The 72,089-nt window shown below is 41.7% G+C and overlaps 1 non-coding gene across 1 annotated transcript; it reads left to right on the plus strand.

Moving 5' to 3' along the window:
- The first annotated feature begins 40,806 nt into the window (after positions 1-40,806).
- On the plus strand, positions 40,807-40,913 carry LOC131222524 (small nucleolar RNA R71). The gene has a single exon (XR_009160084.1). It is a non-coding gene; the product is annotated as a small nucleolar RNA R71 (small nucleolar RNA).
- Positions 40,914-72,089: the final 31,176 nt, after the last annotated feature.

The following is a 72,089-nucleotide window of genomic DNA, read 5'->3' on the forward strand; positions in this document are numbered from 1 at the left end:
AAAATTATTTTTTTTAAAGGATTGAGCATTAAAGTTTATTTTTCGCATACTTTGCTTAGGACTAGCAAAATGCTAATTGGGGATTGTGTTGAGGGTCAAATATTATATATTATTACTTAATTTTATGAACATGATATTGTTTAATGTCCTATTTTACTCATGTTTGTGTTACAAGGTGAATTTAAGAGCTTGGATAAAAATAAAAATAAAAAATAAAAAAAGAGCTTGGATTAAAAAGGATGCTAAAAGCATGGATTTAATGCTCAAGAATCACCAAAGCTAAGGATGGATCTTATGAGACCAGGAATGAAGAATTCACATGCCAAAGATCCAAGAAAACTAAGTGAGGAATAAAGAAAATCGAATATTTGAAGTGAAGAAAAAGAACCCGAAAAATCTGTCTGCTTCAACTACTCTAAGCCCTCCTTCGACCAATAAAAGCTCTTCCTCGACTAGTCGAAGATTCCTCAACTCAAACTCCAACATGAACTTTTAAATTCTCGTCATCCTTGACCAGTCAAAGGCTGTCCTCAACCAATCTGTAACACCCTAAAAATTGGGGGTCCTGCATACACTCAACTCCCAAGTTCCTGGGTATCACTTATGCTAATGTTTACTGATTCGCGTTTAATCAAGTTTAATTGCGCAGCATGAAATTTCTTGGAACATGAAACACAATCACATCTAGTCTACTAAAATGAAGAATTCAAATATATATTCAAGTCCAAAGAATATAAATGGGTCGCACAAGGCGTTGCCCAACAAAATCACAAAAAATGTCATGTCCAAAAGAATAGGGCTGAGTCCATTACTCGGCGATCTAAATCCCGTCCACTATGCCGATGGAGAACCGCCCATCAACTGGAAGTAGGATAGCTCATTCTCCTCCTCAAGGCTCGCATCACCAGGCTCCTCATACTCTGCATCACCTGCATTTATGGGTGAGTCTGGTTAGTGTTTTAAAATATTGTCCCAGAGTGGGAGTGAGTGATCAACTCAGTGAGTGCTATTAATCTTAAGTTGTAACAAGCATCAGTTATATTATGCATTTAATGAAAAGCAATCATTCATAAGCACCTAACAAATCTTATTAATGCGTGTGCATGATGGATGATATGATGCATGCCCTCGCCACAACACTCCGTTGAGCAACTCTATCTAACGATCGCATATGACTAACACTCTCTCAGAACAACCTCGACTGCCGAGTCGCCAACCTAGGTAGTGTGATGCGATGATAATGTTAACCAAGTTCTTAGTTAATTCCATTCATCTAGCAGGTTGGGAAAACTGATACACCTCACATATCAATGCCCTGAACTGGTTACGAGGCCAAGGCCCCCCAACGTGTGAGGTCAAGACCTCGCGATCCTTGATCTCGTCGAGTTCCCCATCCCTAACTTCAAGCACATGGGGAGTGCTAAGAAAAAAGGATCACTCACGGTTACTACAGGGAGGCACGTCACCCCAGTGTAGGCTAACAGCTCGGACATAGTGTCTCATTCCACCATGCCCAACTCACAAGGGGGTGGATCGATTTCAATTTGGTTATCAATGGGCTACAACGGTTGTAGGGTATTTTAGGTTCCATACATATGTGAGCAAATAGGGGTAACAATCAAGGTTGGTCAGTAAATAGGCTAAACCGCATGAGTTCAGGGAAGCACGTGACAGACAACATCGAGTACAAGTGACCCATGTAGTCTAACTACTGTCGCTCATGCGCACCCGCTCAAATTCATGGGTTTAACCTCAGGATAGTCCTACCAACGGGACCACCTTCACTCTCCTCGTATTCCTAACCAACCCAAGGGTTTGGTGGTAATGTGTAGCATGCCGACTAACATAGGTTATCAACTAGCATAGGTAATAGCATGTATTCATATTTCCCATCATAGAATCCAGATTTTTACAAGACAAATGCTAACAATATCATGAAATAAAGCTGCAAATGCTGTGTAGGTTAGTGTGGAAGGCAAGCATTTCATATATCTCCGAATACCAAAATATACACAAGGGTTGGTGCATCAAACATGTTATCAAAAAAAACAACATACATGAACCGAGCAAGGAATGTATAAGCAATCATCATTAACATACCCAATCATGTTTGAGAAACAACAAGCATTCCATCATCATTCCACATTAATTTGGGGGATTCAAAGTATAATGTCTTGTCTAGGTTTCTCTAGATTACCCAAATACATCATTCAACAAACAAAATCATTAGATTCATATTAAAATTGGTGCTAAGCTACGTAAGAACAATAGTCTACACCTATGGATCGTTGAAAACTTGGAAACAACCTAGGAGTAGATTTTAGGGGTCGATCGGCCGGAATCCCTAGAGCAAGCACGTGCATGTTAGAACTCCATGCCAATCCTTTCTCAACTTAAGGGTTTCAAGAAAAAAGGGTGAGGGGTTTACCTATATGATCAACAGAGGGATCCTTGCGATTGTGGTGGAGAATTTTCTTTGGAGAAGGGATAGGGAGTTGCAAGATTTGGTTTCCTTGGGCCCCACTTTGATCTATGGTTCACCCTTGCTCTCACCTTCACTCTCTTTCTTCACTCTCTCTCTCTCTCTCTCTCTCTCTCTCTCTCTCCCTCTTTCTCCCTTTCTCCCCTTTGAAAATGGAAAATCGTATAGGAAGAGGGGTGCCCCAAATGAGGCCCTTTTATAATGCCAGATTTGGTGCTAATGGCCCCAAGTGGTGGGTTTTTACTATACTAACCCTATGGGAGGGTTTTTTTAGCCTCTAGGGTCCACTATTGGGTGTACAAGTCAATATACACCATTGGATAGTTAGCTCTAATGTTGATCTACATATGGATATGATCGGCCCGCCATTTGGATGCACCGATCGACAGATATGATTGAAAATCTGTTCAACGGTCACCGATGGTCGATTAAGGCCGCGGTTATACGGATATGAGCAAGAAAATATCCTTACTCCATGTGTAAAGTTTGGTCATAAATTGATGGTCCAAAATTCTTAACTTTGCATAAGAGTGGACGACCCAACTCACTTAAGTTTCAGCTTCTTCCCTTAGGGTATTTGCACTTCTCATGCACTTGTCCTTTAGCTCAAGTTGAGCGATTCTGGACAGTACCCAGGTCCGACTCCCGCGATAGACGTCAATCCCAGTGAGATGAACATTATTCTATAGTTTTGGTACTAGTGGCCCACTAACGAGTGGTCTAGATCTTGTTCAAAAAATCAGAGCATTTTTGGAATGAATTTGGTAATGAGATTTCTCATGGGCAATTATTAGGGTTTGGGTTAACTATGTTTATAATGTGGCCTATTTATAACTAGTGAAAGTGGAGATTTGGTCATGATTACTCTAAACCGTCGATTTTAGGCTAAAAGAGTAACAAGAATGATTTGGTCTATTAGTCCAGATCTGAGCCTTATCTAACTCGACCTCGGTTAGATCTTTAATTTAGCTATGATTGTCTTGATTTGTTAGCGATGGGTCGGTTAGATTTTGGGCCCTATGTGAGTAAATCATGGGGCTAAAGTTTATGTTCAAGTGATCGGGCGAATTCGTTGGCTTCCGACGGTTAATTAATTGGACTTGTGCGGTTCTTTACTGGTACCACCCCCTGTATAAACTAACATTGAGTGCTAATGGTCATTAAGTGATATTATAAGTTAATTAATAAAAGAAAATTTTCAAGGATTTTTGGAAATCCAAAACAGTGAAAATCGAGGATGTTACAATCTACCCCCCTTAAAAATCATTTCGTCCTCAAAATTCTCTAAGGGTAATAAGTAAAGATTTTATCATTTCATTTGCTTAAGTTTTGTTGGTTTCAGATTTATATACGTTTTAAGGTATATAATAAATACACTAGCCTAGCTCATTGTGATCTACCCCCCTTAAAAATTTTTACCTTTGAGGTTTGAAAACAAATGTCAATATTATCATTATCGTGCTAAGTGTTTGATGATAAAGTTTACCTAAGGGTAGTATATTCTACTCTTTATGATTGGGCTAATATGGAAAGATAATTGTGGTAGGCTTTGATCTCATACGTCGATCCTCTGCCTGACTAGGGCAAAAAGATCGTTGTATCCCTTCCTAGTCCTGGTAGATCTTGGTCTTCTACTCGGTCAAAGCAATGAGTCTGTTGGTATTCACCCAGGATCGACGATTGGGCTAAGCTGCGAACACTTCGCAAATGTATGGTTCCATAATTTCGTAGTCTGATTATTCTTAAACATTGGGAAGATATCAAAATTTATTAAAAAGTTCAAGTTTCTCATTTATAATATTTTAGTGGATGGTGAGCCTCCCATAGTGCCTATGATCAAACGACTATCCTAAAAAGGTTTCTAGGAGCTTAAGGTTCTTCTCGACATTAGCATTTTGATCCTATGGTTAGTGAGTTATGGGCAAATCATGCTTTGGTTTCATAAATTTCAAGAATAAAGGAATAGTTAAGGTTCTAAGGTATTCTGGAGGTTTGGAGTGCTTACAACGCTAGTAAGGACGCAGGAAGGCAAAGATGAAGGATATCATCTTCTCGATGTTGTTTGAACCTTAAGTTCATAAGAGAATAGGAAAACTCAATATATTTTACTGTAGTCTACCTCTAACATGAGCTTACAGAGTATTAAACTATGAAACTCAATCCTACTAAGGGTTCTAACTTAATTACACTAAAACAACTTAAACAATTATATATATATATATATATATGTAATCAAACTTAATCACGGGATGATTCCTAACACGATTATAATTATTTCCTAAATAGACACCCAATGTTAAACTTTAATATGAAAAGACATGACTAGTCTATTGGCAATAATACATGCAAGCATTCACAAAGTGACAAGAGAATTTCAATCCATACATTCACGTTGAATTCAAAAAAAAAAAAAAAAACCATTGGCATGACCAGTTACATCGTACAGTATGGATTACATGTATCACTAGATACCGCAAACTTATGGGAAATGCAACCTAATCAAGCAGGAAAGGTTACAACTATCCTTCAACACGTGAAAGCAATTCTAACTGACTCGAACAAACTACTAATTGTCCGTTAGGTTAAGCTACTATTCTTCTGGGTCGGATGTGGACGAGGGTGCCTCCTCCCCTTTGCTACAGCAAATCAAGGCTCAGGAAGTGATGAGGGTGATTTGGAGAGAGTTAATGGCGTTAATCAAGACTCAACTTCTGCTACAGGTCCAACAAGACAATAAGGGCAACTTATCGAATGGAATACCTAGCCCAAGCTATGGAAGGGTCAGATCACACCATCCAGGTCGATGTTTTGGATCCTATAGAAAACTTAAATCCCATTGATTATGTGGACTACATTGCATCCTTAGCAGCTTTCTTTATCTAGAAAGCTTTGGAGAATGGAAAAAAATTAAGGTCTATGGCCACAAACCTCAAAGGGTGTGCTTGAGTGGTGACAACAGCACCAATTGGCCTATGAAAGGAAAGGGAATGGAAAAGATTAATAATTGGGGTAAAATGAAGTTGAAAATAGACAGTAAATTGTTGCCTCTTAATTATTACCACTTCATATAAAAATTTCCAATTGCAACAATCTAATGATCAATCTATGCCAAAGTATATAAAATCAATTTTTACAAATCGTTGGGCTTTGTGAATGAGCTTATGGGAGTGAATGAGTTGATGGTTTTGAATGGGTTTTGTTGAAGGGGAAGGTGATGAGAATGGGTTTAAAAAATGGGGGTGTTGAAGGGGATGTGTTGAGAATGGATTTGGTGAATGGGTTTGAGATGGTGTTGAGAATGGATTCGGTGATGGGTTTGTGAAGGAGGATAAGATAGGTTTGGAGATGTTGAGTGAGATGAATTTGGAGATGAGTTTAAAAAAATGGATTTGAGGAATGGAAGTTGAGAAGTGATTAAGAATGAGTTGAAGAAATGAGATTGAGATACGTTTGGAAAGGGTTTGTGAGAATGAGGATTGAGATGGGTTAGAGTGAAGAAGAAGATGGTGGGTTTGGGGATTGAGTTTTGAGATTGGGAGAGGGAGAGTTTTCTCTAGGGTTTATAAGGGATGGTGGAGGGTAATGGGAGTAGTAGAGATAAGTTTTATGGACTCTAGATAGTCCTAAATAGCAAGGCAAATGGGCCCCACTCGTGCGTACATTGAAAGGGAGAAGGGGACCCATCTTGTAACGTTTCTTATACTTTTAGTAACTGAATTATTTTTTTTAATTTTTATAATAATTTATCATCAAGTTTTAAGTCATCCCACCAAATTTTATATCATTTAGAATTTTAAATAAATTATAAAAATTCTAGAAGTAACCACTGTCTAAAACTAATGATTTTGAGACAGTTGTCAATTCATTTCAAATATAACTATATTATAATTTTTATTTTATTTTTATTTTATTTTTATATAAAAATATACTTGTTAATATTTAATCTGGCTTTTGAATCACCTAAATCAGAATTATATCGAGGGAGATATGAATTTTTTAAGTTGGCCTAAAATACCAAGAAATTTCGGCGTAGGCACGCCGGTCGGGCGTGGCCACACTAGGCCTCTGGACATCTAGGCGTGGGCTGCGCCCACTTGGCATGGACATTCTGACACTTTGGTCAGTCAGGCGTGGGAAGGGCATGGTCTGGACGTGGTCACGCCGGCCAGGCGTGGTGGCCGGGTGTGGCCACGCCGATCGGCGTTTTCCCAGAAAGGTGCACATTGCGATGGCCATATCTCACAAACTGGGGTGAGTTATTTGATGTGCAATATATGAATTTGGGGTAGGAGAATCCAATATATGCAATGGGAATATTTATTTCATAATATTCCTCCCGGCTAGTAACAAAAATTCTATTTTTCTCTTATTTCACTATTTTTGGTAAATTCTCATTCACCCCTAAATATTTATCCCCGAATGGGTTGGAACTAACAAATTTGACCCAGAACTAGCTCATTTGGACTTGAATGTTGGCATCGACTATCAAATCTTTTAATTTTTGGCTCGTTCCTATCATCGAGCTAAGGTATTGTAAGTCTCTCAGACCTGTTTCCTAGCGTCGCTACTATCTCTCACTACCCAACCCTATTACCTTGGAAGTCTCCCTTCTGCCTAATACTGTCAGTTCAGGGACTGGGGTGGTTCTTAGCATTTTTGTGTTTTCTATTGCGTTTCCTCTTAAGTCAGCGGACGCGTTAGTGAGTTCATGACCAATAGTCCAATTGATTCCAAACTATTGCTCTGATATCATCTTGTAATACCCTAAAAATCGGGAGTCATGCATACACTCGATTCCCAAGTTCCTGGGTATCACTTATACTAATGTTTATTGATTCGCGTTTAATCAAGTTTAATTGCGCAGCATGAAATTTCTTGGAACATGAAACACAATCACATCTAGTCTACTGAAATGACAGATTTCAAATATATATTCAAGTCCAAAGAATATAAATGGGTCGCACAAGGCATTACCCAACAAAATCATGAAAAATTTCATGTCCAAAAGAATAGGGCTGAATCCACTACTCGGTGATCTAAATCCTGTCCACTATGCCGATGGAGAACCACCGATCAACTGGAAGTAGGATAGCTCGTTCTCCTCCTCAAGGCTCGTGCCGCTAAGCTCCTCATACTCTACATCACCTGTGTTTACGGGAGACTCTGGTTGGTGTTTTAAAACACCATCCTAGAGTGGGAGTGAGTGATCAACTTAGTGGGTTCTATTAATCTTAAGTTGTAACAAGCATTAGTTATATTATGAATTTAATGAAAAGCAATCATTCATAAGCACCTAACAAATCTTATTAATGTGTGTGCATGATGGATGATATGATGCATGCCCTCGCCACAACACTCCCTCGAGCGACTTCATTTAACGATCGCATATGACCAACACTCCCTTAGAGTGACCTCGACTACCGAGTCGCTAACCTAGCTAGTGCGATGCGATGTTAATGTCAACCAAGTTCTTAGTTAATTCCATTCATCCAGTAGGTTGGGAAAACTGATACACCTCACATATCAATGCCCTGAACTAGTTGCAAGGCCAAGGCCCCCCAACGTGTGAGGCCAAGACCCCGCGATCCTTGATCTCGTCGGGTTCCCCATCCCCAACTTTAAGCACAAGGGGAGTGCTGAGAAAAAGGGATCGCTCGCTGTCACTACGAGGAAGCGCGTTACCCCAGCTAGGCTGACAGCTCGGACATAGTGTCTCATTCCACCATGCCCGGCTCACTAGGCAGTGGATCGGTTTCAATTTGATTATCGATGGGCTACAACGGTTGTAGGGTATTTCAGGTTCCATACATATGTGAGCAAATAGGGGTAACAATCAAGGTTGGTCAGTAAATAGGCTAAACCGCACGAGTTCAGGTAAGCACGTGACAGACAACATCGGGTACAAGCAACTCATGTAGTCTAACTACTGTCGTCCACACACACCCGCCCAAATTCATGGGTTTAACCTTAAGATAGTCCTACCAACTGGACCACCTTCACTCTCCTCATATTCCTGACCAACCCAAGGGTTTGGTGGTAATGTGTAGCATGCCGACAATATGGGTTATGACTAGCATAGGTAATAACATGCATTCATATTTTCCATCATAGAATCCAGATTTTTACAAGGCAAATGCTAACAATATCATGAAATAAGGCTGCAAGTGTTGTGTGGGTTAGTGTGGAAGGCAAGCATTTCATATATCTCTTAATACCAAAATATACACAAGGGTTAGTGCATCAAACAAGTTATGGGGAAAAACATCATACATGAACTAAGCAAGGAATGTACTAGCCATCATCATTAACATATCCAATCATGTTTGAGAAACAACAAGCATTCCATCATCATTCCACATTAATTTGGGGAGATCTAAAGTATAATGTCTTATCTAGGTTTCTTTAGATTACCCAAATACATCACTCAACAAACAAAATCATTAGATTCATATTAAATTTGGTGCTAGGCCACCTAAGAACAATAGTCTGCACCTATGGATCGTTGAAGACTTAGAAACGACCTAGGAGTGTGGATTTTAGGGGTCGATCGGCCGGAATCCCTAGAGCAAACACGTGCATGTTAGAACTCCATGTCAATCCTCTCTCAACTCAAGGGTTTCAAGAAAAAAGGGTGAGGAGTTTACCTATATGATCAACGGAGCGATCCTTGTAATTGTGGTGGAGGATTTCCTTTGGAGAAGGGATAGGGAGTTACAAGATTTGGTTTCCTAGGGCCCCACTTTGATCTATGGTTCACCCTTGCTCTCACCTTCACTCTCTTTCTTCACTCTCTCTAGCTCTCTCTCTCTTCTCTCTTTACTCTCTCCCTCTTTCTCTCTTTCTCCCCTTTGAAAATGGAAAATCGTATGGGAAGAGGGGTGCCCCAAATGAGGCCCTTTTATAATGTCAGATTTGGTGCCAATGGCCCCAAGTGTTGGGTTTTTACTATACTAACCCTATGGGAGGGTTTTTCTAGCCTCTAGGGCCCACTATTGGGTGTACAAGTTGATATACACTATTGGATAGTTGGCTCTAATGATGATCTACGTATGGATATGATCGGCCCGCCATTTGGATGCACCGATCGACAGATATAATTAGAAGTCTGTTTAACGGTCACTGATGGTCGATCAAGGCCGCGCTTATACGGATATGAGCAGGGAAATATCCTTACTCCATGTGTAAAGTTTGGTCATAAACCGACGGTCCGAAATCCTCAACTTTGCATAAGAGTGGACGACCCAATTTACTTAAGTTTCAGCTTCTTCCCTTAGGGTATTTACACTTCTCATGCACTCATCCTTTGGCTCAAGTTGAGCGGTTCTGGACAGTACCTAGGTCCGACTCCTGCGATGGACGTCAAGCCCAGTAAGACAAACATTATTCTATAGCTTTGATACTAGTGGCCCACTAACGAGCGGTCTAGAGCTTGTTCGAAAAATCGGGGCATTTCTGGAATGAATTTGGTAGTGAGATTTCTCGTGGGCAATGATTAGGATTTGGATTAACTATGTTCATAGTGTGGCCTATTTATAACTAGTGAAAGTGGAGATTTGGTCATGATTACTCTAAACCGTCGGTTTTAGGCTAAAAGAGTAACGGGATTGATTTGGTCTATTAGTCCAGATCCGAGCCTTATCTGACTCGGCCTCGGTTAGATCTTTAATTTAGCTATGATTTTCTTGATTTGTTAGCGATGGGTCAGTTAGATTTTGGGCCCTATGAGTAAATCATGGGGCTAAAGTTTATGTTCAAGTGATCGGCCGGATTCGTTAGCTTCCTACGGTTGATTAATCGGACTTGTGCGGTTCTTTACTGGTACCACCCCTGTATAAACTAACATTGAGTGTTAATGGTCATTAAGTGATATTATAAGTTAATTAATAAAAAAATTTCAAGAATTTTTGAAAATCCAAAACAGTAAAAATCTAGGATGTTACACAGTCTTAACGTTACGCAAACAGCATACGAATTGCAAAAATTTAAAAATTTAAGGCGGTTGCAAGGTTGGTTTGTGGAAATTCAAGGTCGGTTTTCAAGAGGGTGCTACACAACTATAAATAGGATTTCTTAGGATGTTCTTAGGCATCTTCTAGGGTTTAAGGAGTGGAGAAAAAGGGTGGAGCTGCCGTCTGGGAGTTTTTCTTCTTCTTCCTTAGTTGATGTTTTGTTTAAGAGTCTTTAGTTCAATCATGTCTATGGTTCGCTAAGAGGTGAAGCTGGTAGCATGATTGGGATGTTTGCTTTGTTTTAATTCATGTTTTATTGAAATCTCTTAGATTCTAGTTTGATTATAAGGAATATTTTTAGTTTTTTATGGTATGTTGTGACAAATTATAATAGATCTGCAATACCTTTGAATATCTTCTTTGTCTGATTTGGGATTGTGAAATTAGTAAGTCATGTTGTTCACCATCATCCCTGGGGCATGGTAGGATGATGGAATTCTTCATAATCTTCACAATTCTCTTATGATTAGTTGTGGGATTGGTAATTCCTGTTATTTGCATTGTCTCATGGGCATGGTTAGGTGATGGAATCACTTTCAAATCCTCACAACTCTCATCCATTGATGATTAGATCCATGAGAAGTTTAAAGATATGATAAATCTCCTCTTACCAATTGGATAAGATAGAACTTTGATTCTAGTTATGCCCTTGAATCAAGCAAGGTAGCATCCTGAGAACCTACAAGTGGATCCTTGGCACCCTAGTTACCACCTTTAAATTCATTACTTTTAATTATGCAATTTAAAATTACTCTCTCAAATATTTCAGAATTAGGTGTACATCTTCTTTTAGTTCTAGCTCTAGTTAATTTCAAAAACATACAAGATTAGTCCCTGTGGATTCAACCTCAGTCTTACCAAGATTATTACTACATCGCGACCCTACACTTAGGGTTGTGAATAAGCATCAAATCCATGCTTTTAACATTCTTTTTAATCCAAGCTATTAAACTCACCTCGTAATACAAACATGTGTAAAATATACCCATTAAGTGTTATCATGTTCATAAAAGTAAGATATAAATAGGGGGAAATATGCAAGATTTGACACTCAACAACTATGTCAAATATTTGATAGGAGGCTTGGATGTGTTCCATGGCTGTTTGGATTGCATGGAAGAATGCAATCCAACCTACAATATCTGCATGTTTCTGTTTGGATGGAAGTGTGGGCTTAGGTTATATAAGAATCATCATCCACTACTATTTGGATACTGAAATGAAAGGTAGCCATAGTGATAGATTTCATAAATCCACCACAATGAGTGGCATTGTATCCACACTAAAATGAAAGGTCCCCACTGTTTAGATACCAATTTCTGTAGGGCCACCATGAGTGGTGTTGTATCCACACTGTCCATCCATTCGACATGAGATCATTTTAGGGCATGATCCAAAGAATCAAGTAAATCCAAAGCTGGAGTGGACCCCACGAGACCATGACAGAAAATAGTGCGGAGAGGGACGCCCACCATTGAAACCCACCTAAGGCCCACCATCGCATACCATTGAGATCCAACCTATTCTTGTGTTAATGCTGACATGAAAAAAGGGAAAACACAAATATCAACCTCATCAAAAATGGTTTGGCCCTTACAAGGGATTAATGGTTGTGTGTCACTCTTACCACTATTCTCTATCATGGGGTCCACTCAAGCCTTGGATCTGACTCAATTCTTTGGATCATGCCTTACAATGATCTCTCCAAAAGGATGAACGGTGTGGATACGAAACATAAATTATGGTGGGCCCCACAAAAATTAGTGATGTCACCAATTCAAAACACCCATGATCATTGCAGTGGAAGCGAATTGGATCCTAGCCCCGCTAGGATGGTAATCCGTCGGGGCAGAGATCAGTGGGGGCCACCACGATGTAAACATCTTCTCCATGTTGTCCATACTTATTAACAGATCATTTTATGACATGATCCAAAAAATGAACCAGCTCAAGATCTCCAGTGGACCACACCAAAGGAAGCAATGGTGATAATGACACCCACCATTGAAACCTCTCTAAGGGCCACTATGATGTTTTTTTTTACCATCCAACCTATTCATAAGGTCATGTAGACCTAGATGAAGTGAAAACACAAATATCAACTTGATACGAAACTTCTACAGCTCCCAAGAAGTTTTTAATGGTGGGCCTTAAATCCCCACTTTGTGGCCCACTTAAGCCTTCGTTTTGCCTCATTTTTGGGTTCATACTGTATAATGATCTTTAAATAGGGATGAACGGAGTGGATAAGACGTTTGCATCATGGTGGCCCCACAAAGCTCTGCCCAGACGGTATTCCGTCCGGGCGAGGGTAGGACGCAATCCACTTCCCATTGCAATTACATGGGACTGTTAGTGCTCCCGAAATCCAGTGGTGGGATTCTCGTAGTGACTCAATGCCAGCTCAAAGTCCATTATGGGATTGCATAAATCCCTCGCCCAGATGTCGGACTCGAGTAGTCCATTCAAACCCTGCAACTCACATCTTCCCAAACAAGACTTTATTTCAAACCTGGGATTTGGAAATCCCACTCCCACCGAAGCCCTGTTACTCCCATGCGCCAAACACCCCCTCAATGAGAATGGAAACAATTTTATTCTAATAGCATCTTGGGAGACATTATAATGTAAAGACACGACGTTCTCTTCAAACTCTTTTAAGTGTAGATTTAGACTTTCTGGGTCAATTCCATAGAATTGCGAGAGTAGTTGGATCATGACCGGTTTAAAATCGATATTGCACATGTTCATAGGAAAAACCATGCAAGATGGTGTGGTCGCTCTCATACATTGTAACTAGTCACATGAAGTCCTAACCGGTGGAACATTGTGTACTTCATTCTCATCTTGGTATAGCTTGTTTTCAAGTTGATTAGGTGCATTGGCAGCCATGGTTCTAATAGATTCATAGGAACTCAAGTGTTTCTTACTCGACGATGGATAAAAAATCCTTCAACCAGTCCTCCTTCACTTAGAAGTCACGATGTGTGATCACGTGTCCACTTGGGCATGAACACACACAAAACCCTAAGTTTAAACATAACCTTAAAAAAAATCATATAGCAGACAATTAACTAAAAAGTAATAGAAGAGATTAAGGGAACGACGTTATTGGTAGAGAAGATGCGACTCAAAAAAAAACCCTACAAAACAAACAAAAACATTAGTAAGTAGAATCTGAACTAATCAAGAATCACTTATTTTAAAGTAAAAATTCTGAAAACTAAACCTAAGGTGTTAAAAACCATTTAGTCCCCAACAACGATGTGAAAAACTTGTTCGCCAACTTCAAGTGCAGGGCTACGATGTATTATAAATTCAATAAGAATGAGGTCGATCACGGGGACTAAAATTGGTTCAAAACACTTCTATACCTCAAGAAGGTTCTAGGTTTTAATCGACCGAATTAAAGTGATGTAAAAACAATCATTAAAAGCAACTAAGGCTCTATGAATCCCCAATTAACAAACCCTTAATGTAATTTATCTAATTCAACTTGATAACTTAACTAGAATCAAATGAGGATTCTTTCTAATTAGAAGATCATTCTAATAAATCAATAAACAAATCCCAATTAAGAAATATGAATCGAAATAGATTAATCTCTCATGAAGATCTAGGTAATTGATCACAATGAATCCCAAGCATGTATTGTATCCGGAATTAACAATAGATCAAGTAAATTTACAGATCAATCCATTATCCAATCTACTAACTCAATCAACACAATCACAATTCAACACTCAAAACCAATATCAATGAATTAAAAATGAATTAACTATAAGAATTCATTAAGAGGTTCATCGCTTAGCCTTAGCTAAGAGATTAGCCTAACATTGCTAACATCTTAAAACAAAATAATGGAAAAACAAACTAGAACTGAAAGATTGAGGAAGAAGATCGACACTGAAGAAGTTTCGCCTTCACACCGACTTAAGAAATTCAAGAACTTTGTACTTTCGTGCACAGTTGATTGGAGCCTTCAATCGATCAAGTCCCATCAAAGCTCCTTCGATCGATCGAAGTGCAATCCTTGATTGCATCGAAATTGTCCAAAACTGTCCAAGGAGAAATATTCAAAAATCTGATAATTCTCAATCGATCGAACACACACACCTTCGATCGATCAAAAGTGTCCAAATATGTTCAAAGAGTTTGGCTAGAAATTCATGATTTCCTCAATATGATGCTCGATCGGATTAAGTCCAATCGATGACCTGTCGATTGATCGAAAATTGCTAATTTCTTTTTTTTTTAAATTGCACTTGATTCTCGATCTTTCTCCTCGGGTACTTTTGGTCTCCAAACTTTGTTCTTCACCTCCTTTTGTTCTTCAATTCATCATCATCTTCTCTTGATCTCCCTTACGCTTTAATTCGACACTTTTTGCTCAAATTCATCTTAGATTGCAAAATCCTTCAATATGTTGCAAACTAATCCAATTGAACCTTTTTAACATGAAATTGCATGGGGCATCACTGCAAAACAATGGATAAATATGAAATATTTAGCACTCAACGGCACTTTGTAGCCTTACAGGGATCCCCATAATGCCCGGTTCTGTGATGACATCTGCTACTCGATCACCCTAAGAGTACTTGCGTTGTTGCATCATCAAAGCAGTTAGTTGCCTTGCATTTTTTATAGCCTTACAATGAACTCAATACACGTAATTAGACTTGATCAAACTCTACGAGCATCTCGAACTAGGTATGTGCGGGTGACATATTTATACCTAGTCTTCTGATTTTGACACCTATGTTACAATTAGTTTTTTCACTATTTTCAAGAATGGTTACTCTGACCAAGGTAGGAATCGTGCACACCCAGATCCATAGGTCAATTGGCAGACTGAGCGGAGATACCTCGTTTCAACACTTGAGGTCTTGGCATCGAACCCTAGTGGGGGTGGCTAACATGGAGTGCGTGTACTGACATGGGTGTGTACTAACAAGCTAACGCAAAAATAATAATAATAAATGTAGGAATCGTGCTCATCATTCCTTTCATTGCATCTCATAGTTGAACGATCACCTTGACAATAGAAGTTCATGTCGATCACAGACGCTTATTTTGCATATAGACTTAACAACTTTGAGGAAACCGTGAATAGTTAAATCTTATTTTTTTATTGCACTAGCACCACCCGGAGGTATAGTAGACCTCTCAGTGCCTCTGCGAGCTTATTTCGGAGATTTTTGGATTTTCAAAAAATACCCCACCTTGGGAGCAATGTCCATGGGGATTTTACTGTTGTAGGATTTGGAGATTTTCCAGGACAATGAAGTTTCGTTTGATTTTGCGAGAGGGCGTCATTAGTCAGTTTTATTTAGGCCTTTTTATAGACTTTTAATAAGTCAGGCCTGCCCTTTCATGTCCATTGGGGTGCCACTGGGGATGATCGAAACCAATTTCTTGCTGGGCGGAAACTCTTTTTTTATTTTCAAAAAGATTCCCATATGCAGAAAGATCGACGGTTCCATGGGGCTTTCATTACAAAGGTTTTTTCGAAAAAGTCTAACTCGTTCCATCGTCTCCTCTTGGATTTGGATGGTTACTATTAGAGCCAGTTTATTGAAAATATTTCAATGATCTTTGAGAATATAATCCAGCCCATTGTCTCGCAATCCAACAATGGCGATCAAGACCAATTTTTATTGGCAAATATTTTTATGATTTTTGAAATAAGGTCTGGTTCATTATTTTGCAATCCAATGCTTGCGATCAGAACCAAATTTCATTGAAATATTTCTTTTCATGATTTTTGAAATATAATTTGGCCCATCGTTTTGCGATACAACAATTGTAATCGAGACTAGTTTTTATTGAAAAAAATTTCAATGGTTTTTAAGAAGAGATTCGGTTCATCGTTTCATAATCCAACGGTCGCGATCAGAACCGGCTTTGTTGAAATACTTTTTGGTGATTTCTAAAACATAATCCAGCCCATCCTCTTGCAATCCCACAATTGGGATTGGGACAAATTTTTATTGAAATATTTTTTTGTGATTTTTAAAGTTGATCCTGTTCATCATTTCATAACCGGGTTTTTTTAATATTTTTTCATTTTCTTCTATTTTCTCCTCATTCTTCCTCCTTTTGTTTTCATTTTTCTTTTTATTTTCTTCCCATTCTCTCTTTTATCTTCTCCCCCCTCTTTTCACCTTCCAACGATTTTACAAGCCTTCTCTCATCAGAGATACCCTGTGTATCCATCTCATCAGTACAAAAAGATTGGGTGCGGCACTTGGAGTACCACACACCACTCCTTTGTCCACGAGACTTCACACCCTCATTGGTAAATGCACTACCTTTCTTTCTCCTATATCTTCCCTCTCTCAACTCGTCCAGCAACTTCACGCTCTTCCTTTCATTCTCTCACTCCCTTTCTTCACCACACTCTCTCCACCTCTCTTCCCTTGAAGTTTTAGTCCTCCTCTTTTTTATTGATGAAAATGTGTTCCATTGGGTGGGTGAATAGGTCATGGCTCCCTCCATGCTAATGGCCTACTCACCATTCCTCCCATGTGCTCTTTTCCTTCTTCCTATTTTCATGTTTCGCTTCAAACGGTGTATGGGCCCAAAGGTTTCATGGTCTTGGAAGAGGATCTATGCACATTTCTGGCCCATTTGGATTGCAATGTGCCTATCTCTTGGGTCCACTTGATCACTCAAGATGTGCACATTGGGCTTGGGATTTTCGTTTCTTTTCAGTCCTATGTGATCTCGCACATGCCGTTTGGTGTGTGGTCAATCCTAGGCTCTGTATTTTCCATTTTTTTTTGTGGGCCTTCCCTATGGAAACATGCACTTGGCTCTTGAGTATTTCATAGTCCTATTCGGATGAAGGGAATTGCATGTGTGGCCTTCTTGAGAATAAAACTTGAAAGCTCCAAATGTTTCTTGGGCTTTTGAAATTTTGTGCATATGAGTGGGCCAACTTGGGTGAGCCCACTCGAAGTGTTGGAAAGTCCCAAATGCTGTTTAGGCGTGGCTCTTGACCGCATGGGTGGGTTGATTTGGTGAACCCCCCTTGTTCATTTGAATCCCTCAAATCTTTTACTCTAGTTTTGTCCGCATGGTGTGGGCTAGATTTGATAAGCCCACTTGGGAGACTTGGAAGCTTCAAACCATTTTGGGTTTGATCTTTGCACAAGATGTGGGTCCCTTGAAATCTCACTTGAATCATCTTGAAAGCCCCAAACCATTTTGGGGCTTAGTTCTTGATCTTAGTGTGGACCATTCATGGTGGACCCACCTGGCAGATTTGAAAATCTCCAAAACCATTTTGCATGCATGTGGTTCTCACACGGTGGGCTTACTCGACACATTTTAGAGCTCCGATTGTGTTTGGCATGTGTGTGGATCTTACACGGTGGGCCCATGCCACATTTGAGAGCCCAAATGAATCATTTGGATATCCCCTTTGAGAAGTTTAAAAGTTCCAAATGCATTTTGGGCCCACTTTTTCTCATGGTGTGGGTCATTCATAGTAGGCCTATTTGAGAAATTTGTGAGCCCTAAATACATTTTGAGTTCAACTTTTACATAAGGTGTGGGTCACCCATGGTGAACCCATTTGACCCATTTGAAAATTTTAAGAGCCCTAAGTGAATTTTGAGTTCAACTTTTGTATATGGTGTGGGCCTGAAATGGGCTGAAACTACTTCAAAACATGTCTTGCATGGCCAATAGGCTTTATGAGGCATATTTGAGACTCTCCATTAGCCTCTTTGAATGAGTGGAGAAGAGGATCCAAACCACGTGGCCAAGAGGGATATGTCGGAATATTTGGGCCCATTTTGGCCCATCATGATTTCAAAGAGATGCTCTTGAACCAAAGGGCCTTCATGTGTTCATCATGTGCTTAACTAGATGATTCCCACCCATGTGGCCAATTGGGCCACGTGGGGAGCATATGAGCCCATTTTGGCCCACCATGATTTGAAAGAGTGAAATCCTAGCCAACGGGCCCACATTGTCCCATCTTGTACTTAAAGAGAAAGACTCCCCACCCATGTGGTCGAGAGGACCATGTAGGAAGTATTTGGGGCCAACCTGAGTCCATCTTGTCTTAAAAGAGTGAAGTTTTAGCTAATAGGCTCACATTAGCTCATCATGTATTTTAAAGAGATGACCATCCACCCGTGTGACCAAGAGGGCCATGTGGGGGAGCAGTTGTTCACAACCCCAAGTGTAAGGTCTCGATGTAGTAATAACTCGGTAAGACCGAGGTTAGATCCATGAGGACTAAACTTATACGTATTCTGAAAATAACTAGAACTGGAAAAATATCTAAATTGAAATTTGAATAATTGAAAGTAATGGATATTGATTAAAACTTATGAATTTAAAGGTGGAAACTATGGTGCCAAAAATCCACTTATATCTATCAAGATGCTACCTTGCTTGATTCAATAAACACAATTGGAATTGGAATCCTATCTTATCCAATTGGAAGATAAAGCAATTTAAATCAAATCTAAACTTTTCATTGACCTAATTCTTAATTGATGAGAATTGTGAAGATTGGAAGGAATTCCATCACCCTACCATGCCCAGGAGACGATGGTAAACAACGGGATTTACCAATCTCATTATTTCAAAACAGGAAAAGAAGATATCCAAAGCTATCATAGCATCTATTGTAATTTGAATCACAATAAATCATAGAAAACTGAAAATATTGTCTTAATATCAAACTAAAAATCAATAAAGTTCAATAAGAACAGGAATCAAAGCAAAATAAACAACCCAACATACTACAAGTTTCACCTCTTAGCCCTCGCTAAGAGGTTTAGCTAACCATAGACATGATTGAAACCAAATCTCTTAAACAAAGCATGAAAAATAAATTAGGAAATAAGAAAAACTTTTTGGCGGTTGTTCCACCCTTATGTTATGCTCCTTGAAACATTTCCAAACCCTATAAGATACTTTAGAGTATCCTAGGGAATCATATTTATAGTTGTGGAACCCCAACTTTCACACTGAGTTGGAAAAATTTAGAAACCGCGTCAAATGTACGCACCCTACGCAGTTTTCCAAAATATACTTTACTCTGTGCAGTTTTTCAAAATAAACTTCACTCTCCGCAGTTTCCCAAAATAAACTTAGAGTTTCAGAATATGCTTTTCAAGACAATTTCAGGAATATATTTGTTTTTAAGACAATTTCAGGATTCCTTTTCTTCACTTCAAATCTTTGATTCTCTTCATTCCTTACTTGGTTTTCTTGGATCTTTACATGTAAATTCTTCATTAATGGATTCCAAATCTATAAATCTTCATTTAGTAACCTTTTGAGATAAATCTTCCTTTTAGTATTAATTTCACCTTAAGTAATCAAAATCACCTCACACATGAAAACATGAATAAGTAAATCGATTAAACACTATCATGTTTATAAAACCAATGTATAAATAGGGGGACATATGTAATATTTCACACTCAACACACCCTCCAACCAACATTTTGCTAGTCCCAAGCAAAACATGCATGAAGTAATTTTCAATTCACAATGTTCAAAGTTCTTCAAGAAAACAATCTTTTGTATAAACAAGTATGAATGAGTATAATCTAAAGAAGCGAGAGTAAAAATTTGAAAATCTAAAGCCGAATCAAACGAGCAATCAATCAAATAGGTTCTTTATCAATCAATTAAGAGCATAAGTTTATATATCAAGTTTTTCCAATGTGCTTAGTGATTTTCAACTTACTTTCCATAAAAATACTATCATTTCATAATGTTAGCCATACTCATCACCTCAGGATTACTTGAATAATCAAGTGTTAATTCCGAACTTATCCTTTTTTCCTTCTCTTTTTCAGTTTTTGATTTTATATCGACGGTCTCTTTTTATTCATTCTTTTCGAACTTTACTTTATTTTCATTCTTTTCCAGTCTTTTCACCATACATGACCTTTTTATCAATCTCACTATTTTTAACTGGTTCTTTTCATCTTTTAAGGTGGATAAAATTCTCCAAACTTAATTCTAAATATCTGTCAATGATATACATACTAACAATCAGAAATTTTAATGCTATTCACAGAAAGCAAATTAAACGTGTCTTGTGACTTAGATTAACATGATATTCAAACTTCCTCTTAATCAATTAAATGCAAGAATTTAAATGATAGTCTACTCGGTTGATCAAACTACAACAATTCAAGGTTCAATCTCCATATTATCATCATCCTTAAAGCATTCTTAATTCTACAAATTATCATTTTCCAAACATGTTTTTAACTTGAAAAGTTTAAAAGTTTTACAATTTTTGCTCAAAACTAAGAAAACACTGATTAGTTTACCTAATCCACACCCCCCAACATAAAACTTACATTGTCCTCAATGTAAAAGATATGAGCATGCAATGCACATGAGACAACGAAAAGAAATAGGAAGTGATGGGAAGAAAATACCTAAATAAGGAGAATTAAAACTTTTTCAAAGTTCTTAACATGTAAATGGGTTAACATAAAGACTAAACAAACTGAAATCAAACTATCCGAATCCTAAATTTTATGAAAGCAATAAACCTAACTACACCTCCATCAGACTAGAAGGTCATTCTTGGTACATAGGATCAGTCAGAGGCATGGACATGTCCTCTGAATCAAACTTCTCAAAAAATGGCTTAAGACGATGTCCATTCACTTTGAAAACATTGTCATTTGTTAGATTTTTTATCTCGACGACCCTATGAGAATCGACATTAGTAATAGTAAAGGGGTTGGTCCAACGAGATCGAAGTTTTGCCAGAAAAAGATGTAACTGAGAATTGTATAGAATGACTTTTTGACTGGTTATAAATGATTTCCGAAGGATGTTCCTGTCATGGAATACATTCATCCCGTCCTTATAAATTCTCGAATTCTTATAAGCATCGTTCCGGATTTCCTCAGGTTCATTCAGTTGGAGCTTGTGCAGCGAGCCAGCGTTGTCCAAGTTAAAGTTTAGATTATTGATAGCCTGGTATGCTCTATGCTCCAGCTCCACAGGCAAGTGGCAAGTTTTTCCATAGACTAGTCTAAAGGGTTACATTCCAATGGGGGTCTTAAAAGTTGTACGGTAAGCCCATAAGGCACAGTTAACCGAATTGACCAATCCTTACGATCAGGGTTAACCGTTTTTTCCAGAATTTGTTTAAATTACCTGTTAGAAATCTCGACTTGCCTGCTTGTTTACAGGTGGTATGAAGTGCTCACTTTATGAGAGATGTCATATTTCTTCATTAAGTTTTCAAATAGCCTATTACAAAAATGTGAACCTCCATAACAAATGATGGCCCGAGGTGTTCCAAACCGGGAAATGATATTTTCTTTTAAGAATCGAATGACCATTTTATGATCATTGTTCCGACACCAGATTGCTCCAACTCATTTAATGCATAGTCTACTGCTAACAAAATGTAAATATTCTCAAATGATTGAGGGAATGGTCTCATGAAATGAATGCCCCAGCAATCAAATGCTTCAATGATAAGAATGAGGTTCAGAGGCATCATATTTCGACAGGACATGTCACGCCCCAAACTCGGAAACCGGGCTCACCAAATTCCCGATCACTGAATCCAGCGCCGACAGCCTCCGTAGTACCCCATTCTCGGCTCCCAGTGCCCATTCGCCAGATTCCGATCTTTGGATGATACGATGAGAATTTTCAACATTAGTTTGATTCGTAATAAGCATAACCAAAGGCATAACCCATAAACAACAACCAAAAACTCCATCACATTTCCACTATGATCAAAAACTTTACAAGTACAATGAGCATAAAGGGAAATACAATGATAATGAACAAAAAGCTCCAAGCTGATCTGATATGCGGTCTTGCCACAGCGCTGCTGCGATCCAACGTCACTTGTACGCAACGGTCGTGCATAAGCTTATGGAAAGCTTAGAGGGTGGTGTAAGTGTGTGTGTAAGGTAGTAATACAATTATGCAATATCAGAGTAATGCGGAATATGCTGATGAATCTATGAATACTATTAGCCGTACCAAGGCTATGCGGTGCAAGGCATAAATGATGTCGGTCATACCAGGGTCATGTGGTGCGAAATACAACTCAAGCATGCGAATCCTCATCTAAGTCCACATATCAATACAGCTCAACTCTGAAATATCACCGGGGTCTATTACACACCAACCAGATTGCCGCCCCATCGAGCGCAATAAGATGAGTGGAAGAGACCTCATTATCCGCCTGCCAATATCAGGCTCGGCTAATCGATAGTGAACCCATTCCTCAAGCTAGTCAAACTCAACCTGGCTTTGCCCCCTCCTCTCAGGCGAGTAAGGCCACACCCCCTTCCAACCGACCACGACATAGTGGAAAGCACGACCGTCTGGTAATCGGCACTCGGTGCTCATGCACCCACTCGGTCTAAACGTTGGAGCAACCTCCTGGTATCATAAGGATTTAGGAACTTTCACCTAGGGATATCTATAGCACCCCATATAGAATAAGATTTTCGGTATCCAATCCTGCCAACCATGATACGCCTGTGGAGGCTATGGCCCTGATGTCGCTAGGGTGTACAGTAACCATGTCACACAATGCGAAATGCATGAATCACACTATCCAGTCATGCAGCAGTCCTGTGTGTATCGTGCGCTCATGTTGGGCAATACTGCTTATTTGGCAGCCCATAAACAATTTACCCGAAGACATGCTATGATTAGTCACTTCGCATATCAAGCATACATATGATGTGTATGATCATGATTATGAAACTATACTAAACATGTTATATAGTGATGGATTATGCTCATCATGTAGATGGGCCTAGGCGGCCTACAAGTATGGGTCTAACAATAGGCCCTAAGGAGAATTATAATGCAGACATTTAACCAACATTATTCTTATAATGTGGACGTCAAACCATCATTGCACCCAAGGCACGGCTGACATAAATATCATTACTCAAACCATGGTTGGGTCACACATTGTAATGGACTTGTGTACATCCAATTGGGCCTCAACCCATAGGCCTTAGATACAACAAATGGGCCGCATAACATGGTCCTTATGTATATCAGGTGGGCCTCAAAGGATGGGCCATAACTACATCAAGATGAGCCTAATCATATGGGCCTCATATATATCAGGGTGGGCCGAATTAAATGGGCCGATCAAATGGCCCGATCCAATGGGCCTTAGGTATATCAATCGGGCCCACCCTTATGTACTTTGAGATCCGACCAACTCACAAGTTAACATAGGGATGGAGGAAATGAAAACAAATATCAACTAAATAGGAAACTACTGCTGCCCTTAGAAGTTGAATGGTGGATGTCACGATCCACTATTTAAATGGTGGGATCCACTTGAACTTTAGATCTGATTCATCCTTTTTGCCCATGCCATAAAATGGTATCTCAATATGTTTGGATGGTATGGATACAACGTGTGCATCTTGGTGGGCCCCACCATTCAAAGAATGAATGGTGTAAAATACATACATCAATGTGGGGCCTGTGGGCTTGCTGTTGTCAAAGGGGCAGCTATATACCTGTTACACGTGCTGTAGCTGCACTAGAAAGGTAGAGGTGGGTCCCACGTAGGGCCCACCATCATGTATATGTTATATAATATAATATATACTATATAAAATATAATATAATATATCCATGTCCAGGCCCTGGATGGCCTGAATAGTGCTACATACTATATACAATGTATATAATATAATATATACTATATATATTATATTTATACACTATACCATATAATATAATATATAAAATATAATATAATAAAAAAATCATGATCGTTCAGGCCCTGGACGGCCTGGCCAGCACACACATTAGGTGTAGCCCCACATGGGGCCCACCATAATGTTTATTTTCCATCCAAACCGCTGAGAGTGAAAACCCAAAAGGGTTTTAATGGCAGCCACTCAATCCCACTGTTTGCTCACATGTGGGCCACCTGAGCTTCGGATGAGGCTAGTTTTTGGGGGGGCCACCGCCCAAAAGGAGGCCCACTAGATGCACAGTGTGGATCGCTCAACCCACATCACGGTGGGGCCCATGGCTGGGGCCGTGGGTCTGCCTGCCCGTCCGTCCGCCCGTTTGTCAGCGCAGCAGGCCTGCGTGCTGACAGCAGCAGCGCCTACTGCATGCATTCCATATATTTTTTTTGATCTCCTGAGGTATTTCACCTGTGGGGCCCGCGTTGGAAGAATCCAACCCCGCCATTGCTTCCCATATCTCAACACAAGCCAAACAAGCCCAATATTCAATATATTTTAGGGTACAAAAATGACAGGGGGATATTTCAACGGTAAACCCACTGTTTGTTATGCTATGGCCCGCCCGAAAGTCGGATTAGCCCCATCTTTCGACTCAACGCCTAAAATATGCTTGGTAAAAGAATGGATGGCGTGGATTGAATACATACATCAAGGTGGGCCTATATGAGTGGGCCACCCCATAAGCTTGGAAACAAGCTAATATTTGTGTTTTCCCCTTTTGTCCAGCGTCCCTGGATGCTGGATGGTAAGGCGTTGCACATGCATTGAGGTGGGCCCTGCTTAAGTGGGCCACCAAATGATGGATGGTGTGGGTACAACACATTTTAAGTGGGCCCCACTTATAAATGGCTTGGATAAAATACCTGCCTCATGATGGGGTCCATCCTGATGGGCCACATGACCATATTAACACAAGAAAAAAAATGAAAAAAGAGAGGGAGAGAGAGAGAGAGAGAAAGAGAGAGTGGGACACACGTGATGGAGGGACCCCGACATTATGGGCCCTCCCTTGCAATCAATCATACATCAAGTGGGTCCCAATACATGTGGGCCCATCAAATCAAAGATCAACAGTAAAGATTCCTTTCTCCACCGAAATAGAAGGTCTAGATGACGCCTTTTCAAACTAGAAAGTAAACGTCATGATGGGGTCCATGGAGAATGGCCCCATCATGGAATGATATTAATAATCAAGGTGGGCCATTGGCCACATCTTAGGGTCCAAAGTGAGATCCATACCATCGATCGGTATGCCTCACTTGGCCCATCATGAAAACATGAAAAACTAGCTTATCGAAGCATTCACCGTTTGATCTTCTTGTTCCGTTGGAAAGCCAGTCTCCTTGTGCTTCACTTTGATGGAGGGTGATGAGGTTTGAATGACTAGGATGATGGTTCTTAGGGTGGGAAGTGGGCCACAAAAATCACTTTCTCTCTTGGAAAGGGCTTGGACGTGGGCACCTCTCTTTGCTTGGGATTGTGTTTGAAAAGAGGGAGAGAGAGAGTTGTAAAGAGAGAAATGTGAGAGAGTGATGGATGGGAGAGAGAGGGATGGGTGTGTAAGGCCTTTTTGACTTTTGTGGTAGATTGTGTAAGAAAGGTATGGGTGGTGTAAGAAACTTTTGACTTTGGAGGTTGCTTGGGGAAGGGTGTGAGGTGATGTGTACTTAACATGTACTTGACATGACGGGATTGATTGATTAATGTGATAAGTCATAGAGATTCTCTCAGAATTCACACGCTCGGCTTTTTCCTCGCATCGAACGCTGATCCACATCTCCTGGCCAGAGTATCGGATCGGTGCGTGAGACGCGGCATCGGAACCGCAGTGACGACGTGGTCGTAAGGGTACAAGTCTCAGGTTGAGCCAATTCAGGTTGACGACATGTGACTCAGGGTCGCGCGCAAATACCGGTTAAGGGTCAAAGGTTGCCGAAATTTGAACGGGAAGACCGTAGAAGCCTACGGAATGGTACGATCTAGGATACAGGTCTTATAGCTTTTCCCTCCAAATAAAAACTTCGTCCTCAAAATTTACACAATCATCACAACTAGCCATAACTCATGAGGAAGAACAAACATAACATCACTATATAAAATCAAAGATAACATACAAAATACAACACAATCAGTCATCAAAGAAATAGGGATAACGCTCTCGAATCTCAGCCTCGCACTCCCAAGATGCCTCCTCGACAAAATGGTAATCCCACTAAACCTTCACCAACAGAATGACCTTGGTCCGGAGGACCTACTCCTTCCGATCAAGGATACGAACTAACTGCTCAATATAGGAAGCGTCCTCACGAACCTCTAATGGCTACCAATCAATAACAGGAACGATATCTGACCCACACTTCCTCAACATGGAGACATGAAAAATGTTGTGGACGCCAGACAACTAAGATCGCAAGGCAAGCCGATAGGCTATGGCGCCAACGCGCCCAGTGATCTCAAAAGATCCTATGAATCTCGGGGCAAGCTTGCCCTTCACTCCAAATCGAACTACGCCCTTCATGGGCGAGACCTTAACACATGGTCCCCTACATCAAACTCCAAGGGATGACGCCGAAGATCAACAAAACTCTTCTGCCGGTTCTGAGCTGTGCGCATCCTCTGCATGATAATATCAATAACCTCTAACGTCTCCTGCACAAGCTCGGGACCTAGGAGACGGCGCTCTCCAACCTCGGTCCAATAACTATGTGATGTACATGGTCTGCCATATAGTGCCTCAAAAGGAGTCATGCCGATGGTCGTTTGATAACTGTTATTGTATGTGAACTCAGCCAATCGCAGATGCTCATCCCAGCTACCCTCGAAATCAATCGTGCAGGCCCGAAGCATATCCTCAAGGATTTGATTGACCCTCTCGGTCTGGCCATTGGTCTGCCGATGGTACGCGGTACTGAGCAGCAAATCAGTCCCCATCGCTCTTTGGAAGCTCCCCCAAAACTAAGACGTGAACCTCGAGTCTTAGTCAGAAACGATCGATACTAGAACGCCATGCAGTCTTATAATATCCTTGATGAATAATCTCACAAGCCGGTCCAAAGGCCAAGTCGCACGAATCGCAAGAAAGTGTGCCGACTTCGTCAGACGATTAACGATGACCCAGATGGCATTATGACCGCGTTGAGTCCTCGGCAAGCCCATCATGAAATCTGTCGACACATGCTCTCATTTCTACATCGGGACGCTCAACGGCTATAATAGACCAGGGGGTCTCTGATGATAGGCCTTGACACGCTGGCATGTGTCACACTTGGCCACAAAACTGGTGATCTGGCGCTTCATCCCTGCCCAAAAATATTATCGCCTCATGTCACGGTACATCTTCGTCGAGCCAGGATGGATAGAAAATCGCGATCGATGTGCCTCGGTCATAAGATCTCTATGTGAATATCCAGGACACATAATCGGCCTCTGAAGCGAAGTCCACCATCAGAACCAATTTGTTAATCTGTCTAACTATCAGATGCCGCCTTGGCCATATAACTCTCCAACGACTCATCAACCTGCTGAGCCTCGATCACCCTTGCGATAAGAGAGTGTTGAATACATCCTCACGCATCCGCCACTCCTGAATCATCATATGCGCCACTAGGCCTCGTGGCTAACGACTGAGGGCATCCACCACCACGTTCGCCTTACCCGGGTAATACTAGAGATCAAAATCATAGTCCTTAAGGAGCTCCATCCAGCGCCTCTACCTCATGTCCAACTCAGACTGCGAGAAGAGGTACTTCAAGCTCTTATAGTCGGAGAAGAGCTCGAACCTAATCCCATAGAGATAGTATCTTCACACCTTCAGTGCGAAGACAACTGCAGCCAGCTCTAAATCATGTGTGGGGTAGTTCAGCTCATGGACCTTGAGCCGGCAAGACGTGAAGGCCACTGGTCTCCTATGCTGCATCAAGACAGCACCCAAACCAATATGCGAGGCATCGGTGAATACAATAAATTCATCACTCCCAGAGGGAAGAGTGAGGATAGGAGCAGACGTGAGGTGGTCCTTCAACTCCATAAATGCTCGCTCGCAGGCGTCGCTCCAAATAAACTCTGCGCTCGTCCGAGTCAACCTGGTCAACGGGGCTGCAATACGAGAGAAGCCATCAATGAAATGCCGGTAGTAGCCCACCAAACCAAGGAAACTGCGGATCTCGGACGCAGTCATGGGTTGGCTCCACTGATACACTGCCTCAACCTTCGAGGGGTCCACTGCGACACCCTCCCTCATTATCACGTGACCGAGGAACTTCACCTCCTCCTGCCAGAACTCACACTTCTCCAACTTCTCATAGACCTGATGTGCGCGGAGGGTCTACAACGTAACCTTCAGATGCTGCTCGTGCTCCTCACGGGTCCTCGAATAGATCAGAATGTCGTCGATGAAGACTACAACAAACTGATCGAGATACGGACGGAAGACCTCGTTCATCAATTGCATGAAGACCGCGGATGTATTGGTCAGTCCAAAGGACATGACCTGAAACTCAAAATGACCACAACGAGTCCTGAAAGCCGTCTTCGGAATGTCCTCCTCTTGAACCTAAATATGATGATAACCGGAACGCAAGTCAATCTTTGAAAAGAATTGTGCACCCTGCAGCTGATCAAATAAATCATTAATCCTTGGGAGCGGGTACTTGTTCTTGATCGTGACCTTGTTGAGCTCACGGTAATCTACGCAGAGCCTCAATGAGCCATCCTTCTTCTTCACAAAGAGTACCAGCGCTCCCCACGGCGAACTGCTCGGACGAATAAAGCCCAACTCGCGCAACTCGTCCAACTGCTTCAGCAGTTTCCGCAACTCCAACGGTGTCATATGGTACGGGGCCTTCAAAATAGGCGCGGTACCGGGCACGAGATCAATCTGAAACTCGGTGAGTCGACGAGGCGGTAATCCCAGAATCTCCTGAAACACATCAAAAAAATCGCAAACAATCGGCATCTGATCAATATAAGCAGTAACAGGCTCCTCAACGGCGCAGGACATCAAGTAAGACAATGGCTCTCTCCGGGGCTTTGCAACGAACTGAAACTGCGGCAAGCCTGGTATACATAATGTGACTGTCCTCGCTGAGCAGTCCAAGATGGCGTGGTACTCGGCAAGCCAATCCATGCCCAAGATGACGTCGAAATCTGACATCGGCAGCACGTGCAAGTCGACGAGCAAGAAAATCTCTCCCACTAGCACGGGGCAAGACGAATAGAAGGGGCCTAATATTGTAGTCTTCTCCAAGGGCGTTGATACGGTCAACCCCTCTCGAGCAGACTCTATCAGCAATCTATTCGAACGATAAAATCCCTCGGACATAAATGAGTGCGAAGTACTGGAATCAAATAGAACTCGAGCGATGCATGTAGAGACTGGAAGTATACCCTCAACGACTCCTCCAGATGACTAAGGATCCTGCTGGGCTGCATAAAATCTATCCTGAGCCGGCTGGGGAGGTGTTTGTCCTCTTTGAGCAAGCTACTACTGCTGTTGTCGCTGAGGCGGTCAAAACTGCTGCCTTTGCTGCTGTGGCCTCGGAGGCTAGTGTTGATTCCGCTGCTGAGGTGGCCTCGATGGTAGGGGCTGCTGTCGCTGCTGCTGTGGGGGTCTCTACTGCTGCTGCGGTGGAGACTGTTGTGGACCTCTCAGCTGCTGTTGTTGCTACTGCTGTGGGCGGGGACACTCCCATATATGGTGCCCCATCGCACCGCACCTAAAACAAGAGCCGGTGAACTACATCGGAGATGGTGCTGGAGGTGCTGCTGGCACTCCGAAGGCTGGGTGACCTGTGCGCCTTTGTTATGGTCGACCCTGTTGGGAATCACTGGAAGGAGCCTGCCTCTTCTGGTCTCTCCTCTAACCGCGATCAGACTGAGAACTGGCCCACTCAGCCTCAAAAATCTAGGCCTTCAATACCACCCCCTCGAAAGTCGGGAGCTCATGCCCAATAACACAGCCTCGAAAATCGTAACGCAAACCATCTTTGAATCGGCGGGCTCTCCACTCCTCACCATCTACCAAGTATGGTGTAAATCTGGACAATGCTACAAAACGAGCCGCGTACTGAGCCACTGTCATATCACCCTACACCAAGGCCTCGAACTCCAACGCCCGCTGTCGTCGGATGTGATTAGAAAAATACTGTCGGTTAAACCAATCCACAAAATCCTCCCAAGTCCACACAAAATCGATGCCTGCTGCTTGGGAGACTGATGTCTATCAATGCTCAGCCTCACCATGGAGGAGAAATACTGCTAATTGAACTAGCCGCTCGGTCGTACATCCCATCGTATCGAATATCTTCTCCACATCGGCACCCCATCTCTCAACTACCATCGGGTCTGGCTCACCCTGGAAATGCGGGAATCGAGCCGTCGAAACTATCAAAGGAGGGCACTCTCGAGCTCCTGCTCTGCCTGGGCCGGTGAAAAATGAGGTGCCAGCCCTGCCCCTAAAGGGCAGCCGTCACAGCCTGCAACATCTGCTGTAACTGGGAGGCATTCACGGATATGGTCAAATCCGCACTGGTCTCTGGTGGAGGAGCTGCATCCATATGCTGAGCAGTAAGAATCTCTGGTGGTGGAGCGGGAATCATAGGCGGTAGTAGAGGGGTCTCAAGTGGTGGTGCGGGAGTCGATTGGGTCACTCTCCTGTGTGGCATGCCCTATAGGAAAGAGCAAAGGCGCCTATCAACTTTGAAAACTCTCGAAGGCATGCTCGTTAAGGGTCTATAATAAAAGATCACTAGGCTATCCGAACTTAGGACTTAATCATTCATAGTAGACATGTAATGTTGTTCTTGGTTATTCCCGAGTTATGTTTTGATACCAATTTCTATCACTCCCCAAACTCAAAAACCGAGCTCACCAAATTTTCGATCACCGAATCCAGCGCCGACAGCCTCCGTAGTATCCCATTCTCAGCTCCCAGTGCCCATTCGACAGGTTCCGATCCTGGGATGCTACGAGGAGGATTTTCAACATCAGTTTGATTCGTAATGAGCATAACTAAAGGCATAACCCACAAACAACAATTAAAAACTCCATCACATTTCTATTATGATCAAAAACTTTACAAGTACAATAAGAATAAAGGGAAATATAATGATAATGGACAAAAAGCTCCAAGCCGATCTGATATGCGCTCCTGCCTCAGCGCTGTAGCGATCCAACGTCACCTGCACACAACGGTCGTGCATAAGCTTATGGAAAGCTTAGAGGGTGGTGTAAGTGTATGTGTAAGGTAGTAATACCATTATACAGTATCAGAGTAATGCGGAATATGTTGATGAATCCATGAATGCTATTAGTCGTACTAAGGCCATGCGGTGCAAGGCATGAATGATGTCGGCCATACTAGGGCCATGCGGTGTGAAATGCAACTCAAGCATGCGAATCCTCATCTAAGTCTACATATCAATACAGCTTAACTCTAAAATATCACCGGGGTCTATTACAATCCAACCAGATTGCCCCCCCATCGCGCACAATCAGGTGAGTGAAAGAGACCTCACTATCCGCCTGCCAATATTAGCCTCGGCTCATCTATAGCGGACCCATTCCTCTAGCTGTTCAAACTCAACCTAGCTTTGCTCCCTCCTCTTGAGTGGATAAGGCCGCAGCCCCTTCCAACCGACCATGGCACAGTAGAAAGCGTGACCGTCTGGTAATCGGCACTCGGCGCTCATGCACCCACTCGGTCTAGACGTTGGAGTAACCTCCTGATACCATAAGTGTTCACTCCCCAAGTATAGGGTTGTGATATAGTAATAAACTCGGTGAGACCGAGGTCGAATCCCAAGGGACTGATACTTGTACGTTACCTGAAACTAGGTAGAAATAGAACTAGCCTAAGTGAAATCTAAATCCAATGAATTTGAGGGAATAATGGTGAAATATTAATCTAAAACTTAAGAGAAATCAGAGATAAGAAACTAGGGATTCAGAGGATCCACTTGTAGAGATCAGGGAGATCTTTATGCTTGCTTCAAAAATCATGGAACTTAAACTGAACTTCCTCTGATATAATTTTCAAAGAGATGAGAGGTATATGAACTAGAATGGATTCTATCACCAAACCATGCCCAGGAGACAAAGTCAACAACAGAATTAAACTAATTACCAACCAATCAGATGATTATGAAGGTTAGGAAGGATACCGCCATCCAACCATGCCCAGGAGACGATGGTGAACAACAGGGCTTCCTGACGTCATAATCAAATTAAGGAAAAAGAAATACTCAAAGCCATTGCAGATCCATTGTAATTTCAGTCACAGCAGACCATTAAAAACTAAAAATATTCCCATAGTAAAATTAAATCAAAATCCCTTCAATCTACACAAAAGGCACATGCATAAATTCTCCCGTCAGACTACAAGCTTCACCTCTTAGCCCTAGCTAAGAGGTTTAGCCGATCACGGGCATGATTAGGCTAATATTCAAAATAAACAAAAGAAGAAGAAGAAAAGAAAAAGAAAAACCATGTCCGGCCCAAGCCTTGCTCATGTGCAGCCACCCATCTCCCTCTTTCCAACCGAGGTCCAGCCCACGTCCAGCCCCTTCGTTGCTCACAGCTCCACGTTCCAACTGACCGTCCGTCCTCCCTGGCTGCCCTCCTTTTCTTCTGCCTTTTATCCCTGTAAAAGACGGAGTGCAACTCCCTGCGCAAATAGGAAACAGCATGCGAGACGGAGCCTTGCGGAAGCCGGGAGCATTTTTTTTAGAAACTACTTTCGCACACAGTCAGCGGCGTTGGGAGCAGGTTTCCGGAGTGCCGAATGTCGCGGCTCCACATCTGCCCTCTTGGTGGTGCTCGTCCTGAGTCTGGTCTCCATCTGGACGGATCAGATCAACCGTCCGATCAACGGGGGTGGACCACAGCCTCCCGGATCGTCCGGACCGCGGGAACAGAGGCAGCGCAAGACGGACGCTGTGCTGATGGTGGGGCCCACTTCACTGTTGTTTTGAGAAATCCACGCCGACCATTGCATTCTGCTCGAAAAACCAGTAAGAAATATCTGATTTCAGATTGGATTCTGTGTGGCCCACAGAATATTGTATTCCGCCGTCCATCCTGAGTTTGATCGAGTCTTTCCCGTGTGTGCACGCATGGGAGCAGATAGTCAACATGGCGTCGACCTTTCCGAGCTCCTTTACAAGATGGATGGCTTGGATCGACCCTTTGGGCATGATGGAGGCCCACCAGCTTCCGCAGTCTGTTCGTCTGCGTAACAGAGGGGACGGCTCTTGCCGTTTTTGAAGGAGCTCGAGTCCAGGATGGTTTGACCGTCCTGGAGTTTCTGTGCACGCCTGGTGCATATGTGCATAGTGCACACCCAACTCAGGTGGGGTCCACGATGATGTATATATAAAATCTTCTCCGTTCATCTTCTTCCCCTTTTTATTTAAGTCGTTGAGTCCAAAACTGAAGCGTATCCAGAGATCAGGTGGGCCCCATATCACTGTTTTGGTGACTGATCTGTCAGTTGGGCCACTTTCACAGTGATCTAGGAGCTGAAATTCGACGTGTACGGTTCATTTATGGTCCTCAAGCCACGTATGGAGTTTCGAACTGATCAGATGGTGGGAACCCTATGATCTTGCATTCTGGACACTTTTCAGGCCCATTTAAGATGAGTAGCTGGAATTCTCCAATCTCTGGCGCGTAAAACCTCAATATTGTTCCCGTCCAATGCCTTGGTGATGTCTGAGCATTAAATCCCTACTTTTAACATCCTATTTCAATCTAAACTCGTAAATACACTCTGCATCACAAACATGATTAAATCAGGCCGTTAAACAGTACCATATTCATAAATCTACCAATAACTGGGGTCTGATATGCAATATTTGACCCTCAACACAACCCCCAACCAGCATTTTGCTAGTCCCGAGCAAAATATGCGAAAATAAGTTAAGAATTCCAGGACAATCTGTATGAACTCGAGTGACTTTTGCAAAATAATTCAGATACGAGACTGTTACGTTGCATGAATGTTGGGCCTTACTCTCTCCTAGACTCAAACACACGGTAAATTTCATAATTAATTTCAAAGTATTAGTCCCTCAATTAGAACAATCCTAAACACTGAGTTCCACAGGTGTATAGTGTAATCTCGGCTTTCAACATTAATACGCAACTCTCTGTTTCAGGATATCATTGGTAACCAGCAAGAGAGTCCATGATAACCAAAACTTGCCTCGAAGATCATCTTTTCATTCCTTCAGCTTTTGATTTTTTATTTTTTTTCATTAAAAGTAATACCAAAACAAATCCTCACCTATAGGGAGCAAACCTATGGTGAAGACTGCGTACTCAAACCTTTTTACGTATTATCCGTAGGGAATGAAATCCACACATATAGGGAGCAATCCTATAGTGAAGAGTCCTTGCCTAACCTCTTTCAATGGTATCTTTTCCTTTCAATTGATCATGATGGGCAATTTTTCAAGATGGTTCCTTCCATGCTTACTGATCACCAAATTAACCCTTCAGTATCAAACTGAAATCTTAATGTGTAAGCGAAATGTGACATGTGAAATCATGACTCAATCAATGTTTAAAACCTCTAACCATGGACTAACAATTTAAATTTAACTGTGAAATCTAATAGATAACTGAATCCAAGAGTCATAAACTACCAACATCACACATCTTGAAATTCTAAGTGCCCTAGATGGCCGTCAAAATCACTTCGAATTCATCAAAAATCCTTTAAAAAAAATTAAATAATTTCCACATTTTTTGTTCAAGACCAAAACAATGCTGATTAGGTCACCTGATCTCCCACCCCCAACCTAAAATCTACATTGTCCTCAATGTAAATGATATGAGCATGCAATGCACTTGGGACAACGAAAAGTAAATATGAAGTGATGGGAAGATAGTACCTGGATGATGAATCGAGAGACACTTTCCAAGAGATCGCAGCATGAGCGTCGGTCAGCATGAGAGAGAAGGCAACATAAAAATAACAAAAATAAAATCCTACCTATACCACTTTCGTAGGTGCTCTCGATTGCATTTAGCATATGCAACAAGCCTTTAAACCCCTAGGTTGCCCCTAGTGGACGAGTTGTAGTCTCGTGAGGGTTTGCAGTAATGTTACCCACAAACATTGAACCAACTAATGATAAAAACGAAATGAAATGAAGAGCTGGGTTGCCTCCTAGGAGCGCTAAGTTTACCGTCTATCCTAAAACAGCATAAAGGAAACTATCCTAGTCCTAGGAAAACAGGAAACCTACCTATACCTCCATCAGACTAGGAGGTCAATCCTGGTAAACAGGATCAGTCAGAGGTATGGACATGTCCTCTGAATCGAATTTCTCGACAAATGGCTTTAAGCGATATCCATTTACTTTAAACTCCTTGCCATTGTCAGGATCTCTTATCTCAACGGCCCCATGAGGATACGCAGTGACCACAATGTAAGGGCTAGTCCAACGAGGTCGAAGCTTACCCGGAAAGAGATGTAATAGAGAATTGTACAAAAGGACCTTCTGACCAGGCGTGAATGATTTTCGCAAAATGTGTTGGTCATGAAATGCTTTCATCTTGTCCTTGTAGATTCTCGAATTATCGTACGCATCATTCCGGATTTCCTCAAGTTCATTCAATTGAAGTTTGCGTAGCGAGCCAGCGTTGTCCAGATTGAAATTAAGATTTTTGATTGCCCAGTACGCTTTATGTTCTAGCTCCACAGGCAAGTGACAAGCTTTTCCATTGACAAGTCTAAAGGGAGACATTCCAATAGGGGTTTTAAAGGCAGTACGGTATGCCCATAAGGCATCGGTCAATCGGATTGACCAATCCTTACGATCAGGGTTAACCGTTTTCTCCAAAATGTGTTTAATTTTTCTATTAGAAATCTCAGCTTGCCCACTTGTCTGTGGGTGGTACGGGGTGCTCACCTTATGAATGATACCGTATTTCTTCATTAAGCTCTCAAATGGTTTATTACAAAAGTGTGAGCCCCCATCACTAATGATGGCTCGAGGCGTTCCGAATCGAGAAAGGATATTTTCTTTTAGGAATTTAATGACCATGCGATGGTCATTAGTTCGACACGGAGTCGCTTCGACCCATTTAGTGACTTAATCCATGGCGAGCAAAATATACAGATTTCCAAACGATTGAGGGAATGGTCCCATGAAATCGATGCCCCAGCAATCAAATGCTTCAATGATAAGGATGGGATTCAAAGGCATCATAATTTCGACGGGACAATGCTCCCAATTTCTGACAATGCTCACAAGCTTTGCAAAACTCATGAGTGTTCCTAAACATAGTGGGCCAGTAAAAGTCACACTGCAGGATCTTGGTCGTGGTCTTTTTAGCAGAAAGTGACCACCATAGGCCTGTGAGTGACAGAAGGAGATGACGCTCTGATGCTCATCATTTGGTACACATCTCCTTAGGATTTGGTCTGGGTAATATTTAAATAAATAAGGATCATCCCAGAAAAAGTTGCGCACCTCGGTGAAGAATTTCTTCTTAACTTGCGTAGTCCATTGTGTCAGTATGGCACCTGTAGCAAGATAATTAACAATATCAGCGAACCAATGTGAATGGGAGACTCTGAACAGTTGTTCATCAAGGAACATGTCGTTGATATGGGTCGTCTCAAGGGAATCAGAGGTATTAAGGTGAGAAAGGTGATCGGCCACAATGTTTTCTACTCCCTTTTTATCTTTAATTTTCAAATCAAATTCTTGGAGTAGAAGGATCCATCGTATCAGGCGGGGCTTAGAATCATTCTTAAAAAGAAGATACTTCAGTGCCGCATGATCTATATAGATAATGATCTTGGATCCGATTAGGTAGGACCTAAATTTGTCCAAGGAGAACACTACGGCTAAGAGTTCTTTTTCCGTAGTTGAGTAGTTCACTTGAGCCGGATTTAAAGTCCTACTCGCGTAATGGATGACGTTGGGTCTCTTATCTTTTCTCTGGCCTAGAACCGCTCCAAGAGCATAATCAGAAGCGTCGCACATAAGCTCAAAAGGAAGGCTCCACTCGGGTGGCTGCATGATAGGTGCAGTGGTTAACATGCCCTTAAGCTTGGTGAAAGCTTCCTGGCATTGCTCAGTCCACTCGTACAGAGCATCCTTTTAAAGAAGATTACATAAAGGACGAGAGAGGAGACTAAAGTCCTTTATGAATCGCTTGTAAAATCCTGCGTGTCCTAAGAAGGATCGCACGTCTCTGATGTTCTTGGGTGGAGGTAGGTTAGAGATAAGATCGATTTTTACCTTATCTACCTCGATTCCCTTGGACGAGATGATATGCCCAAGGACAATTCCCTTTTGAACCATGAAATGGCACTTCTCCCAATTAAGTACCAAGTTCTTTTCTTCACATCTTTTCAACACACATTTAAGACTTTCCAAGCACTTACTGAAAGATGGACCGTAGATATTGCCCCATCATATCAGAAAAGATACTAAGCATACATCGCTGAAAGGTGGCAGGGGCATTACATAGTCCGAATGGCATCCTTTGGTAGGCAAAGGTGTCGTAGGGACATGTAAATGTGGTCTTTTCCTGGTCTTCAGGGGCTATCTATATCTGGTTGTAGCCCGAATACCCGTCAAGGAAACTGTAATAGGAATGACCAGCTAACCTTTCCAGGATCTGATCAATGAATGGTAAAGGAAAGTGGTCTTTCCTCGTGGCGGTATTCAACTTCCTGTAGTCAATGCACATTCTCCAACCAGTAGTGACTCTAGTTGGCACGAGTTCATTATTAGCATTGGCTATTTGGCACCCAAAAACTTGTTCACTCCCCAAGTATAGGGTTGTGATGTAGTAATAAACTCGATGAGACCGATGTCGAATCCCAAGGGACTGATACTTGCACGTTACCTGAAACTAGGTAGAAATAGAACTAGCCTAAGATGAAATCTAAATCCAATGAATTTGAGGGAATAATGGTGAAATATTAATCTAAAACTTGAGAGAAATCAAAGATAAGAAACTAGGGATTCAGATGATCCACTTGTATAGATCAAGGAGATCTTTATGCCTGCTTCAAAAATCATGGAACTTAAACTGAACTTCCTCTGATATAATTTTCAAAGAGATGAAAGGTATATGAACTACAATGGATTCCATCACAAAACCATACCTAGGAGACAAAGTCAACAAAAGAATTAAACTAATTACCAACCAATCAGATAATTATGAAGGTTAGGAAGGATACCGTCATCCAACCATGCCCAGGAGACGATGGTGAACAACAGGGCTTCCTGACGTCATAATCAAATTAAGGAAAAAGAAATACTCAAAGCCATTGCAGATCCATTGTAATTTCAGTCACAACAGACCATTAAAAACCAAAAATATTCCCATAGTAAAATTAAATCAAAATCCCTTCAATTTACACAAAAGGCACATGCATAAATTCTCCCGTCAGACTATAAGCTTCACCTCTTAGCCCTAGCTAAGAGGTTTAGCCGATCACGGGCATGATTAGGCTAATATTCAAAATAAACAAAAGAAGAAGAAGAAAAGAAAAAGAAAAACCATGTCCAGCCCAAGCCTTGCTCATGTGCAGCCACCCATCTCCCTCTTTCCAATCGAGGTCCAGCCCACGTTCAGCCCAGGGCTCCTTTATGCTCAATGAGAGTAGATATGAGCATACTCTCCTGTTCTTTCTCTAGGTGGGTAGAGATCACCGCCAGGTATATCTCATCTTAACTTAAATAAGCATATTTCAAATTAGAGGGTAAAGGTTTTAGGTCAAGCTTCGGCGGCTTGAGGTTAGATGGTAGAGGCACTACATCGGTTTGTGGCAATTCTTCAAATTGTGGCCTCCACCGGTTAACTTCAAGTACCGGTGCAGTATCAAGTAAGGCGTACGTCTCCCTAATCATGTCATCATCAAAATCATGGGAGTGGACCAGGCATGTCTCTAAATGGTCAGAGGATAAGGTCAGAGGTGTCGTATCTTCCAAGAAAGAGTCAATCATGTTAATGTCATGGAAATCGTCATCATCCTCTGAGTTACTGCCGTTATTGAAAAAGATGTTTGACTCCAATGTCAAATTTTCAAAAGACATAGTCATGACACCATTCCTGCAATTGATAATTGCATTTGACGTGGCAAGGAATGGGCGACCAAGAATGACGGGAATCTGAGTGCTCATGTTATTGATGGGTTCGGTGTCCAGGATGATAAAATCTACAGGGTAGTAAAATCTATCGACCTGGACTAACACATCCTCAATTATCCCTCTTGGTACATGAACAGAGCGATCAGCAAGTTGTAGTGTGGTCAGGGTGGGTTTTATCTCACCCAAATCTAACTGTTTGTATACCGAGTAGGGAATCAGATTTACGCTCGCTCCTAAGTCAAGAAGTGCGTGATCAATTCGATGGTTCCCAATTACACATGATATGGTTGGGCTACCAGGATCCTTGAATTTCTGCGGCACGTCTTGCTTCAGGATGGCACTCACTTTCTCAGTCAAGAAGATTTTCTTTTGAATAATTTGTCATTTTTTGGTCGTACATAAGTCTTTCAAAAATTTGGCATATGAAGGAATCTGTTTCACGACATCAAGTAGAGGAATATTAACTTTCACTTCACCTCCAGAATATCCTGAGAGTTAGAAAGACGTTTTGGTGCAACCAACCGTTGGGGGAACGGAGCAACTGGCATCTCTAGAAGTTCCGGTTCTAATTTTTGTGGGGCATCACTAGATCCATCATTGTTGTCGTCTTCTGGTTTTTGAGGCTTTTCGGGCCTAACCGAAGAGTTTTATCAATGATCTTTCCACTCCTAAGAGTGGTGATGGATTTAGCATGCCCCATCTGATTTGAAGAGCTGGGATCACTAATCTCGTACTGCGGTTTAGGGTTGGGGAGAGGTTGTGCAGGAAGCATCCCCTTTTCTATAACCGTCATACGAGAATCTATCTTTTGCATAAAATCTGTAATTCCCCACATTGCTTGAGCCAGCTCTTGTATGGAATTTTGAACCGGTTCCTCTTGAGGTTTCACTTGATTTGGATTTTGATTGAAGAAACCTTGAGGGGTAGCCGTTTGGCCATTCCTCCAACTAAAGTTTGGACGATTTTTCCAACCAGGATTGTACGTATTGGAGTTAGGTCTAGTAAAAGGTCTTTGATAGTTGTTTACGGCATTAGCTTGTTCATTCAACACTCCTCGAAAGGCGGGTATTATAGGATAATTTTCAGTTGTATGAATGTTGCAATCACAGATGCCATAAACAATTTCATTAACCTTATCCTTCTTTCCTTCCATGGCCTTAACTTTCCTTATGAGCGTAGTCACTTTACACTTGAGATCATCCTCTTCTTTCAAGAGATATAATCCACCTTTCTCCTTTAATTGAGTCGGCCTAGACGTGGTGTTTGATTTTGGGTAATAGTCCCAAGATTGTGTTTTTTCAGCCAGACTGTCGAGGTAGTCCCATACCTCGTCGACATCTTTATTAATGAACTCTCCATTACACATTGTCTTGACCATTTGGCGGATGGAAGATGTTAGTCCATCGTAGAAGAAATTTGTAATGCGCCACGTTTCAAATCCATGTTGTGGGCATGAACTGACCAAATCTTTGAACCTTTCCCAACATTGGAAGAATGTTTCATCTTCCTTTTAGGCAAAGTTCATGATTGCTTTTCTGAAGGTAATCGTTTTATGATGTGGGAAGAATTTTTTTATGAATTCCCTCTGCATGTCGTTCCATGTGCCAATGGATCTAGGACGCAGTGAATGTAACCACGTCTTAGCCTTCTCTTTTAAGGAAAAAGGAAAGAGTTTCAGCCTAATTGTATCCTCAGATACATTAGGAAAATATAATGTAGCTATAATCTCATTGAACTCTTTCAAATGTAAATATGGACTTTCTGATTCAAGTCCATGGAATTTAGGAAGGAGTTGGATAACTCCTGGTTCGATGTCCATTTGTCCTGTGTTTTCAGGGAAAATCATGCATGAGGGCGTACTCACTCCCGCCGGTTGTAGATAATCTCGTAAAGTATGAGGCGGGGGTGCCTGATGCACCTCATTCTCATCTTGGGTATCCTCCACCCTGGGTGGAAGTAGAGGAGGTTGGTCTTCAGCCATAACTTCAATTAACTCAGGGGATTTCGAGTGGTGTCTAGTCCTGCGATGGATAGTCAACCCCTCAACTAATCCTCCTTCAGTCAAGAGACGTCGAGTGTTGTCACGGGCCCACTTGGGCATGAAACACTCGCAGCCCTCAATCAAATTTGAAACCTAATCCTTAAGAAAGAAAATCTAAAAAGAGAGAGAGGGTTGGAAAGAAGTTACCAAATTGGAGGCCCTAAGTTAAAGACCTGCAAAAGAAAACAAACAAGTCAGTTTCTAAAGAGAAGGTCTAGAATTAAAAAATCCTTAAAAAGAAAGATAGAGGTAAATTAGTTTCTAAAAGAAGAAAAGTCTAACTAGAAAGTAAATTACTAAAAGAGAACTGAAAAATAGAAAGTAGAGAAAGAACTTACCGAATTAGAAATTTCTATTTTAAAGGCCTACAAAATAGGAAAGTTAGTTTTTAAACAAAAAGTCTACAAGTAGAAAAGTTCTAAAAATAAAATAAGAAACAAAGTTAGAATTTAAAAGAGAACTAGAATTAGAAAACTTCTAAAACTCAAACCCTAATTCTAAAAATAGAAAAAGTAGAGGAATTAGAAAGGAATTACCAGTTTAAAAGTTATTTCAGGATCCTACGAAACAAGAAAACAGGTTAGTTTCTAAAAATAAAATAAAAAAAAACCTTTAACCTAAAGTTAGTAAAATCCTAATCCTAACCTAATTCTAAAACCAATTAATTTTAGAGAATCATAGCCGTCAGTCCCCGGCAACGGCGCCAAAAACTTGTTCACTCCCCAAGTATAGGGTTGTGATGTAGTAATAAACTCGGTGAGACCGAGGTCGAATCCCAAGGGACTGATACTTGTACGTTACCTGAAACTAGGTAGAAATAGAACTAGCCTAAGATGAAATCTAAATCCAATAAATTTGAGGGAATAATGGTGAAATATTAATCTAAAACTTAAGAGAAATCAGAGATAAGAAACTAGGGATTCAGAGGATCCACTTGTAGAGATCAGGGAGATCTTTATGCCTGCTTCAAAAATCATGGAACTTAAACTGAACTTCCTCTGATATAATTTTCAAAGAGATGAAAGGTATATGAACTAGAATGGATTCTATCACCAAACCATGCCCATGAGACAAAGTCAACAACAGAATTAAACTAATTACCAACCAATCAGATGATTATGAATGTTAGGAAGGATACCGCCATCCAACCATACCCAGGAGACAATGATGAACAACAGGGCTTCCTGACGTCATAATCAAATTAAGGAAAAAGAAATATTCAAAGCCATTGTAGATCCATTGTAATTTCAGTCACAGCAGACCATTAAAAACCAAAAATATTCTCATAGTAAAATTAAATCAAAATCCCTTCAATCTACACAAAAGGCACATGCATAAATTCTCCCGTCAGATTACAAGCTTCACCTCTTAGCCCTAGCTAAGAGGTTTAGCCGATCACAGGCATGATTAGGCTAATATTCAAAATAAACAAAAGAAGAAGAAGAAAAGAAAAAGAAAAACCATGTCCGGCCCAAGCCTTGCTCATGTGCAGCCACCCATCTCCCTCTTTCCAACCGAGGTCCACGCCCTTCCCTTCAGTCGTACCAAAAACGAGCCCGTCCTCCCTAGCTGCCCTCCTTTTCTTCTGCCTTTTATCCCTGTAAAAGACGGAGTGCAACTCCCTGAGCAAATAGGAAACAACATGCGAGACGGAGCCTTACGGAAGCCGGGCGCGTTTTTTTAGAAACTGCTTTCGCACACAGTTAGCGGCGTTGGGAGCAGGTTTTCGGAGTGCCGATTGTCGCGGCTCCACATCTGCCCTCTTGGTGGTGCTCGTCCTGAGTCTGGTCTCCGTCTGGACGGATCAGATCAACCGTCCGATCAACAAGGGTGGACCACAGCCTCCCGGATCGTCCGGACCGCGGGAACATAGGCAGCGCAAGACGGACGCCGTGCTGATGGTGGGGCCCACTTCACTGTTGTTTTAAGAAATCCACGCCGACCATTGCATTCTGCTCGAAAAACCAGTAAGAAATATCTGATTTCAGATTGGATTCTGTGTGGCCCACAGAATATTGTATTCCGCCATCCATCCTGAGTTTGATCGAGTCTTTCCCGTGTGTGCGTGCATGGGAGCAGATAGTCAACATGGCGTCGACCTTTCCGAGCTCCTTTACAAGATGGATGGCTTGGATCGACCCTTTGGGCATGATGGAGGCCCACCAGCTTCCGCAGTCTGTTCGTCTGCGTAACAGAGGGGACGGCTCTTGCCATTTTTAAAGGAGCTCGAGTCCAGGACGATTTGACCGTCCTGGAGTTTCTGTGCACGCCTGGTGCATATGTGCATAGTGCACACCCAACTCAGGTGGGGTCCACGATGATGTATATATAAAATCTTCTCCGTCCATCTTCTTCCCCTTTTTATTTAAGTCGTTGAGTCCAAAACTGAAGCGTATCCAGAGATCAGGTGGGCCCCATATCACTGTTTTGGTGACTGATCTGTCAGTTGGGCCACTTTCACAGTGATCTAGGAGCTGAAATTCGACGTGTAGGGTTCATTTATGGTCCTCAAGCCACGTATGGAGTTTCGAACTGATCAAATAGTGGGAACCCAATGATCTTGCATTCTGGACACTTTTTAGGCCCATTTAGGATGAGTAGCTAGAATTCTCCGATCTCTGGTGCATAAAACCTCAATATTGTTCCCGTCCAATGCCTTGGTGATGTCTGAGCATTAAATCCCTACTTTTAACATCCTATTTCAATCCAAACTCGTAAATACACTCTGCATCACAAACATGATTAAATCAGGCCGTTAAACAGTACCATATTCGTAAATCTACCAATAACTGGGGTCTGATATGCAATATTTGACCCTCAACAATAAGGGTTTAAGGACTTTCACCCAGGGATATCTATAGCACCCATGTAGAACAAGATTTTCGGTATCCAATCCTGTCAACCACGATACACCTGTGGAGGTTATGGTCCTAATGTCGCTAGGGCGTACAGTAACCATGTCACACAATACGAAATGCATGAATCACACTATCCATTCATGCTGCAGTCCTGCGCGTATCGTGCGCTCATGTAGGGCAATACCACTTATCTAGCAGCCCATAAACAATTTACCCGAAGACATATGTTATAATTAGTCACTTCGCATATCAAGCATACATATGATGCGTATGATCATGATTATGAAACTATACTAAATATGTTATATAGCGATGGATTATGCTCATCACGTAGATGGGCCTAGGCGGCCTACAAGTATGAGCCTAACAATAGGCCCTAAGGAGAATTATAATGAGGACATTTAACCAACATCATTCTTACAATATGGACATCAAACCATCATTGCTCCCAAGGCATGGCCGCCATAAACATCATTACTCAAACCATGGTAGGGTCACACATTGTAATGGACTTGTGTACATCCAATTGGGCCTCGACCCATGGGCCTTAGATACAACAAATGGGCCGCATAACATGGTCCTTATGTATATCAGGTGGGCCTCAAAGGATGGGCCATAACTACATCAAGATGGGCCTAATCATATGGGCCTCATATATATCAGGGTGGGCCGAATTAAATGGGTCGATCAAATGGGCTGATTTAAATGGGCCGAGTCAAATGGGCCGATCAAATGGGCCGATCCAATGGGCCTTAGGTATATCAATCGGGCCCACCCTTATGTACTTTGAGATTTGACCTATTCACAAGTTAACATAGGGATGGAGGAAATGAAAACAAATATCAACTAAATAGGAAACTACTGCTGCCCTTAGAAGTTGAACGGTGGATGTCACGGTCCACTATTTAAATGGTGGGGTCCACTTGAACTTTAGATCGGTTTCTTCCTTCTTGCCCATGCCATAAAATGGTATCTCAAAATGTTTGGATGGTATGGATACAGCGTGTGCATCATGGTGGGCCCCACCGTTCAAACAATGAATGGTGTAAAATACATACATCAATGTGGGGCCTGCGGGCTTGCTACCGTCAAAGGGACAGCTATATAGCTGTTACACGTGCTGTAGCTGCACTAGAAAGGTAGAGGTGGGTCCCACGTAGGGCCCACCATCATGTATATTATATATATATATATATATATATATATAAAATATAATATATACTATATAAAATATAATATAATATATCCACGTCCAGGCCCTAGACGGCCTGGACAGTGCTACATACTATATACAATGTATATAATATAATATATACTATATATATGATATTTATACACTATACCATATAATATAATATATAAAATATAATATAATAAAAAAATCATGATCATCTAGGCCCTGGATGGCCTGGCCAGCACACACATCAGGTGTAGCCCCACATGGGGCCCACCGTAATGTTTATTTTCCATCCAAACCGCTAAGAGTGAGAACCAAAAAGGGTTTTAATGGCAGCCACTCAATCCCACTATTTCCTCACGTGTGGGCCAACTGAGCTTCAGATGAGGCTGGCTTTCGAGGGGCCCACCGCCCAAAAGGAGGCCCACCAGATGCACCATGTGGATCGCTCAACCCACATCACGGTGGGGCCCACGGCTGGGGACGTGGGTCTGCCTGCCCATCCGTCAGCGCAGCAGGCCTGCGCGCTGACAACAGCAGCCCCTACTGCATGCATTCTATATTTTTTTATTTTTTTGATCTCTTGAGGTATTTCACCTGTGGGGCCCACGCTGGAAGAATCCAACCCTGTCATTGCTTCCCATATCTCAACACAAGCCAAACAAGCCCAATATTCAATATATTTTGGGGTACAGAAATGATAGAGGGATATTTCAATAGTAAACCCGTTGTTTGCTATGTTATGGCCCGCCTGAAAGTCGGATTGGCCCCATCTTTTGGCTCAACGCCTAAAATGTGCTTGGGAAAGGAATGGACGGCGTGGATTGAATACATACATTAAGGTAGGCCTATATGAGTGGGACACCCCATAAGCTTGAAAACAAGCTAATATTTGTGTTTTCCCCTTTTGTCCAGTGTCCCTAGACGCTGGACAGTTGGGCGTTGCACATGCCTTGAGGTGGGCCCTGCTTAGGTGGGCTACCAAATGATGGATGATGTGGGTACAACACATTTAAAGTGGGCCCCACTTATAAATGACTTGGATAAAATACTTGCCTCATGGTGGGGTTCATCCTGATGGGTCACATGACCATATTAACACAAGAAAAGAAAAAATGAAAAAAGAGAGGGAGAAAGAGAGAGAAAGAGAGAGTGGGACACGCGTGATGGAGGGACCCCGACATTATGGGCCCTCCCTTGCAATCAATCATACATCAAGTGGGTCCCAATACATGTGGGGCCATCAAATCAAAGATCAATGATGGGGATTCCTTTCTCCACTGAAATAGAAGGTGTAGATGACCCCTTTTCAAATTAGAAAGTAAACGTCATGATGGGGTCCATGGAGAATGGCTCCCTCATGGAATGATATTGATAATCAAGGTGGGCCATTGGCCACATCTTAGTGTCCAAAGTGAGATCCATACCATCGATCGGTATGCCTCACTTGGCCCATCATGAAAACATGAAAAACTAGCCTATAGAAGCACCCCACCATTTGATCTTCTTGGTCCGTTGAAAAGCCAGTCTCCTTGTGCTTCACTTTGATGGAGGGTGATGAGGTTTGAATGGCTAGGATGATGGTTCTTAGGGTGGGAAGTGGGCCACAAAAATCATTTTCTCTCTTGGGAAGGGCTTGGACGTGGGCACCTCTCTTTGCTTGGGATTGAGTTTGAAAAGAGGGAGAGAGAGAGTTGTAAAGAGAGAGATATGATAGAGTGATGGATGGGAGAGAGAGGGATGGGTGTATAAGGCCTTTTTGACTTTTGTGGTAGATTATGTAAGAAAGGTATGGGTGATGTAAATAACTTTTGACTTTGGAGGTTGCTTGGGGAAGGGTATGAGGTGATGTGTACTTGACATGTATTTGACATGATGGGATTGATTGATTGATTAATGTGACAAGTCATAGAGATTCTCTCGGAATTCATACGCGCGGCGTTTTTCTCGCATCGAACGTTGACCCACATCTCCTGGCTAAAGTATCAGATCGGTGCGTGAGACGCGGCATTAGAACCGCGACGACGGCGCGGTTGCAAGGGTACAAGTTTCGGGTTGAGTCAATTCAGGTTGATGGTGTGTGACTCAGGGTCACGTGCAAATACTGATTAAGGGTCGAAGGTTGCCGAAATTTGACCAGTAAGACCGCAGAAGCCTAAGGAATGGTACGGTCTAGGATACGGGTCTTATAGGACAACCCTCCTAATTTCTAACAACTCTCACAAGATTTGCAAAACTCATGAGTATGTCTAAACATAGTGGGCTAATAAAAGCCACACTGCAGAATTTTTGTTGTAGTCTTTTTAGCAGAAAAGTTATCACGCCCCAAACCAGGAAACCGGGCTCACAAAATTACCGATCGCCGAATCTGGTGCCAATAGTCTCTATAGTATCCCATTCTCAGCTCCCAACGCACATACGCCAGATTCCGATCCTAAGATCCTACAAGGAGGATTTTTCAATGTACATTTAACTCGTAATAAGAATAACCATAAGTTTACCCAAATCACAAAGGCAATATCATCATCATATATCCACTTATATAAACATTTAAATACAATACTGAAAGGAAAATACATATATCAAAATCAAAGCTCCAAAGAACAGCTGCACACTCCAAGCTCAACGCTACTGCTACCTAACACCACCTACACGCATCTATCGTGCATAAACTTATATAAAGCTTAGAGGGTAGTGAAAGTGTATGCGCAAGATAAGTGCGAAGCACACAAATACAACGCCATAATCATACAATGTCAGAAATACTGGTAAGATCATGAATCATACGATGTCAAAGTAAGTGAAAATATGCTGGTAAGTCCATGAGTCATATAATATCAGAGTACGAAATGTAGATCATAATGAGCCAAATATCAGATGCTGAGTATGTAATACAATATGCAAATCCTGACGAGCCACGAATACCATCAATCTCATCAAAGCCATATAAATGTAGAAACATAGTAACCTAAAATGTTAAATGTTGCTAATGCAATGCAACATGCGGTACGAATGAAATGACTAAACTGGAGTGAAGTCGGAATGATAGTACGTAGTATCGCAGGCTATGAGGTCCATCATAAGGGACTTCTATCTAAACTAGTCTCATACCTAAATTTGGATAGCCAGACTCAATGTGGTAAACCCCTGACCTCAGGTTAGTCGCGCACCCCAATCAAAATCCTTATCATTACGAAGGTACACAACAATTAGTTGCGCACTACCAGCCGAAGCGGATAGTGAATGAATGAATGAATGGGTATGCAACTCCTACTCAACAAGTCCACGTATCAGTATTGTACATACCTGGGATCATCACCGGGGTCTAGTACACTCCAAGCTGGCTACCGCCCCGACCAGCCGCGCAGTCTAGCGAGTGAAAAAGACCTCACTACCCGCCTGCCAGTAATATATCAATGCCTACCCGACTCGTCGATAGCGGACCCATTTAAGAGCTATTCAAACTCAACCTAGCTTACAGCCTCCTCACTCGGGCGGATAAGGCCACACCTCCTCCCAACCGACCACGACATAATGGGAAACGCGGCTTAGTGGTATTCGGTACCCGGGCGCTCATGTATCCACTCAGTCTAGACGTTGGGGCATCTCATGGCCACGGAGGTTTAGAGACTTTCACCTAAGGACATCCAAAGTGCCTATATGCTCGAACCAAACATTTTTAATGTCCCATTTAGCCATCCATGACATGCCTATAGAGGCTACGGCCCTGATGTTGCTAAGGCATACAGTAATCATAACACACAATGCAAGATGCATGAGTCATACAATCCAGTCATGCATAAATCTTACGTATACCGTGCGCTCATATGAGACAATCTCCTCCCATCAGGGAGTCTCATAACAACCTGCCCAATGATATATGCAATGGTCAACCACATCTCATGATAAACATATAGATGATGTGTATGGGTATGTACATGATGCTATGCTGTCACATACTCATAATCGGTATCGACAACTGGCTCCGATAATCAGCCTATATAATCAGCCTGATAATCAGCCTCGACAATCGGTCTCAGCAATCAGAATGGGCCTCGACAATCAAAATCGGTCTCGATAATTAGAATCGGCCTCAACAATCGGCCCCAACAATCAGAATCGGCCTCGATAATCGACCTCAACAATCAGAATCAGTATAATAATCAGAATCGGCCTCGATAATCGAAATCAGAATCGACCTCAAAATCGGCCTCGAAAATCAAAATCGGCCTCAACAATCAGCCTCAATAACCGGAATCGGCCTTGACAATCGGAATCTGCCTTAACAATCAGAATCGGCCTCAATAATCAGCCTCGACAATCGAAATTGGCCTCAACAATTGGCCTTAACAATTGAAATTGGAATCGGCCTCAACAATCAACCTCGATAATTGGAATCAGCCTCAACAATTGGCCTTGATGAGAATGAGCCTATCAAGGCCTAAGGGAAGGTCATAATGTGGACATTCAACCATCATTGCCCATCAATGTAGACATTTAACCAACATTGCTCCCAAGGAGTGGCCTGCATCGAGCCAAACGTAAAGTGGGCCCATGGCCTCACACAAAGGCCTAATATACATCACCATGGCCTCACTCTAGGGCCTAGTATACATCACGATGGGCCATGCTCATGGGCTACATGTACATCACAATGGGCCTCGGCACATGGGCCATGAATACATCACATCGAGCCTCACTCATGGGCTGCATATACATCACAATGGGCCTCATCATATGAGTTGAAAATACATCACAGTGGTCCTCAACGCATGGGCCGAAAATATATCACAATGGGCCGCTCATACGAGCCTAATATACATCACCATGGGCCACGACCCATGGGCCCCAAATACATCACAATGGGCCTCTCATATGGGCTTAATACACATCATAATGGGCCTAATGTTAAGCCTACACATACATCAAATGGGCCTCATATACATCGTATCGGGCCTCAAACACGGGCCACATATACATTATGTTGGGGTGGCCTTGCTCATTCCAAATGGGCCTCAAATACATAGCAATGGGCCACTAATACATCACATCGGGCCGCATCACGAGGGCACATATACAATCTCGATGGGCCACATCCCATGGGCCATATACATTCATTACATCGGGCCTCACACATGGGCCTCATATACAGCAAATGGGCTGCATATGTATACAATACATGCGTCATGTCGGTCCGCACAAATGGACAGACGGTGTGGATTTCACGTTTAAACCCACAAAACTTGTTGCATCAGAACAACAGCTATATAGCTAGTGTAAGGTACACCAGCCAATCTACATCCACCGTCCACGGGTTAGGCGGTGTGGCTGTAACACATTAATTCAATGTGGGCCCCACACACTACTATGATGGGGTCCACGTCCAATGAATGGATGGTGTGTACAAGACATGTACATCACAGCAGCCCACAGGGCTAGCTGACGTCAATAAGCTATATAGCTGGTGCGTGGTAGCCCAGCCAATCCGTTTCACCGTATGTGGGTCCCATGTGGGGCCCACCATAACGTTGATTTTCCACCCAATCTGTTCATAAGATCACAAAGACCTGAATAAAGAAGAAAAACAAATTACATATCGATCCACAACTTCTGTGACCCAAAAAAGGTTTCAATGGTAGACGTTCAATCCCCAACTGCTTCTTGTAGTGTGGGCTACCTGAGTTCCTTATACGGCTATTGTAAGGCCCGTGTCTTAGACCGTACCATTCCGTGGGCTTCCGCGGTCCTCCCGGTCGAATTCCGGCGACCCGCGATTTGTTGCCGACATTTTGCGCACAATCCCGAGTCGTGTCCCGTATATTAGAATCGGCGCGACCCGAAACCTGTACCCTGACGACCGTGCCGTCGCCGCGGTTCCAACGCCGCGACTCATACACCGACCCGATACCCAGGCTAGAAGATGTCGGCCTACGTTCAATTCGAGGAAAACACCGCGCGTTGCGAACTTCGAGAGAATCTCTACCAAATGTCAAATCAATCCCATCAATCAATCAAAGTACATAACTCATCAAGTCAAGTACCCTATCACATCCCCAAGTACACAATACCATCCCCAAAGTCAACTTTCCCATCCCATCTCTTACACACCCCATCACTCATCCCATCACTCTCTCTCTTTCAATCCCTCTCTCATCTTTCTCTCTCTTCCATTCTTTCTCTCATTTCTCTCCTAAGCAACCCACGTCCATGGCTCTCCATGGGAGAAGCTTTGTGTGGCCCACTTCTATCTCCCATCTCCACCATCCAAGTTTGATCCCAACCGTTGAAATTGTTCATTTGGAGATCTAGCATGCATTGGCGGAAGAAGGAAGGAGAGATCTAAGGTGGGTGATTTTATGACTTGATTTTTATTTGAGGGCCCACATGGTGGGACCCATCTTGATGTATGCTTTGTATGTGTAGCCCACTCGTCTTCTCTCTCTCCCTCTCCTCCTTGATTTTTTTTGGTGGCCCACCTAATGTATGTATGTGTGGCATATCCATGCCATCTAACCGCGGGACCCACCCTGATGGTGTGCCCCATCTAGGCGCCGTCCATCCACTGGATACCCAGTGTCCCTGGACGAAAGGAAAACACAAACATCATCTTATCCAATATGAGGTAGGCAGCGGATTGGCTTCTCCACGACACAGCAATGCATCAGGGTTAGCAAGCTCTGAAGGTTTGATTAAGTAGACCCCACCCTTGATGTTTGAATTTGATCCACACCGTCCATTCAATTTTTCCGCTCATTTCAGGCGTTGAGCCAAAAAAATGGAGTTAATCCGAATCTCTGGCAGGCCATATTGTGGAAACTAGTGGTTTTGAGTGATATTAATTATTCGGGCTCACTATGATGTTTCTATGCACCGACATATTCGATATGGGGCTTGATCGACTTGTCCCGAGTCTAGGAATCTAACCAATGGAGTAGATTCTTCTGATAAGGGCCCCATCTATGGAAAACCCTAAGAAAACAAAAAAAAATGATATATAGAAAAAAAGAAGAAGGAGAAGTTGACGCTGCTTGCTGCAGCGTCCAGAGGACGCTGGCAGCAGCCGCGTCCTGCTGTTTGTACGTATGGGCAGGGAGAGTTGGCCCCACCTCAGGCCCCCATCCTGATGCATGTGGAGCATCCACACCGTCCATTTGATAGGTCCCTTTTATTTATATGGTGTCTCCAAAAATCAGCCGTAAACAGAACTCAAGTGGCCCACATCATCTACAATCTTGTGAAGACCTGCTAAGCCATATAAAAGCACTTGCTGGGCCCACCTGAAATTTGGATGCTTCTGAAACTCGGTCTGACCCCTTTGGGACACACTAAATGGATGGGCTGGATTTGTGAACCATGCCTCGGTGGGCCCTGATGTATGTGGGACCCCACTGTTGGAAGCAGATTAGCTGGTGTACGTTAATGTTACAGCAGCCATAGCTGCTGTATTAACGCCTCCAATATGTGGTCCATTACGAGGTGTGGGTTAAATCCCAACCGTCCGTCTGCTGAGGACGTGGACCCCACCACCATTAATACTTGTGTCCCATGTCCCTCCGCCCATCCATTTTGACGTGGCCCACCAGATCTGGACGGTGGGCCCTATCTTGATGCATGTGTTCATCCATGCGGTCCACTACCCAGATAGGGACGGTGAGACCCAAGTGATGTATGTGTCTGGCCATCCGTTCAGGGCTGGCCTGAGGACAGCCACACGTGTGGCCTTCCACGTGGGTGGGACGTGAATCACCTCTATGATGTATGTGTTACATGATCCCACCCACTGACTGATGCAGTGAGTTGTGTGGGCCATTGATGTATGTGTTAAATCCTAACTGTCCATCTGTTGGACTGGCTACTGCCCTCACGTCAGCAACCGTGGGACCCACCTGCTGCTTATGATGTTAGCAAGTCCCGTGGAAACCCATCGTGTGTATGTTTTATAATCCACGCCGTCCATCTGGACCATGGACCCACCGTGATGAATTTTTTTCAGACATGCCGCCCGTCCATCTGGTGGGACCCACCTCTGCTGTCCAAACCGTCCATGTGGACGGCGGGCCTAGCCAACTCACCAGCTACATAGTTGTGTTTTAACATCAGTAGGTCTGTAGGACCCCTGACCATGATGTATGTGTTTTTTTTATACGTCGTCCATCTGTTTTTGTTAAACCATGGGCGGCCCCATTAGGCCCGTGTAATGTATTTATGACCTTTGAATCAGGCCCATTATGATGTATATTCAAGGCCCATGGGATGCGGCCCACTTGATATGTATATACGCCCATTAGTGCGGCCCATTGATATGGCCCACTTGATGTATATGAGGCCTAATGGTGCGGCCCAATGATGTGGCCGACTTAATATATATGAGGCCCACCTATTGTATGAGGCCCATGCGATATATTTGAGGCCCGTGTGATGAGGCCCACCTGTTTTATATTTGAGTCTCATGTGCGGGGCCCACTTATTATGTATTTGAAGCCCATGGGTTGTGGCCCATTGTGATGTATTCGAGGCCCATGGTTAAGGCCCAATGTGATGTATGTAGGGCCCGTTATGTTGTGTATGAATCCTTTGTATGGGCCACTTCTTGGGAGCAATGTTGGTTAAATGTCCACATTGATGGGCAATGATGGTTGGATGTCCCCATTGTGACCTTCCCTTAGGCCTTGTTAGGCCCATTCCGATTCCGATTGACTTGACCGATTTGCCGATTTTGATTATTGATCGATCCCGATTGTCGTGACCAATTTGCCGATTTTGATTTCGGTCGATCCTGCTTGTCGTAGCCGATTGCTGATTCCGATTGACGTGATCGATTTACCGACTCTGATTATCGATCGATCCCGACTGTCGTGACCGATTTACCGATTCTGATCATCGATCTATCCTGATTGTTGTGACCGATTTGCCGATTTGATTATCGATCGATCTGATTGTCGTGACCGATTTGTCGATTCTGATTATCGATCGATTCCGATTGTTGTGACCGATTACCGACTCCGATTGTCATGACCGTTTTGCCGATTCCGATTATCGATTGATCCCGATTATCGTGGCCGATTGTCGATTCTGATTGTCGTGACTGATTTGCCGATTCTGATTATTGATCGATCCCGATGGCCGTGGCTGAATGCCGATTCTGATTGACGTGACCAATTTACCGATTCCGATCATCGATCTATCCCGATTGTTGTGACCGATTTACCGATTTGATTATCGATCGATCTGATTGTCATGATCAATTACCAATTCTGATAATTAATCGATTCTGATTGTCGCGACCGATTTACCGATTCCGATCATCGATCTATCCCGATTGTTGTGACCGATTTACCGATTTGATTATCGATCGATCTGATTGTCATGATCAATTACCAATTCTGATAATTAATCGATCCTGATTGTCGTGACCGAATTACCGATTCTGATCATCGATCTATCCCGATTGTTGTGACCGATTTACCGATTTGATTATCGATCGATCTGATTGTCGTGACCGATTTGCCGATTCTGATTGTCGATCGATTCCGATTGTTGTGACCGATTACCGACTCCAATTGTCGTGACCGTTTTACCGATTCTGATTATCGATTGATCCGATTGTCGTGACCGATTTGCCGATTCTGATTATCGATCGATCCCGATTGACGAGGCCGAGTATCGAAGCCGATTCTGATTGTCGAGGTCGATTGTATAGGCTGACCCCGATTGTTGAGACCGATTTCGAGTGTCGATTCCAATTGTCGAGACCTATATGATATATATGCGAACCATAGTTGAGGCCTACTGTGACGTATTCATGGCACATGGGCAAGGCCCATTGTTGTGTATTCGTGGCCTATGGGCAAGGCCATTGTGATATGTATTAGGCCCATGATGTGTGACGCGTTTGATGTATTCATGACCTATGTGTAGGGCCCACATGTCATGTATTTGAAGCCCATGAGAAGGGCCCACCTGTTGTGTATATGTGGCCCTTGAGTAAGGCTCATGGTGTGGTATATTAGGTCCTTGTATGAGGCCATGAGCCTACTATATTAGGTTTTATGTGGGTCATTCCTCGAGGGCAATGCTGGTTAAATGTCCACATTGTCGAGATTGATTGATGATGCCGATTACGAGTATGTGAGAGCATAGCATCATGATACATGCTCATACGCATTATCTGCATGTTTGTTATGAGATGAGGTTGATCATTACATATGTCATTGAGCATGTTGTTATGAGACTCCCTGATAGGCGGAGGTAATCTCACATGAGCACACGGTATGCGCAGGATTGATGCATGACTGGATTGTATGACTCATGCATCTTGCATTATGATTACTGTACGCCCTAGCAACATCAGGGCCATAGCCTCCACAGGCTTATTGTGGATGGCCAGATGGGATACCGGAAATCTGTTCTACATGGGGTGCTATAGATATCCCTGGGTGAAAGTCCCTAAACCCTCTTGGTTCCAGAGGTTGCTCCAACGTCTAGACCGAGTGGATGCACGAGCGCATGAGGGCCGTATACCGTTAGGCCGCGTCTCCCACTGTGTCGTGGTCGGTTGGAAGGGGGTATGGCCTTACCTGCCCGAGAGAAGGGGGCAATGCTAGGCTGAGTCTGACCAGCTCGAGGAATGGGTCCGCTATCGACGAGCTGGGCCCGATATTGGCAGGCAGATAGTGAGGTCTCTTTCACTCACCTTGTTGCGCGCGATGGGGCGGCAACCTGGTTTGGAGTGTAATAGACCCCGGTGATTTCCCAGAGAGGAACCATACTGATATGTGGACTTATTCAGTAGGAGTTGCATACTCATACATTCATTTCATTCACTATCCACTCGGGCTGGTGGTGCGCAACTAATTGTTGTGTTCCTTCGCATGGCCAGGATTTCGGTTGGGCGCGCGACTAACCTGAGATCAGGAGTCTACTACATTGAGTCTGGCTATCCAAATTTAGGTATGGGACTGGTTTGGATAGAAGTCTCTTGTGATGGACCCCGTAGCCTGCGATACTACGTACTATCATCCTGACTTCACACTCCAACTTGGTCATTTCATTCGCATCGCATTGCATCTTTAGCACATAGCAGTTGGTTTACTGTGCTTTTATATTGCATAACATAATTAAGGTTAACGATATTCGTGGACTCAGTATCTGATATTTGGCTTACTATGTCTCCTCATTGCATAGGTGATTTACATTACTTCCTCAGTATATGATATTGGTTTATTATATTCTTGCATCGCATAGCCTGGATAAGGCTGATGGTATTTATGGGCCTATCAGCATATTTTCGCATTACTCTGATATCGTATGATTTATGATCTTGCTAGTATTTATGATGTTGTGTGATTATGGGCTTCTTAGTATTTCCGCTTACTCTGATTACTCTGATATTTCTTACTTGACACTCACCTTATACACACACTTACACCAACCACTAAGCTTTCTATAAGCTTATGCACGATAGATGCGTGCAGGTGATGTTAGGTTGCAGCAGCATTGAGCCTGGAGCGTGCAGCGGTCTTCTGGAGCTTTGATTTATTTTATATATGTATTTCCTTTTCAGTATTGTACTCAAACGATTATATTAGTGGATATGTGATGATGATATTGCCTTGGTGATTTGGGTAATCTTGTGGTTATGCTCATTACGAGATAAATGTACATTGAAAAAAAAAAATCCTCCTTGTAGGATCCCAGGATCGGAATCTGGCGTATATACGCTGGGAGCCGAGAATAGGGTACTACGGAGGCTGTCAGCACCGGATTTGGCGATCGGAAATTTTATGAGTCCGGTCTCCAAGTTTGGGGCGTGACAGCTATTTTTTGAGGTGACCCACTGATTAAAGGGGACCTATCAAATACACAGTGTTGATGTTCAACACACATCATGGTGAGGCCTGAGGTGGGGCCCACTCATCCTGCCCATTCCAAGCAGAGTGTCCTCTGGAGGCTGGTTGTTGTACCGTCCTCTGGACGCTGGCAGTAACAATGTCCAAAGCTGTTTTAATCTTTTTTGTAATTTTGAGGATTTTCATAGGTGGGGCCCGCATCAGGAAAATCAGGCCCTTCAGTTGGATTCCATGGCTCGTAATAGACCCAACGAGCCCAATATTCAACATATTTTGACGTGAAGAAACATTACAGCATGCCTTAACAAATTTTTTATCTTAAAATTCCTATTCTAGATGGTGTGGCCTACTAGAGTTTCGGATTAGCATCATTTTTCGGCTCAACGCCTAAAATGAGCTAGGAAGTATGATGGACGGTGTGGATCGGATACATACATTAAGGCAGGGTCCATGTGATCGTGACCCACCAACTTTTGAATTAAAGCTTATATTTGTTTTTCCTTTATACAGTCCAGTAGTAGAGGCTACTGGACGTTACAAGGCAGGACGGGTGGATGTAATACATTCATCCAGGTGGGGTCACGTACACGTGGCTCATCAGCCACATACATTGAGGTGGCCCCAAGCACACGTGGCCCACTAATGGACGGTGGCGTTGATATAACACATACCTCATGGTCAGTGCCCACTGATGGACAGTCGGAATAAAACATACCTCATGTGGGTCTCATGAGATGGACGAAAGGTGTGGATGAAATCCACACACAGGTGGGTCCCACGGCATGTACGGCGTGGATCAAGCATCAAGGTGGGCCACAGAAGGGAAAAAGAAAGAGAGAGAGAGACGTGAGTAGTGGAGGGACCCCACCACTATGGGTCCCTCTATGAACAATGCATACATCAAGATGGGTCCCACTATATGTGAGCCCTCAAATCACAAAAATCATCAGTAGAAAACCTAAGATCACCCACCTTTGATCTCCTCTTCCTTCTTTTGCTTATAGCCTCTAGGGCTCCAAGGGAACGATTTTAACCGTTGAGATGATCTTTGGATGGTAGGATTGGGTGGTAGGGAGTGGGCCACACTAGTTTCTCATCTCCTTAGAAAACCATGGACGTTAGGTGCTTGGGGTTGCTTGGGAGAATGAGAGAGAGATGAGAGAAAGGATGTAAGAGAGAGAGGGATGGGTGAGTGATGGGGTAAGTGATGGTACTTGAAAAGGGATGGGTGGAGAGAGAGAGAGAGTTGACTTTGGGTTGCTTGGGGATGGGACATGTACTTGACATGTGAGGTGATTGATTTGACCTATTTTTCTTGGGTTTTGCAACTTGCAGTGTTTTCCTCAAACTGAATGCGGGCCCATATCTCCTGGCCCGGGTATCACCTCAGCGCGCGAGACGCGGCATCAGAACTGCGGTGATAGCGCGGTCACTAGGGTACAAGTCTCGGGTTGAGCTGACTCTAAAATACGAGATATGACTCAGGGTCTCGCGTAACTGCCAATTACAGATCACGAGTCGTCGAAATTCGATCGAGATAACCGCGGAAGCCTAAGGAATAGTACAGGCTAGGATACGTGTCTTACAAAAGTGACCACCACAGGCATGAGAGTGAAAAAATGAGATGACACTCTGATGTTCATTATATAACAGGAAGGTGTACACACCCCTGCCGGTTGTAAATAATCTCGTAAAGTATGGGGCGGGGGTTCATGATGCACCTCATTTTCATCTTGAACTTTAACTTCCTCAACTAGTGGTTGAGGTTGATTTGCAGTCATCACTTCTATTGACTTGAAAGGTCTCAAGTGGTGTCTAATCCTCTGATGGATAGGTAAACCTTCAACTAATCATCCTTCACTTAAAAGACGTATAGTATTATCATGAACTCACTTGGGCATAAAAGACTCTCAACCTCAAATAACTAAAAATTAAAGCTAAGAAAAAGAAAATTAAAAAAACTAAAACAAATAAAAAATCTAGAAAAGAAAAGAAAGAGAGAATTGGAAAGAGGTTACCAGATTGGAGTTGTTATGTTAGGATCCTACAAAACATAAAACAATGTTAGTTTCTAAAAATAATTTCAAAGAAAAAAAATCTTAACCTAAAATCAAAGCAGAAAGTTAACCATAATCTTAACTTAATTCTAATACCAATTAATTACAGAAAAATATAGCCATAGTCCCCAGCAACACCACCAAAAACTTCTTCACAACCCCAAGTGTAGGGTCGTGATGTAGTAATAACTCGATAAGACCAAGGTGGAATCCACAGGGACTAAACTTGTACATATTCTGAAAATAACTAGAACTAGAAAAAAATTTAAATTGAAATCTGAATAATTGAGAGTCATGGTAAATAATGTTGATTAAAAATTATGAATTTAAAGGTGGGAATTAGGGTGTTAAGATCCACTTGTAGCTATCAAGATATTACCTTACTTGATTCAATAACCAAAATTGGAATTGGAGTCCTATCTCATCCAATTGGAAGATAAAGCAATTTAAATCAAATCTGAACTTTTCATTGACCTAATTTTCAATGGATGAGAATTGTGAAGATTGAAAGGGATTCCATCACCCTACCATCCTCAGGAGACGATAGTGAACAACAGGATTTACCAATCTCGCTATCTCAAAACAGGAAAAGAAGATATCCAAAGCTATCACAGCATCTATTATAATTTGAGTCACAATAAATCATAGAAAACTAAAAGTATTCCCTTAATATCAAACTAGAAATCAATGAAGTTCAATAAGAACAAGAATCAAAGCAAAATAAATATCCCAACACGCTACAAGCTTCACCTCTTATTCCTACCTAAGAGGTTTAGCCAACCATATGCATGATTAAAACCAAATCTCTTAAACAAAGCATGAAAAATAAAATAGAAAAGAAAAATAGCTCTTTGACGGCTGCTCCAGCCTTGTGCTATACTCCTTGAGACCTTTCCAAAGCCTAAAAGATGCTTTGGAGCATCCTAGGGAGTCCTATTTATAGTTGTGGAACTCCAACTTTCGCATCGAGTTGGGAAAATCTAGAAATCGCCTCAAATTTATGCACTCTGCGCAGTTTCTCAAAATATACTTCACTCTTTGCAGTTTCCCAAAATAAATTTTACTTTGCGCAGTTTCCCAAAATGGACTCAAACTTTCAAAATATGCTTTTTCAGGACAATTTCAGGAATATGTTTGTTTTCAGGACAATTTCAGGATTCCTTTTCTTCACTTCAAATTTTTGATTCTCTTCATTCCTCACTTAATTTTCTTAGATCTTTAGGATGTGAATTATTAGCCAATGGGGTCAATGCAATTGTGAACCCTTAAATGTGTTATTGTTATTTCAATCTCGATCACGTGATTAGTGCGAGCGTGTTAGAATTGAATGTACGGCTCAATTCAAACAAAATAACTACAACCCTGAGCACTAAGATAGGCAGATACGTAGTATGTGACAAAGATTGAATAATATTGGTCGCCTATTCAACCACTTGCATAGTATTTTAAAATTACTAAGCAATAGTTAAAGGGTAGGTTCGTCCTCTGAAAATGGGTTACATGTTGGCTTCTGTACGAAAGGATTTTTCCTCTTCAATATAGGCAAAACATAACAAAAATGAAATTCTTACAGTCGGCCATTGAGAACAACTGGAGAATGCCTTTCTGAAAGAAAAACTTCACTTGATACTTGAACAAAATCCAACGTATGAGCATAGACTCGAATTACAGCTAGAATTTAATAACTATTTAATTAATGTTACGGATTACACTGAGGAATGTAAATGACAGATAAAAGGTAAATATTACACCATAAAATGTAATTGACTAGCCATGCTAAGGAATGTAAATGACGAATAATTGAAATGTAATTAAAAGATAGGTTTGGTTTGGTTTGATTGGTATGACACAATTTCTTCTATTGAACTTCATTGCTATTTATAGCCTTAACCTAATCATCTGGATTCTTCTCATATTCTGATGGTTGTTATAACCATTTTAGCACTACTTACTCTATTTACTTCTAAACATGCCATCTATCTTGTAACAACTTCAGCATGATCACTCTTCACTCGACCCCTTAATGGATGGCATGGCATTGCCTGATAAACACTAGCTATGTTATCGTAGAATTATCTCCATATATCCCTGAAGATCTTTAAATATAGCACACAAATCCCTCCTTATTACATGTAACCCTTCCTAATTGACTCCTTTAGGAATTGGTAGAAATAAGGGTGTAAATTCCCCCCCACATCGCTTCGCCTTTTGGTAAAAGGTGAAAGTGACGCGTAACCCCTTATTAATGCAACCATCCTTCGATCCACATGGCGACGCTACAACTACTGCCTCTGATCGAGATAATCTCATACATCAGCTTCGATTACCCTTTCTCGAATAAAGAGTTAACCCCATGACAACACATGTACAAGCATTGTACCGAATGAGAAATTAATGATGTCCTCATTAATGCACCAGATAATCGGTTGATATATAGGTTGTTTTAAACATTCTCCCACTTTTCATGCTCTCTTCTTCATTGCTTCTTTTTTGAACCCTAATTTCTCTCTCTAATCTTTACAATGGCTATCGCCCCTTCTTCATCTCCATCCTTTCAACAAAATGATCAAATCGTTGTCTTGGATGTGCTTTTCGAGAAGTTCTCTGATGAAATCATCTTCAAGTCATCGATCGGAGACTACAATTGTTTAGGACCGGCTTTCTGTGGGATCCACCTAAGCCATGGGCATGTTTCCCCATGTGGGCCCCACCTAGAGCACTCTATCCCATGCACCCTACTTCCCATCATGCCTAACCTATAGCTAGCAATGATGGTTTTCTTAAAAAGAAAACTCATCATTTGATTTCTCCCTAACCCATACTATCACTCTTCCCTAAGCTACCCATCTCCCAAAACTACTCATTACCTTGCAAGAACCCCTCCTCCCTCTCTCTCCTCTCTCATTTCTCTCATTCTCTCTCTCCCATTGTGAAAAACGTCCACCTCTCCTCCATTTTTTCAGCAATTTTTCCTCCCTTCTCTCTCCCAGTCCCACCATTACAACATCATCTCCTCCATTAAAACCGTCCCTTTGGACCATTGGAGCTAGTACCTTGAAGATTAGAGGAGATCTTGGAGGTGGGTGTTGCTTGAAGCTCTCTTTCTTCTCCTTCTTGTATTTCCTTCCTAGCATGTTTGGAAGCATGTAGGACCCACCGATCAATGGTGGAGGTCCTACATGACTCCAAGATGAGAGGTCAAGAGCCTATTTCATGCATGTTCACTTCCATGGTGAGTCGTTCTCCATGGACCCACCATGATGCATTTCTCCTTTGATCTAGCACTTCATTGGTCATCTAGACCTTGCTTGCATGGTAGGGATAACATCCCTACCTCAGCAACTTCTTTGATTTGTAGGATAGCATGCATGTAAGATCTATGTACATTGTATGGTGTGGATGTGAAGGTGGAGGGTTCATAGTGACGGAACCCTCCCCTATGGCCGTGATCTCTCTCTCTCTCTCTCTCTCTCTCTCTCTCTCTCTCTCTCTCTCTCTCTCTCTCTCTATTTCTTCCCCTTTGGATTGCTGATGTGTGTGGCCCACTGAGGTGATCAGAAAAATCCCAGATCCACTAGAAATTTGGGACGTCCAGGCCCACCTGCTGGACGTCTAGGCCCACTTTGACATGCATGGGTTGGATGGCCCCCATACCTTGATTTTCTTGGGGATTTTCGCAAGGACATGGATCTGAAATTTTTATGGTCCCTTAAGGTGGACCCCACTTGATGTATTTAGGTATAAATCCCTCTGGATATTTTCTATGGACTGAAATATGGACAACATATGTTGTTGTCCAAATTTCAGGCCCATTTGCCGCATTGTTTTTTGGTATTGTTTTAGGCCCATTTATGGGGCTTTTTATCCCCGATTTCTTTGGGGCGTTTCTGGGATATGGAACCCACCTTGATGTAGGATGGGGCCCACATCAATTGTCCTATGATTGAGACCCATGGGATGAGCTAAGAGGGCAGGACGTCCAGAAATTTCTGGACAGTCCAGCAATGTTGCATGTTGGAAATGGACCGAGTTTACCTTGAAATTGGGGAAAGTAGGCCACTCAAGTGGACCCCACTTGTTGTCCATACATGGGAGCACCAAATCCACCTATCTTTTCAGTGATTTAGGAGGCCTAAGCCCACCCCATGAGGTGCCAAACATGGGGATAGCAACAATTTCAGCAGCAGAATTTTTTTTTGTTAATACCTTGTTGTATTTTTTTGTGTGATTGTTTGGGCTGGTGTTTGACCCCAAAATTTATCTCTATGGTGGTGCACCTTGCTGGGACCCACCCTATGTGAACATAGGCCATCAGGGCCATCAGATTTTGGGGTGGAAGTGCCTGGACAGCCACCTTGCTAGTTGAAGTCCAACAAGGGTGGCTGTCCCACCTCCATGTGGCCCACCTTGATGTAATGTTTCATCCATGCGTCCATCCATTCATGTGGCCCACTTGGACATGGGCCACTCCTAAGAAGGACGTCCATGGTGGGGCCCACTTTAACCTTTGATATGGGCTAGACCGTCCAACCCATTGGACCGCCCATCCCTTTGTGGCGTGCCCACTACATTGGGCTACTGCTGTACTTTCAATCCAGTAACAAGGTCCACTTGTTTTATGTGTTGCATGTGCACTCCCTATGTGGTGGGGCCCCCTGTGCATGTTTATAGCCACCTTGGGATTTAAATCCACTTCATATTTACCAGTTTCTAGGCTCCAGCAAGCCCGGATAGCTGGTGGGCTGAAAATCCAGCATGATACCTTATAAATATGCATTGTTTATAGCTGGAGTTTTAAGGGTGTGGGGCCCACCATATTGTGAGGATTTATGGAAATGTTTTATGCTTTTGTTTTCCTAATTTTAGGCTTAATTGATGCATCTTGGGGGCCCGCTTTAATTGAGTTATAAGGACCCTTAAACAACCAGATTTTTAGGACTCCTTGTAAGCCCAAATGGGCTGGGACGTCCTAGCTAGGCCCAGTGGATTTATGGGCATATCTATCATTATGTTAGGCTGGTTGGGCTGAAGTATGTATGTGTGATTGGGCCTTTGGTTGCCCACCAAATCAACTAGATTTTTGGGCTAAGGTTGTAAGGCCCAATTGGCTTAAATTAGATGTGAATCTTGCCCATGTGTTTGGGATAATGGGCTGCCCACTAGGCCCACTATAATGTATAGATTTGGCGGCCTTATTCTTGGAATATAACTTTTCCTATGGGCCCATGTTATTGTATGTAGATTGGACCATGTGTTGCCCTTTATACCCATGTAATGTATGTAGGCCTTAGGCCACTTTATTGAGGCCCAACATGTGATGTAAGTAGTATATATATAGCTGCTCATTTCTTGTTTATGATTGTGCTTGGGTCACGGGCCTTGATTCTTGGTAGATTGTTATTGGGCTGCCTCTTTGGGACAAATGGTGGTTGAATGTCCACATTTGTGTACCTTTCTAGGCCTAGCTAGGCCCACTTGCATCTATGGGCGGTTAAATGTCCACCATAAACCCTTGTTAGGCTCATCCTCATCATTTAGGCCCATGGCATTGTCTACCTAGCCTTATAGGCTACCCCAAACTATTAGGCCCCTACTAGTGGTTGTGTTCCTTCTTCTCCATGGAAAAATTGTCTAAGTACATAGACCTACCCTATTATAAGGAGGGTATAACATCATCGCATGGCATACTTGGTTATTTTCATGACCCATTCCCATGTGCATTATATATATGCTTGGTTGAGATGTGATTGGTCATGGTTTATGCCATTAGGTCAGCTGTTATAGGACTCGCTGAGTGATGGAGTTGCCCCTCTTAAGCATGCTATATGCACAGGACTGATGCATGGTTGATTTGTGTGATTCATGTAGCTGGCATTGCATAGCACAGTTAATATTCGCCCTAACTTCATTAGGGCCATAGCCTCCACAGGTATATCGTGGATGGCCAGGTTTGGACACCAGAAATGTTTATTTGAGCACTTTAGGGCACGTAGGATGTCCTTGGGTGAAAGTCCTAGAACCTTCATGGTACCAGGATATGCCCCAACACCAAGACCGAGTGAAAAACATAAGCGTCGATGCTTTTACCATTAGGTCACATCTCTCACTGTATTGTAGTCAGTTGGGAGGGGGTGTGGCCTTACCCGCCTGAGTGAGGGGGCAATAGATAGGTTGAGTCTGACCAACTCGTAAATGAGTCTGCTACCGCCATGCCTTGTTCGTGATTAGTTGTCCACAGGTGGGTAATGAGGTCTCTTACGCTCGCTAGGCTGTGTGGCTGAGAGACCGTAATCAGCAAGTAATGTATTTGACCCCAGTGATTCCCCAGAGAGGAACTGTAATGATATATTAGATTGATATGTGGATGAGCATGACCGCATTGCATATTGTATATGGCACTTGGCTGTATAGCCCCGCATTGCATAGCCTTTGATCGACAAATGGTATTTTTATCTTGTATTGCTTAGCCTTGTGATGGCTAGTGGTATTCATGGTCTTACCACATTCTTCCTCATACTCTGATATCGTATTCATAGCACCTATCCTGCACACACTTACACCGCCCTCTAAGCTTTTTATAGGCTTATGCATGATTGATGTGTGCAGGTGATTCGAGGCCAAAGAGCGGAGCAGAAGCTAGAGCGTCCTGATGACCCTTTTGAAGCTTTCTTTATATAGTTCTTGTATTTCCCCTTAAGCCATGTATCTTGTAAAAGTTTAAATTCTTAATGGATTTTGTAATGGTGTTCCTGTAGTTATTATCTAAGGTTATGATGTTATAATCTTGGGTATGCTCTTTATGGATCAGATTTATGTTATGGAAATCCTCCTTATAGGATCCCAAGATCGAAACCTGGTGAATGGGTGTCAGGAGCCAAGAATGGGATACTACGGAGGCTGTCGGCGCCAGAATTGGCTATCGGGAACCTGGTAAGCCCGGTCTCTGGGTCTGGGGCGCGACACGTAGCCCCTACATTCTTAAGCCTAAACGGCATCACCACTTAGCAATAGGTTCCCAAAGGCCTCGGACATCTTAATGCCATTTTTGGCACATCATCAAGCACGATATATATTTGATTATAACTAAAATGGCCATCTATATATTTGATTATACCCAGAATGGGCCTGATGACACTAACCTTTAGTAGTCATTCAACTACTTCCTTTATTTTTCGATTTACCTCTGTTGTATTCACTTAGGCGATTGTCATGAAAACCCTAAGTGTAGGGTAGCGATATAGTAATAACTCGGTGAGACCGAGGTCATACCTGCAGGGACTTGCTATTGTGCGATTTCTGGAATATATTAGAATTAGAACTATAATCTAAACTAACTACTAAAATTTGGTTTATAGAGTAATTGTGGAAGAAACTATCAGAAATATAATACTATAATGCCAAGGATCCACTTATAGCTTCCTTAATGCTAATTTACTTGATTCAATCAGATCATACAACTGGAATCAATGTCTTATCCCATCCAGCTGGATAATAAAGTAGTTAAATCATCATTCATGTCCTTTAAAATAGATTTAAACTTTCATTAAATTGGTTCCCTCATAAAGCATTAACGCATCTATCGCATGAAATTCAAAGCATCTATCATGCCTGGAGTCAATGATAGATCAATGGATTTTACAGACCAAACGATTACAAAACAATAAGAAAATATCAATAGTCATCCTGAGCAACCAAAGTGCCCGGAGTAGACAACGGAACAAAGTAAACTAAAAATACTTCTCCATTCAAACCAAAAATCAATGAATTATTCAACATGAAAACCAAATAACTTGGATCAAAATAAAATAAACATTAAGAAGAACTACAAGCTTTACCTCTTAACTCTAGCTAAGTGATTAGCCACCATAGACATGATTGAACTAAAACTCAACTAGAAAAACATAAAAACTAACTAGAACCGAAGGATTGAAGAGGAGGGAAGATTCTTTGAAGCTACACAACTCCTTGCTCTACTCCTTTTACCATAATTCATGTTTAAAAACTCCTAAAACATCTCTTTATATAGCCTTAATTCACACCGACTTCAAAACTAACTTGATTTTATGTAGCTATCGCAGCTTTGATAGCACCTTTATTGGCATTGAGCTTTCATAAAAAAGTCCAGGTGAAATCAGGAAACTGTCCAACAACGAACTTTAAAATTTACATAATTTCTCAATGTCATCGAACTTGGCTTTGATGGGATCGAACATACCCTCGATGGCATTGAAGAATGCACAAATATATCACGTAACAAAATCAGAGTTTCTAAATTTTTGTGATGGTATCGAAGTGACTTTGATGACATCGACGCTTACTTTGATGGCATCATAGGTGTCATCAATATTATAAAATGGACGATTTTTGCACTTTGACTCCTCGGTGTTCTTCCTTCCTTGCTTGGTTTCCTTGGATCTTATACGCTTGAATTCTTTAATCTTGACCTCCATATATCCAATCCTTCGCTTAGTAATTCTTTAAGCATTAAATCCATGCATTAAGCATCTTTTTCTCCTTAACTGTCAAAATCAACTTGCAAAAGAAAACATGTGTAATTATATCAATTAAGCACATTCATGTTCATAAAATCAATGCATAACAATGAAAAAATATACAATATTTCACTCTCAACACATACCCCAACCAGCATTTTGCTAGTCCCGAGCAAAACTAAAGGAAAATAATCTTTCAAAAATCCAAATTTCAAACTTTTCTCAGAAACAACATTCTGTGCAGCCCTAAACATATGAGTAAAATTCAAAGATATAAGAATGATACATCGATAATCTATAACCTATTATCACTAGTAAACAATTGAACTAAGTTCCATTTCAACAATTAAATCAATACAGTGCATCTAAACATCAAGTTCCTGGTGTTCTTAAGTAGCCTTCAACTCATAATCTGTAAAAGTTAGCCTTCTCTCCATAACACTAACCATAATTATTACTTCAAAGTAAACATATCAACATAAGTTACTAATTTTGAACTTATCTCCTTTTCACTTATTTTTTCAGCTTTTCAATTTTATATCGATGGCTTTCACACATTTTCATTTTTTTCCTTCTTTTTCATTGATTTCTCATTAAAACACACATAATAGGTAGCCATTTTTTATTTCACTTTTTTTATTTGGTCATTTTATTCTTCTTTTTATACTTTAAAGTAGATAAGGATCTGTAGACTTGGTTCATAATACTTTTAAGTAATCATCATGCTAAAATTAGGAGCTCAAGTTAACTTTACAGAACATGAGTTAAATGTGAATTGTGAGCTAGACTCAATTGATGTTTAAACTTTCTATTAATCAATTCATTCAAAGAACTTATTCAAAAATCTACTAATTAACTAAATTTTAGATTTTCAAAAGTTATTATATAACTTATTATAATACTCAAATGTATCCAATTACACAAAATATCAATCTTCAAAAAGAGTTTTGAAACTGAAAATTTTTAAAAATTTTCAAGAATTTGCTTAAGTTAGAAAATAATGATTAGTTCACCTAATCTCACCCCCAACCTAAAATCTACATTGTCCTCAATATAAAAAATATACAATGCATCATAACATGAAACAATGAAAATAAAAGATGAGTGAGTAAGAAGGATAATACCTGAGGAAGAGCAATGATATGGTATAAAGTCTTCATCATTCGAAAGGGATTAGCACTAAACTAAAACAAACTATCCTAATCACAATCGTAAGAAAATAGTAAGTGAGGGGACCTCCATAAAACTAGAAGGTCAATCCTAATAAACAGGACCAATCAAAGGGATAGATATATCCTTTGAATCAAATTTCTCAATGAATGGTTTAAGACGATTACCATTCACTTTGAAAATGTTACCATTCATTGAGTTTTCTATCTCGATAGTCCCATGAGGATAGACCATTTTTACTTTGAAGGGGCCGGTCTAATGAGATCTCAACTTATTGGGGAAAAGATAAAGTCTATAATTATAAAAAATGACTTTTTAGTTACGCTCAAAAGATTTTTGAAAAATGTTCCTTTCATGAAACACCTTCATTTTGTCTTTGTATATCCTAAATTTTTCATATGCATCATTTCGGATTTCTTCAAGTTCATTCAATTGTAATTTGCACAACGAACTAGTATTATTAAGATTAAAATTGAAATTCTTGACCACCTAATATACTTTATGCTCCAACTCCATGGGCAAGTGGTAAGCCTTTCCTTAGAAAAGTCTAAAGGGAGACATTTCAATAGGGATCTTGTTTGCCATGCGATAAGCCCATAATACATCGATCAATCGAAGTGACCAATCTTTACAATTCGAGTTAACCAATTTCTTTACAAATCTGATTTGGGTAATCTTATGCTCATGGAAAAGTTAATTTGATGAAATTTCAAATAGTTTTGGAATTATCTAATTTGGACACCATTTGATAGCCCCAAAGTGGTCTCAAAATTCATCATGGCATAGATCAAACTTAAAAATGAGAGTGAAAGTGATCCCACAAAAATGATCATAACTCCCTCATTACAGGTTTCATTAGGGTGATCTTATGCTCATTAGAAAGATAATTTGATGAAGTTTCAAATGGCTTTAAAACCATCTCATTTGGACACCATTTTGTGGTTTAAAAAGTAGGCCCAAAATTCAGTATGGCATGGATGCACCGGCACTCCCAATACCGGACTTTCATTCGAACTCATTCAACACTCATCAAAATGTAAGAACTATAATAAAAGAATAATTATATTAAATATACAACACTCATACATATAATTCACCACTCAAGTGACACTAACAAATAAATAGAAGTATAAAATGTTGATGCACTTATTTGTGTACCCTGTTTGTCAATCACATGCGTCTATATGTCAGGAAGTCGGTTGAGCCCTTGGAGGTTAAAGACCAAGGACACATGAAGACTAGAGCATCAAGAAAGTAAATAACATGTATATGAGGTGCCTTGATGACCCTAGCCTTGACTCAAAAGAACCATTAAACCTCTAAATGATCATTGCCTTAATAGAAAAACCTTGTGTGATCATCCCTTAACCTTAATAGCCTTATTGAAACATGATAAGATAGGATATCGAGGTCCTAATCTGCTAAAAATCAAACTGCCCATAAACAGTAGTCTTAATATTGTGTTTGAGCGAGGCTCGATCGATCGACCAAACATGACAAAAAAACATCCAACAATCAACTAGCCTAAATATGATTTAGTTTGGGCACTCAAGACACGAGCTCGATCGATCAAGGATTCTTCAATTCCTCTCAAGTGACCAAGCTCGATCGATTGCACATGACCAAAACAGTCCAGCGAGTTCAGTGAACCATTTTCGGTGAGCACTTTTTATATAAATATTACATTTGAATCTTTGGGCAATTCATGAAATTTAGCATTTTAGAGACCTTAGTGCATTCCAAGATCTACCAAAACTCCTAAGCTCTATCCCATTGAAATTCATGCCTTATTCTTAGTGATTATTCACTCTAATGAGAACTCCATACATCTCTACAAGAATATCATTATCTCAAGCCTTATCTAGAATTTAAACACTAATTCTATTGGCAAATCATAATGTCTATCAACTTCGAAAGTGTCTATTAATGAGAATCCCTTAGGAATTCAGCTTCCCATTAATTATAGAAAATTCTACTCAACCTCCCATCACCTTGGTCACCTTAAAGAAGCATCACATGTAAGGTGTTTGATCTTGGCACTGAAACTTTGGAAAAGTATCAACATCAATAATCGATTGAGAAAAATAGGAGCTGATTGAAGCACGGGAGAGCATCGATAAAGCAGGCAGAGATGACGCATCAACAAGGCTCAATCTAATAAGTAAGGATATCATTTGAAGAGGCCATGTACACCCATTTCTTGCATATGATTGAGTGTAAGAGTTTGATTACCAAACTCGATTAAGTTCTTGTCTAGAACCTAAATTGAGTCCTTGTGCAGGCCACCAACATGGGTGTGTACATGTAGGTTCTTGTGTAGGACCGAGGTTTATGGTAAGCCTATAGAAAACCATGTAAGTCTTTGAGGGAGTTGGTCCTTATGTAGTAGAAAAATCCAGTACACTAATGGATTGAGAGCGTTTGTCAATAGTGGAATAGGGAAACCAAACTATTATACATGTTTATGTTTAGGATTGTCCTTGAGCACTTATTTAATTATGCTTATGTGATTGATTGATGAATTATATGTATGCATGATTAGATAAATGTTGGGAGTTAATAGTTAGCACATCCCACACACACATCTACACTATCTTGTTTATATACTAGTTACCTCATTAGCACATCTATTACAGTCTATGTGATTAGACCCACTAATGGCTTAAAGGCTTAGTGTTAAATTTCTTTACTTGGCTTGAATGGCATTTTAGTTAAAGTAGGCAATTGGATTTAATTGGTTAAAATTTTATTTGGTTTTAAACACCCCTCCCCCCAAAGGACATAGCCTTCATTCTCTAATTCCACCAAGCTTCCACACATATAGACCGCGGACCCAACGCCTTGCACAATTTCATAAAATCATAAAAAAAAATATGAAATTCATATACCAATCATTTTTCTTCATCTTTCTAAAAAATAATCTCACTGTGTGTAGCGCCCCAAACTTTTCGATACTTGAGCATCGAAAGTCCTCGAGCGTTACCATAAGATTTAACGTGTGTGTGATATTAATCCGACTATTCCAGCCCTTACATCCTTGCCCTAACCAAAACCTAACCGTTAAGAATGATATCC

Source organism: Magnolia sinica, chromosome 1 (genome assembly GCF_029962835.1).
Source record: "Magnolia sinica isolate HGM2019 chromosome 1, MsV1, whole genome shotgun sequence".
Taxonomy (NCBI): domain Eukaryota; kingdom Viridiplantae; phylum Streptophyta; class Magnoliopsida; order Magnoliales; family Magnoliaceae; genus Magnolia; species Magnolia sinica.